General features: G+C 37.1%; 1 long non-coding RNA gene across 1 annotated transcript; it reads left to right on the top strand.

Annotated features, from left to right (window-relative positions):
* The first annotated feature begins 13,650 nt into the window (after window positions 1-13,650).
* LOC146753922 (uncharacterized) lies at window positions 13,651-54,083 on the top strand. The gene is made up of 3 exons (XR_014939404.1): window positions 13,651-13,808; window positions 13,912-13,976; window positions 53,991-54,083. It is a non-coding gene; the product is annotated as an uncharacterized LOC146753922 (long non-coding RNA).
* The last annotated feature ends 18,006 nt before the right edge of the window (window positions 54,084-72,089 follow it).

Genomic DNA, 72,089 nt, shown 5'->3' on the forward strand with positions numbered 1-72,089 from the left:
CTCTAGAAAACATTGTGCGAACTGAGAGTTTGTTTTCCTAGAAGTATCTTAACAACTGCTTGCCTATAGGAAATAATAAATTATTTCTTTTCCTTGCATCTGTATCTTTTTCTTCACTTATTAATCTGCATTTTTCTTTTTTCTTTTTGTTTTTCTTTCCTTCTCAAAGGAGAGAGGAGTGAATGAGTAGCCATACAAGTGTTTTGCTCTTTTAGTGGTTGAATCCGAGACTGTCCTTTTTGTTGCCCAGCATGAAAAAGGAGGTGCAAGATAACATCGAATTGGATAGTAGTGTTGATCGTGGCATGCTGCACTGAAATTACAGCTGTTACAACTACTTAACTGTTAGCAGATTCCTGTTATTGCCACAGGCATCATATACACTGCTGTATCGTAGAACCTATTAATTGTTGCTCCCTTATTTATAATTTTTAATTTACTTTACTTTTTTTTTTTTCTGGTTTAATTTAACACTTAACATCTTGTTCTGCTGTGCCTGGGAAAGACTTAATAACACCTTGTGATTATGCACATTGCTATTCCTGTACTATTATGATGGTCTCAGAAAAGAAGGCTAAAAATATTCTTCGCTGAAGTCGGCAAAATACTGCTAGTAGGTCAAGAGATATGATCCTTCCTTTCTACTAAGCATTGATGAGGCTGTATCTGGAATAATCTGTTTGGTTCTGGCCCCCAAAAATGGAGAAACATGGACAAACTGGAAGGAGTTTAACATATAGCCACCATGATCCAGGAATTTCAGCAACTTTCCCATGAAAGCAGGCTAGGAGACTTGAGACTTTTCAACATGGACGAGAGGTGGCTTGGGAGTGATCTCTTCATTGTCCAAAAATATCTGAAAGTAAGCTTTCATGCTTCCTCTGGAATTTATTAGATTCCTTAGATTCCTTCCACCTTAGATGATGTTCTGTATTTGACTTGGAAAGGTAAAGACTTTTCTAGGTAAACAACTGGCTGGATGGCTAGAACCAGAGAGTGGTGTTTAAAGGGATCACATTTAGCTGCTGACTTGTAACCACTGGTGCTCCCAGGAGTCTGGCATTAGGGTTTGCATTGACCACTACCTTATTATTGATCTGGATTTTGGGATTGATTGCACTCTATGTAAGTCTAACTCTGCAGTTCACGCTAAACTGGAAGGAAAGTGTTTATGGGGTTTGGATGACCTTAGAGAAGGATCTGAACAGGCTGGACGACTGGGCTGAGGCCAAATGGATGAAGGTCACAAGACCAAGTGCAGAGTCCTGCTCTTTGGTAACAAAAAACACAGGCAACATTACAGGCTCCGGGCAGAGTGGCTGGTAGACTATGTGGAATAAAGGAAACTGAGAGTGTGTCCTGACTCTTGGCTGAACATGATCTATTACACAAATAGTGTTGTCAGCAAGAGCAGAGAAGTAATCGTCCCTTTGTATTCAGAACTAATGAGGTCATGTATTAAGTACAGTTTTGGGAGCCCCAGTCCAAGTAGTCTTAGCCTCACTAAGGCTCTGTAGCATGTCCAGAAAAGGGCAAGGATACCTGGTGAGGGATCTGGACCAGAATTCTTCTGAGTAGTGGCTCAGAGAGCTGGGATTATTTAATCTGGAGTAGAGTCGGCGCTGTGGGTCTGCCTCTCCTCCCACACTAACTAGGAATAGGGCTAGAGGAAATGGGACTCAAGTTGTTCAGATATGTTAGGTAAAATGTCTTCTCTGAAACAGTGTTTAGGCACAGGAATGGGCTCTCCACTAAAGCTGTGGAATCACCTTCTCTGGAGGAGTTAGAGACATGTTTAGATTTGAAATATTGGCGGTGGGTGGACAGATGGACTGGATGATCTTTGAGTTCTTTTCCAACCAGCACTGCCTGGGGTTGTTGTGTCCGAAGTGCAGGACTCAGCATTAGGACTTGCATTGGCTTCAGCCAAGCTATCCAGTCTGTCAGTATCCCTCTGTAGGGCCTCACTAACCCCAGGCAGATCCACACTTCCAGTCAACTTGGTGTCACTTGCAAACTTACTGAGTGCGTACACCATGCCCTCATCCAGCACCAACCCCTAGGGAACACCACTCATGACATGTCACTAGTTGGGTTTAGTTCCATTCATCATGAGTCTCTGGGCCGGGCCCACAAACATGTGAAATTTCCTTGTGTGCAAGACAAAGTAAGATATGAGATGTCAACAAAAAGTATTGCGTGCCTTCTTTTTGTGTTCCCTTCATCCCCTGAAACAATGGAAAGAAAGCAATTATCCTGAGTCTAGTTTGGAGGTTCATAGGGGTGCAGTTGTTTACTCTTCAGTTCCCATTTGTTGTCCTTTGTCCTTCATTTGCTGTCTGTATTCCTTCCTGCTTTCCTTCTTGTCTTTCTCACCAAAATTACTCAGTGAAACTGGAGTCTTACATCTTACTATTTTAGGTAAATACAGTGCAAATTATGAGGTCTTTGTCAAATCTCTAGGCTTACTCTCTGTTGCTGTTGACTGCTTACTTTACGGCATTGAGATTGAATTTATTACTCATATGGACAACAAACCTGAAAACATAGCTTGGAAAATGGCGAGAGGACATCCTACTAAGTTTATGGAGTTCTGTTTGTGCACTGGTGGTGCAGATTGCTGGGAAATTCTTCAGAGCTTCTTGCTACATAGACAGGAGGCACACTGTGATCACTGTGGGAAGGCTGCTCACTAGACAAACTGCAGGAAAAACTGCACCAGAAAATTCTGGCACTCCTTTGATTTGTAGAATTTTTTTCCTTTGGATTATATCTCCGACTTGGTAACTTTTCCCATTACCCACAGCAATGAATAACTAGAAGCACTTGCAATTATTTTTAAATTAGACCTTAAAATATGAAAGGTAAAGGTTTCAAAACTATCTATAAGCACAACTGAATTTTTAGACATCTGATAGTCGCTAAAAATCTCTCTGTTGTTCACTGCTAAGAGAAATTTGGCTACTGTTCAGTTCATGAATATATATTCATACATATATATATTTTCAGTATTCCACTGCAGGGTTCTTGGATAATAATCCATGATGCTTTCTGACAATAGGTATTTTCCTGAATGTACTATATCTGGCCATTGTTCCAATGAGTTAGCTAGTAGCATTAGTAGCTAGTAGCTAGTAGCATTAGCTAGTTGCTACTAAAGATACTAAGAATTAATATCTTCAGGGATGCAGTGTTGCCTGGGTAAAGCTACCTTGTAGCCCAAGAAACTGCTTTGCGTGTATTTTGATAAGGAATTTAATTTTGATTAAAATATATTGCTGAATTCATTAAAAGAACATTATAAATACAATAAATGTGGAGTGATATTCTCTTCTCCTTCCAGAAGTGCTGTTTTTTGCTGAGATATACGTTCCTGGTAGGGGATGTTCACAAATCCCGTAGGAATAAACGTAATGCATCTGTCCATTTGAATCCTGTATGTGACATTTCTTTGCCTAATCTGTCTTTAATTGTCTTATTCATTCTCTCTACGTTTCCGGATTGCTGTGGATGATAAAGTGTATTCGCCGCCAGAGTAATTCCCAGTGTCTTTAGCAATTCGGCCATCATTGAGGAAACAAAATGTCTTCCCCTGTCTGAATATATTTCTTCTGGGACTCCGTACCTTGGAATGAAGTCTCGTAACAGAATTTTAATCACAGTTTTTGTATCATTCTTTCGAGTAGGAAATGCTTCCACCCATCCAGACAAATGATCCACAATAACTAACGCATATTTAAATTACAGTACTGGTGGCATTTCAATCGAGTCAATTTGAAGTTTCTGAAAAGGATATTCAGCTGGAGGACTCTTCCCTTCTTCCTTCCTGGGACTGGTTATCCCGTACGTTTGACATATTTCACATCCTGAAACAATTCGTCTTGCTGCCGCATATACTCCCGGTGCTATCTTACAATCGATCAATCTGCTTTGCAAAATTTCCTAGACCGCCATGGCTTCTATCATGATACCACCTTACAAAAGTTACCAAATATTTATGCGGTTGCATAGGTTCATCACCAATCATCAAAATCCTATCATTCAAACAGCTCACCTACGCATCCACACCTCTAGTTAGTATTCATTCATTTACGTATAAAGCGACTTAGGGTCCGATAGCAGTGGTATAGTTTGTACAGTCATAATAGGAACACTAAACTTAGGGTCACAGCAGCTGCTCTAGCTGCGGATCTGCAAGTTGGTTTCCCTTTGCTAACGCATGTGTTTTAGAGCTGTGTGCATGTATGTAAACTACAGCAATCTCTTGCGGTTCTTGCATAGCCAGTATTAGGTTATGTATTAGCTCATCGTGAGCTATAGTTTTCCTTGCCGAGGTAAGGAAAGCCTCGATCTAACCAGAGCATGCCAATAGCATGACAAATTCAGAAAGCATACTTTGAGTCCGTGTAAATATTTACCTTCTTGCCTCGTGTTAATCATGCCGCTCTACAGAGCGCAGTAAGTTCTGCTGCTTGTTCTCCCAAACCGCTTGGGAGAGATTCCGATGGTAGAAAAGTCGTCTCAGTTGTTACAGCAAATCCAGTGTATTGCTTTCCTGCAATGTAATAACTAGAACCGTCAGTTAAACAAGTTTAACTCAGACTCTGTAAACGGTTTATATTTCGTCTTCTCTTTCTCGTGAGAGAGAGTGAATCACCTGCACACAAACGTGTTTATTTTATTCTCCAGTTGAATCAGGGAGTAAGGTGGCTGGATTCAAAGGTTTTGGTTGTTCTAAGGTGACAGGAGCAAGCGGTGAGAGCGCTGTGGAGAAAGGGATTTTTCTGCATACCTTTTAAGCAAGATTTCTATTTCATGTGGAACTTTTACTAACAGGGGATATCCCAAGACAATGGACCGGACTTTGTCGGCGAGTTCTGCCCCTGCAGCCTTAGCCCGAATGCAATAGGGAGTTGCCCGCACTGCAGAATCTACTAACTATGAATAATAGGCCACAGGCCGTAAGGTCCAGATTTTGGTCCAGAACTAAAACTCCTTTTGTAACTCCTATTTGTTCGGTAGCATGTAAGGTAAACGGCATTCCCAAAGTCGGGCTGTGGGAATCAAATGTTGTTTCTGCATTTAGAATAAAATAAAAATATTTTATTTCAATGTCTCATTATTTAAGTGAAGCAATTTGTAGTTTTTAGGTAGAAGTCACAGGTACAAAGACTGCAGCTCCTGTCTGCCCAGCTGTCTGAAATAGAACTACTGGTTTTTGGTGCTGGACAAATAAGACCTGAGTAATAAAGGATCCAAAGAGGAGAAGTTAAAGTAATTAACAATATGCCTGTATAAACTAGCAACAATGTATGTTTTAGTGTTTTGTTGTACGCATTGTAAAAATACCTAAGGATGTGCCTGAAGAGATATCGGGAAGGACTAGAATCACCCACCCCCCGGCTCTTTGTTTAACAAAGGCCTCTAGGACAGAATGGAAGAAGCTTTGAAGGGAATCAACATATCAATACGATAAGAGTACCGAGACATCTTGGAAACAGAAACAGCAGGATGGCGACTAACAAGATAGCAAGTGAACTAACAAATTTCAGAATGTAATTAACAAATGCAAACCTCGGATAAAATTGTAACGTGGAATACCCAACCAAAGGGGAGAGGGGAGGGGAAAACATATGGGAGAGAAGGTATAAAAACTGTAACATCATGTCCATAGGTGCGCTTCTGCCATCAGGGCGCCCGCCATTGCAATCGCGAATAAAAACTGCTTTTTATCAGAGATACCGTCCTGACCAAAAATTATTGAGGATATTTCCAACACGGCATTCTCAAAGCCGGGGCGGAAACGCGACTGTTTAAAAACCTGGAGAGCTTGCTGCACTTCATCAGTCCATGGTATAGTTAAGATGGCCTGATCCTTAGTAGCTTCTTGTAAAGGTTTAACAATTTCCCTATTCGCTATAATCCGTGGTCAGCAAAATCCAGCCTGTCCTAGAAATGTCCTCATCCTTTTCTTTGTGATTTTCCTAGGTACTGTTTGTATAGCATTAATTTGTTCTGGATCAATTTTCCTTACCCCTGGAGCTAATACATACCCTAAATACTGTACCTCAGACTTACAAAACTTTAATTTGGAAGGGAGACTTTATGTTCTTTCTCGTACAATTTATTACATAAATTCTTCGTGTCTTCTATGCAAGCTTCCTTTATAGCACTAGCAATAAGTAAATAATCAACATATTGAACCAACACCGATTTTTGAGTGGATTTTGACTGGAATTTTTCATTGCAATCCCCTTTGTCCTATGATAAATGATTCCCCTATTTATCCTATCCTACTGGGAACACGTATTTTTTGTGCTAGCTTCTTAATTACATTTACAAGTGTCTTTCACACAGTTCATGTTTTCTTTCTGTGGGGATTTTTAGGTAGTACACACTGAAAATATATGGTGCTTAAGGTACATGATTGTGAAGGAAATTATGGGCTGGTTTTCACAGTTGATAGGAAATTAAATGGAAAACTGGTAGTGGATATTCATGGCCTTGCAGAACCTTTGTAGGCTTGAAAATTCTGCTATTCATCTTGTATCATCTTGGACTGATGAGGAAAAATGGGGCTTATGAAAGCCACTATTCTGTTGTGCTTTTACAGTTCACAATTTTATTCTCTAATGTTTTTTATACTTCCAGAAATTCAAAGTTGCCTGCTTCTATGAAGATTGATTACCATTGTTTAGCTCATACTGGACAACTTTTTCTATTGGCTTTGTAAACTAAAAACATAAAATATAGACTCAAAGGCTGACTCCCCTGTGATCTGAAAAAGCTGCCTCCCTAATTCCATCACCAAAATATTCTGTGTACACAAACTAACTAAAGACAATCAGCCTTATTTATGTAACTTGAATGTAAAAGTTTTTAAAATTACTATGGGTCATTTCATCACTCTTCTGGAAATAATATTTAAAGGCATGGAAAAGCAATTTTTATGCATGGTTTACATAATGAGGTTTTATTTTTTCCTTATCGTCTTATAGTTTTCTTAACGTCTCTATCAAGAAACTTGATTACTTGTGTTTCCATCCTCTTAAAAGTGGATCCTGCCTTCATTATCCAAGCCATCATTATGCAGACATCATTATACAGGTGATGGAAGAAGCATTGACACCCAGATTTCCCCTATTTTATCTTGACAGTGTTTCATATATGCAATAGTGCATTTTTCCCTTGCAGGTATTTCCTTTTGTTACTCATTATGGTAATTGAAGCTTGGCCGCAAAGACCTTAGAGGCTTCTATCTTCTCCTCACATGATAGACACTTCAGTGATAAACTTAAAGTTACTGAAGCGTAACTGAGTGTTCATTTGATATTTTGTGCATTTCAGCAGCACTGTAGGGCTTCAGAGGCTCAGCATGAGCAAGATTGTTAATGTCCTGTGAGGGAAAACAATAACACATTTCATTAATGCATTCATTTGTGAAACATACATTAGTGCACTAGGGATACTAATGACGTTATGTTTTAAACTGACATGTGGGGCATGACAGGAATTGCAAGGTCTGATGGGAACAGATGAACTGATTAGGAGATATTTGAACGGGTTCATTTGCCTTTAGGTTAAACCATGGTGTAGGAAAAATGAGAAAGCTAAAACCTGGTCAAGATTAGTGTTTTTTTAGCATGGACTGATCTTCAAAAAAGATGAAGTAGGACTGCCTAAAAAGTTAATAGAGTGTCAGTAAGGGCAATAAATATGTAAAATGCAAAAGCTTAGTTATTACTAAATCACAGTCAGTATTCTAGCTTGAGTTGAATAGATAAAGCCACTGCACAACTCAGTGTACAGTGTACAGATTTATAAATACTTTGCCTGTATAGTCATTCTTTTAACTTTTCGGTTAATTATCTTCTTTCTGTTTGCTGGAAAAGTTAAAAATACATAGCAGGATTTGCTACTGACTTAATTAACAAGACTTTTGTAATTTGATTAAGAACTGAAATGTATCAAGGGATTTTAATGAGCTAAGTAGTGTGCTTGTCAGCAGAAGGTCTAAGAGTTGATTAAATTTTCCTTTCTTTGAAAGCATAATTGTCAGGTGTGTTATTTATTTTGTCAGGTTTGAACTAGCCATGAATTTGCAGATAAAGGCAGTTTTCTTGGTTTGGACTACTCTCAGATTGATATAGGAGGCTCACAGTGTATAGTATTTGACAGCTGCATCTCAGCCATTAGTTGTCGGCAGTGCACATCTCATTGACTTCCAGCATAATTTCTCACGAATGATCTGACATTCTATGTCAGCTTCTCGAAGAAAGGATTGGAAAAGCCGCTTTCTGGCTAACTCTGATTCAGAATTATTTTGCAAAACTAGACATTCTCCTTTTCAGAAGATGTGAAGCTCACTAGCTAGCTAAAACAATGAGACTGCATTATGAATACTACTCTGCTGTATTGTCATTCTTGTAGAATTCATAAATGAAAAAGCAGCACTGATATTTGCAAACAATTTCCTGTCTACTTTAGAAATGGAAGTGATTTTGATAAACAGTTGAACTTTTGAATGGTTATTTGAACTGAGCCTCCAAGCCCTTTCTGACTTTCCTCTTGCTAATGCTATAGTAGCATCTCTGAAGTTGATCTTGATGAAAGGTGGTGTATGATGATGATTATGAACATTAAACAGCGAATAAAAGAGTATAAGATTAAAAAAAAGGCCTTTGAGTACATTTTTATCAAATGGGAATAAAATGATACTATCATGTTTTCGATAGAAAATTTGTCCATTGTGAAAAGGTGTATTTAGAGGGGAAAAAAAAAAGTAATATTTGTCTTTAACCTTTCGTGTTGAAAATGACTGGCCAATATTCAGTCCCGCAGTACGCTTTAGGTAACAGAATTTATTGAAGAGTCAGATGAAAATACATAGGGCAGGAAATCTGTATGTTAACAAAGACTAATAATTTGGACAGATTCAGTGTAGAAGTGGTTATAGTAAAGTATTACGACTGTAGAATCATAGAAATAATTCATTTGGAAAGGACCCTTAAAAGTCATCTAGTCCAAATCCCCTGCAATTAAAAAGAACACCTTCAGCTAGAATTTGTTTCTCAGGCCCAACCCAGCCTGACCTTGAATGTTTCCAAGAATGGGGCTTCCAACCCACCTCTGGGCAACCAGTTCCAGTGCTTCACAATCCTGATTGTGAAAAGCTTCTTTCTTATGTTCAATCCAAATTGCACCTCTTTTATTTTGAAATAATTTCCCCTTATCACAATATACCCAGCTAAAGATTCTGTAACATTCTTTTCTCTAGCTCCCATTTATATAAAGAAAGGCTTTGATGAGGTCCCTTCAGAACCTTATTTTCTCCACACTGAACAGTCCCAGATATCTCATCTTGTTCTTGTAGGAGATTTGTCAAATACCTTGAATCATTTTTGTGGCCCTCCTCCTGTGCTCAAACAGGTCTGTGACTCTTCTGCAGCACTGAAGACTCCACATCTGGATTCACTACCGCAGCTGAGGCCTGACCAGTACAGAGTGCAGAAGCAGGATGACTTCTCTCAATCGGTTGGCCATGCTTCTTTTGATGCAGACAAGATTATGTTTGGCTTTCTGGGCAGTGAGGGCACACAGATGGCTCATGTATAGCTTGCCATCCACTGCAAGCAATTTTTTTCGAATTTTATTGAAGGAATATTTTGGGAAAGTTAGATTTCCTTCTGAGTAAACAACAGTTTCTTTCTAGCAGTTTCTAACATTTAAACTCTATCTGTCTCTTAGAGTTCATATACTTCTGCACTTATCCTGCAAGAGAACTTTTGGAAACTGCTAAGGGAATAATAGGACGTGGTATATTAGCAGGCACTCTGCAGTGTAAATTTCTTCTGCACAGCTGAAAACTCTTTTAGTAACAAATCACAATTTCTGTAACTTATTCTTCAATAACAACTTGAGAGATTTAGTCACAATTTGGATATATTTTTAAATTCTATAATTATTATTTCTACGTGTTGGTATTCCAGATCAAAATTGAAGTTATAATGTCAAGTCTTAATCCATGCTTGTACTTTCAAAGTGTTACAGTAAATGGCAACTCAATTAGCATTATTTAATGATTTTTGTGGCAGCCAGTATTTACAGATATAGTAACATTTCTGGGTATTCTAGATATTTTATGTAATAATGATTAGAACAAAATATAAAAAAACCAAACATACGTCATAATGATATCACGTGTAATAAAACTGATAATATAATGTAATACATATATAATAATATAGGAATACCATGTAATATTATATATACAAAAATAAGGCAAGATTGCAGTTCAGAAAAGAGAATTTGTTGAAACATTTACTGAAATAAAATGTTTGACCTTCGCAAATTTTCTTGATCGGCTTCATTATTCCTTGCACTATTTATTGACTTAAAGGTATGACTGGTATAAATGAAATCAATACAAGTCAGATTTGCAATGACTTTATATATTGTGCAGGCAGCATGTCTCCTTGAGATCAGTATTTCAAGGATTCCATTATGACATGCATGAATAATGTACGAGAATCAAACTTAGCTTTAAGACTAGACTCATCCACTGTTCTTAAAACAAACAGAAAAAAGGAGTAAATTAGTGTGTTAGGTCTGCAGTCTGGATGTGTTTTTTTTTTTTTTTTTTTTTGTGGGTGCTGGGGATGGAGCAGTGTGATCAAAAGAGAAGACCAGAAATATAGTTCCAGAGTTTGAAAATACAGAGTTTGGACCAGAGAAAGATCTGAATTAGGAAGAAGTCAAGTGGCCCATATGGACAAATAATTATTCAATGGTAAACTTTACTGCATTAAAATAAAATTTCTGGATTTTCTTTTTGAATTATTTACAAAATCTTTAAATCAACTTGCCTAGCGTAAAATGGGAGTATTCAGAGTGTCTTAACATTGTTCTCATTTACCTTCTAGGAATGAAGAGCAATTTTGAAATCATTGGAATAAATTTCTATTCTTCTGACTGCTATACCATATTGTATTTTTAAAAACAAGCAATAAATCAGTAATTTGCAGCATTTTTCATTTAGATACTAATTGAGTTCTAGCACATTATTGATTATTATTACTAATGATCCAGCAACTCTACTGTTAAGGCATGAATGATGCTGAAATCACAGACCGTAAGCTAGCAACTTTTTTAACAGATTCAACTGAGAATTAGAATATGTATGTAAATTGGGGTGTCAGAAAAAGTGGGAATCTTTCAGTGCTGTTGCATCTGTTCATTTTACAAGATATCAGCTTCATATTAATGTCGATGAATGTTCGGAGTAGTACTGGAGTAGTACTCCCAACCTTCGTTCTACGTGTCAGTGTCAGAGCTCATAGTGAAGGTAAGCAAAACAGGGAGAAGAGCTTTTGGAAGCTTCTGATTCACTGAATGGTTGAACATTGAATTCAAAATTTTTTTGCATATGCCAGCCAGATATAGTGATTTTTATTTCACACACAGACTTGAGATAAATTATGAATAATATGCCTGAAGAGGATCAGTAATTTTTTCCCCGGTAACTCCTGCTATGTCTAGTACTGCACTGAAGAAAAAGATAGAGCTTCTTACATATTGGTTATGATCCCATGAAGAGGTAATTATAAATATGACATTACCTTAGGAAATTTCCTGCATATGTCTATGATGGTTTAAAATCTACAGAGAAGTTACTATACTAAATTCAAAGAGCTAAGATAAATTCATGAAGAATTTTATTTTATTCCATAGACACTTTCTTGTTTCCTTTCTAAGTGTAAGTAGATTTTTTATTGCTCGAGAGCTCAACACCGTGCCCCTAAATGAGAAAAAAACATGAGTGCATTTTGATTGTCTTCAATCTTTGATTGAAGACCTGAAATAGATTTGATTGGAAACTCCACCAATTGAAACTCTAGATGCTACACAATTTGTTTAAAGTTTTGAAAAGTTCTTATTTAAAAGAAAAAATTTTACACATAGAAGTAAATTCTCACATAAGCAGCCAAGTTGATAAATGTCCCTTTTAAGGCATATTAGTGTCTGCTCATGCAACAAACACACAATTTATGTGGTGCATTACTTGATTCTAAAAAAAGAGCGGATTAGTCAACGTAACAGATTCCTATCTCTTGAGGTTTTGGTATGGAAACTGTTGAAGACTGTGGAAATACTTAGAAAGTTTCAAAAGCATATAGCTAAAAGAGGACACTCAAACTACTGCTCTGTTAATTCACTGTTCTATTGGTAGTTGGGAGTACACAATGTACTCCATAACTTCTCTTGACTTTAATGGGGAAAAGGAGACAATAATAATCAGCTCTGGATTATTCTCCCTTAGCTCATGATAGTGAGGCACATATGAAATCATTTAAAGTGCATATTTTAAAAATTGTTATCTATTTTTTGTGCTTTTTATGTATATATTTATTGTAAAACTTTGAAAGGCACATAATTTGAACACAGTTTTTTGGCAGAACTTCTCCTTTTGAAGACGTGAGAAACAGTCCTGCTCCTGAAACATTAGCAAGTAAATAAAAGAAACAACTTACATCAAATCAGCCAGTTTGATTATACAGTTTGAAAAATGATTGAGGATAAGTCCTGTTTTCAGTTCATCCTTTGTCTTACTCATTCCTCATATTTCTTGCACCTAAGACTGAATATCAAAAATTTAGAAAGCCTGAATAATTTTCTATGACCTTTAATTTTTGATTCTTCACTTGAATTCTGCTTGATAAGTTTCTTTCAGGGTTGGCTGTCTGAGACTACAGTCTCTGTCTATTTAGGAAACACAACAAGATGTTTATACAAGTGTACATACAAGAATAGAAGTGAAGACTTAAAGTGATTTATTGTCTTAACAACAACAAAAGACGGTTACAATGACAGTGAAATCAGTATTGTACTAATGGGAGCTCATACATACCTCCACTCTAAAATAGAGATACATGGCAAGAGTTATTTTCCATAGTATCAAGAGCAATGTGTGAAAATGTTTAGTCGACTTTAGAATATAGTGTTTTCTGAACTGCTCTGAGTGGAAAAAAGGGAATGAAATTGTCTAAAATTCAATGCAAGTTAAGCAGGGACAATGCACTGTCATAAAGCTTCAGAAATATTTCCTTAAGTATACATTTTTGGCTTAATGAAACTTTCATATCTGATTTTGAACTACCATGCAACCATGCAAAATAACCTGCACTGCATTTGGAAACATAACAGAGAACACATGGCCTTTCTTAATGTGCCTGAATGAAGACCTACTTTTCCAGTTAAAAAGGCAGTGTTTCTGTGTTTTGCAGTCAGTGAGAAATACGTATTTCTATGCACATCAGAAGGATAAAAAGGTGGCATTAACTGAGATGTTAATTCTTCCATTTGCTGGAATTTCTCCTACTTAGTGGGAGCCAGATTGTGAGTTTTTAATAAATAAGTAAACATAGAAATTTACTGAAGTCGATAGCACAGAGTTAGAGCTTTTACTCTGTGGAGAGACTCAAAAAGAAAAATTGTAAGTATATAAGATAGATAGATAGATAGATAGATAGATAGATAGATAGATAGATAGATAGATAGATAGATAGATAGATAGATTAGTGGATACTGATTTTATTTACTTGGGAGACATATAAAGAGATGCATTAACTGAATAGTGGAGTTAGTGAGAAAAGTGACTAAACAGAAGGTCCTTCCTCGGGCTGTGCTGGACTGCAGCTGAAATTTACATGTAAGAAGCGGGTGGCTTAGATTGCCGAGCAGGAGACGACGAGTGCAAAGACAAGAGAAAGACACAGATTGCAGTCAGAAAATCATTGAGGATGATGAAGGTGAAAACTGAAAAAAAGAGCATAGACAGATCAACCACAGCAGTCTGGATACTTACAGAAATAGAATTAATTGCACATATTTACGTTACTGTTTTACTCTAAGGATGTACTCAGAGAATGCACTGGGAGACATAAAGAGGGATCCTTCACTGACAGATTCATGGGAAGGTAAGTTTTTCCTCTATTTCAAGCAATTAATTTGTCTTGATATCTAGCTTATGTTTTAGGTTTTATATGAAACATAAAGTCACCTCCACTGAAAAGTTTCATGAAATTAGTGAAGTTTGAAGCTATTAAGATTCTACAGATATATTTTAAAAAATAGGATTTGATAAAGAGTTTCTTACAGTGAAACTTCAGTTTTGGTAGCTGAAGGAAAAAATAACAGCGACTAAATTCTGTTTTGACTTGCAGTGTGTGTGACTTAAGAATCCTCTGTCTGTATGAAAGGTGAAATGCCAAAAAATCTTACTGAAAACAAATGGAAATTTACTTTCCCACTTAGTACAACCTCAGATAGCCTTCTATTTTGGGTTAATGTTTATAATGGAAATACTGTCATGTGTCTTTGAGGTAGGAGGTAGGAAGACGTTCAGGATTTTTTTTTCTTTTTTTTCTTTTTCTTTTTTTTCTATAGCATGAAATAGTTACTTTAACAGAGAAGAAATCCAGCTCCTTTTAGATGAGTATCTGCACATGTTCTTGCAGGGTACTGGGTGGTGCATGGCTACATGTGACAGTAGAAGTCAATTGAGTGAACCTAGGTAGTGACTGAGAGTTCTCTGGCCTTTAAAGCTAAAAATAGAAGCTGCATGTGGAGTACAAAGTAACTGCACTTCCTCATCCAGATTTCTTGCTCAGCTCAGTAGCTTTCTGAAGACAAACTTCAGAAATGCGACTGGAAAGAAAGTTACAGAAGTTTCTTATTCCAGAAGGCTGCTTTTCAGTAATGATTATATATCTGTCAATTATTGATGGAATAAATACATCTTTAAGTGTTTATGTTTTTATTCTTAAATTTAAATTGTGTAGTTTTAAAATTAGTTCTAAAGGTTTACTATATTTTCTTGTAGCTTATAGATCAGGAGAATAGATGGAATGGATGCTGCTGCAGAGATATTATAGATCCTCTCCATTGAAGATTCTGTAGCAAACTGCTACAGAAAACTGAACTTTTGAATTCATATGGTGATTGCGGTGCTCCATTTTCTGTTCATGGACTCTTCCTGATGAAGGTCTATTCAATTTTACAACTATAATGAACAGTGCTATAGCAATGTATGGAATTACAACTTTAGAAATGGAAATTGTATCAGCAGTAATCAAAAAAACTGTACAAGTGAAATATTATCATTTTAAAAATCTAAATTATAATTATTTTTTTCCCCTGAAAGTCAGAGGACAGGGAAAAGGATAGAACTTTAAGACTTTCTTCTGTCTTATTTTACTGTTTAAGTTCGAGTTCTTGAGGAGTTCAGGTGTGTAATCACAGCCTTCTGTTACAACAGGAATCACCATCTGCTGAGGCATTCTGTAAGCAATATAATGTCTCTCCAGAGATAGTTAAGCATTCAATTCACAGAGAAGGATGGCAGGGACTTGTAAACAAAAGGAGACAACAGAAGCAGTGAAGAATGGGCTGTGCTCTAAAGCTTCAATATGTTTCTTTATAGCTGAAATATCCTGTAATGTTATAAAATCCTGGCTGAGATTTTTGCTGTATTTGTTGTGTGTGGGTTTTCTCCCTTTTTTTTTTATTTCCCTTAGACTTGCCTTTTGAAAGCAAAAAAGAAAAAAAAAATAATGCTTATCATTATTAATTGAAACTTTCAAGTTAGTTGTTATTTAGCAAATAAGGTTTACAGATTGGGAGGGAAAGCTCTAATTGCAGCTCATCAGTAATCAACTAGGCAAAGTGTGCTCTTGAAAGGATAGGTATTGGCTGTTGGTGCATATCCAATTATGAAGTGACTCAGAATGAACAGTCATGTTGGTAGATGACAAATGGTTTTTTTAAACACTTTTCACCTTATAAAGGAGACAATAAGGGTTTTTGAAGCAAAAATGAGATGAGATTGACTGGAGGCTATTTACCAAATTGTTTTCAATTAAATCAAAGTTTTACAATTATAATATACAGGATTTTGGAGTTTGAATTTAGAAGTTATTATAGTTAAATACAGAAGTATGTATATAAGTATACAAATACAGGATTCAGGTAGCTTGTGTGTCTTCAAAAACACAGCAGCTCCCTTAATATTACCCATTCAGGAAAATACATGTTGGGCACATGTCCAATAGTCAGATTACGTTAGATTTATGTGTATGAGAACTTCAGGCATAAAGAAAAAGGAATAAAAGGAACATATGAATTAATTTTCATTAAAAGATAGTTTTGTTGTAACAGGTGGTATAATATCTTTATGGCAATGATGCAAAATACAGGACGGTAAGAAGAATATTTATTTACTTTTGAAGCTAATGCTGAAGTTTCTATGTCCCTCAAGTCTATGATAATCAGGGGCAGATTTATGTAATTCATAGCAGTATTCAGCTGAAACGAAATGCTTCAGTTGTGACTTAAACCATTGGTTATAGGCATGAACTAATAAAAATCTCAGCCTTGTTTTTAAAGAATGCAATTTAGAGTGACTCTTTGAATGTTCCAGACAGTTATGTGTCAGTTGTGTACTCGTGAATTAAATTCTGTTAATGAGTGCTTATGTTCTTTTAAATTTAAAAGAGATGAAATGCTTTTGTTTTGCCTTCTGTGCTATGACTGAGAACAAGTTAATCATTTTATCTAAGCTGTACTGTCCCATGGGCTACCAGAGGTTTCACCCAGTATGAAGGAAATTGTCACCGCACTTACAAAATGAAGACAGCAGTGAAATTTAGGTCGACATAAGAAGTGGAAATTGTCCACTAATAAGTGAACAACAGTGACAGAAGCCTCCTATGGTTGTACATGTTCCTGCTGATCTAAGGGACTTTTCAGAAAACTGCAAGCTTTTTAAAGTCATTGATTTCTTAAGATCTAACCAGAGAAAAGCATGTCATGATAAGAATGAGGAACAAATATCAACAGCATAATTTACTGGAATGCTTGCACAGATGTTTGCATCTGTCTCTTAAGTTACTGGAGAAATGAAGATTGTAGATCCTACTGGGAGCAGCTGTGAATTCAGATGCCCTTGATATATTTTCTGGACTTTGACATGTAAAAATCTTGTGTACTACGGATGTACTGCATTAGAACACACTACCATTAATTGTAGTAAGAAAACACTTAAAGTACAATAAGCATTCCTCTAGTTTGATCTATAAAAATATCAGAAGGTGAAGCGGTCACAGTAGTACCTTTTCTTCTGAGGGTAAGGAAGTAAAAATTCTCGAATTATGATGATGTTAAACATTTAAAGGAAATCACCATTTATTAAAGACTTTTGCATGCCACTTATTTATTCAGAATTTTACCTTGCCCCTGAAAATAGATCTTGTCAGACCTACACTTTTGAAAATCATACTTATTTTATTTATGTAAGAAGTGAAATCGTGCACGGATTTTGAATTTTATCTTTAACAGTTCTGCAAGCAGAAGACCAGAAATATGACTTTGCAGACAATGAACAGAAATCCCTAGAGTATCAAAAATTGGAAGTGCATGTTAGTTTCTCTATTACTTGATCAATTTTGTCACTAATGCAAATCTATTCCCACAATGCACGGAGTGTCATTAATTTTATGTTGTCTACGTACTCTTGCCATAAGGTTAAACAATTCTTACTATTAAGCTAGATGAAATTGTATTACCTTAATGAAATGCACTTTACTGATAAAGAAGAATGTCACTTTTTGCTGTTAGTAAATTTTTACTAGAGAATTCCCAAAATCCTATCATAATTACTTGGACAGCTGTGTATTTTACATAATGAGCAAACAATGCCAAGATTTTTTATTTTCTTTGTCAGCTCTATTGGATGTTAGTATGCATGGTGAACCTTATTTACGCCTTTTATTACTTCATTGCAAATCATTCTTCATTGCTGCCCAAATTTATGGAAGGACATTGCTCCCTGAGGGACAGTATCCTTTCAGATTTGTAACTGAACATGACTGATGGCTCCAGTGTAACAGTCGCTTATTACGGCGCTCACTGAGCTATGATTGCTCCAATGCTTTATATGTTGGCAGATGTGTTTCCCTTGGAACAGCATCTCTGAAACAGAGGTCATTGATAAAATCCCCCTCTGGCTGTTCCATTATGTGCAAATTACTGCTAAAAGGAGGGAAACGGAGAGGGGATATGTGTGCATGTGTGTGCAGGATGACTGCTCACTGCAGAATTAAGGGAAGGGAAAAAGCTAATCTAATGAAGCAGAAAAAAAATCTGTCTAAACTAGAAAAATGTTTTTATAATATGATCAAATGGAGGAGAAAGAAAGAAATCGAGATTTTAGTTAGGGAAAAATTTGCATAATATGGCAGCATTTCTTTTTTAATTGAGACATAGTGTGTGCTTTGTCTGTATAGCCTTCTAGTTTTGAAGATAACAGAGAAAAGGGGCAGTGAACACCTACTTCTATTAATATATATTAAGTACACGAGACAATTGTTATTTATGCAAAGGGCCTTACTATATACTAGTGGACAAGGACTGAGAAGTGTACCATTTTCCAAAAAGAACTGAGCAGAAATAGGAGCTGTTGAATAAAGCAAGAGGCTGTCTTGAGTGCCTCCTAGACTGTTGGAATGAGTCATAGATGCTCACTATCACAAGCGCTCTTAACAGAGGGTTAAGAGGCCTCAGTGTGTAATGAGCATTCTTGCACAGAAGCAGAACAGTAAGCCATGAAGAACGTACAAAGCGTATTTGAGATATCAAAATTTTGACTATGCACTTTGCCTTTCAGTAGTGAAGGTGAGGATCTTTTTTCTGAAGGTTATTTTTTATTTTTTAAATTTTTTTAAAATTTATTTTTATTTTATTTTTTTCCCCTAGCTTTGTATCTCTAAGCACTGTGGTTAACATGAAGGAAAAATTATTAGTGAAGAACAATCCGTTAACACCATTGTTTACAAACTTTAGTTCAGCATTCAGGATGTATGCTGTGAATCACCATCCGTGGAGATTACCAAAATTTAACTGAACTCATGTAAGCAAATCCATTAAATTCTTAAAAAAATATCTTTACTGTATTTCTTGACAAAAAATAAAGTTCCCACAAACATGCTCAGGAATAACATTACCTCTTGGGAGTCTTACATTATCATGCTGTATATCAAATACTTACCATGTATAGGCTGTAATAATTTTAACTATATTCTTTTTATTTAATTTACTCGAACTTTCTTAATAATAACAGAAAACTGTTCTTTCTTCAAACTTCACAACACATAAATTTGTGTTTTGCAGAAAGTAAAAATACTTGTGATTAATAGATATTTCGTTTGCCCTCATCTCCATTTTTCATAAGGGATCAAATTTTTAATTTAAAAGAAAATAAAAATTAATTCAGTAGTCATTCAAATTTCTAAACAGAAATTCTCAAAGAAGATATTTCCTTACTGTATTGTGCGTTTCTTCTTTTTCTATTGCTTTTGTAATCTCTCCTGTGTGGTGTATCAAAATTCAAGAACCTTCAGAAAATAGAATGTATTTTTTTCCTTAAGGAAAGAAAAATTGAAGTACTAGTTTACTTAAGAAAAGACAAGCAAAAAAAACATTATGATTTTTACAAACAGAAAAGAAAAACAAAAAACAACAATCTTTATCCTTCTTTTGATCTTCATTTTATGGCAAGAACAATATCCAAATGAGATAAATATTGTAAATATTTGGTTTATACATAAGTCTATCTTCCATATTATGCCTATATTATGCCTTCAAACAAAAGCAAAGTGATAAAATAGGTAATATTTGGAAAGAAAAGAAAGGTAAAACCTTTGACAGTATCTTTCCAGTGTATGATACTTGCTTTAGATATAACGCACACTGTGTGGAGAAGTGGTCCAGGAGGGACCGTGAACAAGGTCAACAACATGGCTGAACAAGGCCATGTTGTTTTTGGTTGCTTGCAAGTTTCATGATCTGGTTGTCAAAGAATCTTCCCCATTATTCCTTTGAAGTCATATTTTTGACTTTGGAGTCACCTGTCCACATTGCTTGTATTCATAATCTTTTCATCACAGAATATGATAAAAAATAATTAATCTCTGCAGTGGCTGCATTTCGCTGAGTACAAAAAAGCAAAGACCAGTCAGTTAGAAAAAAATATTACAGATGAAACTGTTGAAGTTAAAATAAAGTTATTTACATATTTCTTCTGCCTCTGTTGACTCCAAATAAGGGAAATTTTTTCTTCAGAAACAAGGCATATTTATAGTCTGATTACATAATGCTCCTGAACTGTGCATATTATGTATTTTCTAGTGCAAGCGGGTTTGTTACCCATCAAGAAAAATATACCGGCGATGTTCCTGAAGTTTTGACATGAAGCCACATTTCCTTCCTGAAAATGATCAATTTTCTCCTAGAATACATTTATCTGTATTGAATAGGCACATAATGATTACAAGAAAATTATTTTTGCAGGCCATTCTGCAGCAATATGTACACTCACAAAGGAAAATAGCAACTACATGTAGGACTGGAATGCTGTCGATCATTGTACATAATCAATTCACGGTATGATTTTGCTGTAAAGAAGGTTTAGCACAAAACATCTTGCTAATGTCAGAGTGGAATTAGTATTATATGTCATTTCAGGGGATAAAATACCGGGAATGGTCAACCAGAAGGATACACGTTTTCAAATTTTTTAAAAAAATTTTTCTTGTGTCCTGATACCTACAAAATTTCGTTTGGTTTCCTCAGTTACCCTTCTGCACAGTTTTCTGACTTTAAGGAGGGTTCATTGTTTCTATTTAAATAGGGATTTAAATTCTCCTACAAGAATGAATTAATGTTCTTGAATTTAAGTTAATTTTGAACACGTTACACCTTTGATAACAAGCAAGACATAGATTGGTAAGACAGCTGTTCTGAAATGTATGTCACATATTGGTCATTTGCTATAAAACTAGAACATTTAGGATGAAACCTGAGGATTTATAACAGCAAGACAGCCGTTGTCATTTGATCCTCCTCTGCTGTTGTGTCGTCAGCTCTCTTTTGGCTGTGTACAACTATGAACAGCATAGATCCCAGATCATTTTTCTGCTGCCACAGTTGATTATACTCAGCAATATCATTTTAAATCAAGAAACCTTCTGGGACAGTGGTTTTGTGGAATGTTCCCAATAAATTTTAGTTTTGCTGAACTAATATTTTCTGGCAAGTGATAAATAGCTCACTGAAGAGTCCTAGCACTTAGCAAAAACGTCGCAGACAACAGATTACATCTCATTAACAGAGAGTGAATATTTATAAAAATACTCGAAAAATTCTAGATCAGGTTATTCATTCTTGAGTTGTGCATGCCTTATGTATTCTCTTAATTAATGCCAGTTCTTTTAAAGGTCATTTAGAAACCAAGTTAATGTGGTTAACTGCCACCTTGTTCAGCAAAAGAGATTCTGTTAGTTAAAGTCACTAAAAGTGTTTTATAATCATTTTGTAGCAAGACAGGCGGAAGTAGCAGTCTTTCCAGGTCAGTGAGTATCTTGCTTAAGCTCTGCTGACGTTCCTTAGATTAGCAAAAATAAATATATATCCAGACCATTTCCAGGTCAATTAATAATATCACAAGTTTTTGACTTTCCTTCAGATGCTGAAGATTTAGATAGGTGAAGGCTTTACGATCGTTAATGACTTCCAAGAAGTTCGCAGCTAGGCAAACTACCGAAGTAACACGAAGGTGATGGGTTGGTAAAATGGCGATTTACTGTAGCAAACATTTATATAAACTACGCCTTTCGTGTACGCCTACTGCATTACACATCACTAAGATGCTTCCAGAAATTGGGGAAGGACCTGACACGTAATATCCCGAAAAGCTTCCCATATTTCGCCTAATACAAGAGATACGGACAGCTTAAACTAAGTAGAGTAAGTTTATTTATTCTATGTAAATTCTTTTCCATTTTTCTAATGGTAAAAATCAAGACTCTAGTAAAATAACTACTCTCCTGTCTTGAAGAAATGTACTAAATGCCTACAAATTAAAAAACTATAAATGTAAAATTTCCATATTTAGATTGAACTACTCAATTCTGTAATTTTTAACATTTATAATAAATTTGGAATTTTTTTCACATTGTTCCTACTGAAAACTAATGCTGATGGTGCTCAGAGTTGAAATTAGGAAGTTTTAAGCTGTGAAAACGAGTAGGGACACTTTAAAACAACATTGATTAACTTAGCAATCAAATGTAGCATTGTCCTATGCATGCATAAAATGAAAGATTTTCTTCCACACCACAACTTAATATCACTACCTGAAGATTCGTTATGATTAAAATTACAATTTGCACAGCCTGATTTATTTAACCATCTGGACTTCAGTTCAAAGGTATGAAGAGAAATTGCACTTCATAAAGGCTTATTCATGGTTCAGTGCAATATATGTTGCACTGTTGCAAGCACAGAAACATACATCTTTACAGTAGATTTCCATATGAGACTGCATGGAACCCATAATTTTCATGAAATTTCAGTGCACATTTATCACATTCTGTTCACTGGCGTCTATGCTGCTTTGCAACGCAGAGTATACAGCTCTGGTTATGCATATATTTCATCAAGAAATTGCACGTATAGGCTGGTGGTAACGAGAAATATGGTCTTATTATATCTTTTCAATAACTTGAACATGAAAAGATAAACAAAGCTACATATCTCATTTTCTTATAAGGTTGTTAGCTTTGTTAGGTCATAGTGAGGGGGAAAAGCATGATATTTATCTGGAGTATAGAGCAGAAGAGAGCACAGAAAAACTTGAGAGCTACAGATCTAACTAGGCATCGTCACTCTGATCTTCAGCAGCTACTTTAATTTAATCTTTCTCAACATTTTCCTTTTTTAAAATAACTTTGTACTAGACACAGGTGAGACAAAACATTCTGAATTCATTTTGAGACAAATAAAATATCTCGTAGTTTTGTTGAGACAACTGAATAACTTATTTAGAATGATAAAAAAAACCCGAAAAACCAGCAAGACTTTACAGTTCGTCATGGGCTCTATAGCACCACAAACTTTAAAGTTTTGGAAATGCAAGTCTAATCTACCTAAGATGAACAAATATTAGCACTGCTGAGTGAACACAGTATCCACAATTATTTTGACTGTTTGAACAAAATTATAGTTAATTGGCAATGTATCGTTATATCAGGGATAGGTAAATTCAGGACCAAAGGAGGAAGCGATTATTTAACTAAACATAAAAATCTTTAAAGGCTCAACATTTATTTGAATGTAATGAATATATTTGCTCTCTAAGATCCCTAAGAAAAGTAAGATCAGATATTGTGATACTAGGTGGCTGTGTAAATGCAAAGGTGGGTACCATGAAATTGGTGCAACCTCTGCTATAATGCTTTCATGAAATTTGACAACCTTTTTTTCTGAGTGGATTTTTTTTCTTTTTTCTTTTTTTTTAACGGGAAAAGTAATGGAAATATCCTTTATTCAGATCTACAATACAAGAAGAACCTAATCTGTTTATGAAATACAAGGTGAAGTCTAGGGAAAGGGTGAGAACACAGGAAAGATTTACTGATTTAAGACTTAGCTAGAAACCTTGATGCATACAGCTGTAGTTAAATTAAATAGGGTTTTATTGGGTTGGCAGCCAGTCACGAGTGAAGGTTCTCTTGAGCTCGATTTTAGGGTCTGTTCTCTTCATTGTTTTTATTAATTATAAGGACGTTGAACTCAAATGCATACTAAGCGAGTTTGTAGAGAATACTAAATTAGGAAGAACTGTTGATTCTCCTGAGGGTAGTAGGTAAAGAGGTCCTGCAGAGGTCACATTATCGCAGTCTTGTGCGAGTTGGGAGGGACCTTAGAGATCATCGAGTCCAAACCCCAGGATTCGAGCCTCTGTGTAGCAGAGCAGCACTTCTACCACTTGCGCCACAGGGGAGATTCGGACCCGGGCCTCCAGGGTTGCAAAGTGGCATCATTAACCACTGTGCCACCAGGGGCACACAACTGTCTTGACAGGTCTTGATAGTCTAGACAGCTGGGCTATCTTTAACTGCATGAAGTTTAACAAGAGTAAGAGCAAGATTCTGCAAAAATCTTGCAAAAAAAAAAAAAAAAGGCCTGTGTGTTCTAGGTGATGGCAAACTGAACATGAGTCAGCGGTGAGCTGACTCAAAAGGAACAACTGTGCCCCAGGATTCACCAGGCCCACTATCAGCAGTGTGTGAGGGGGGAGGTTTTCCCGCTCTTTTCTGCACTATACAGCCTCAGCTTGTGCAATGGCTGAAACATTGGTTGCCACAACATAAGGACAAAAAGCTGTTCAGTATTGTTCAGAGGAGGTCAGGGAAGGTGATACAAGGTTTACAGAACAAGACACATAAGGAGTGGCTTTGAGGTCCCTGAGTGTGTTCAGCCCAGAGCAGGGCAGGCTGAGGGGAGGATTGATGGCAGCTGTAGCTCTTCGCAGGGATAAGAGGGGAAGGGTTGATTTCTGTACTCTGTGATAGCAACAGGGCCCGAGGGAACAGCATGGAGCTGTGCCAGGGGATGGACAGCTGGGGGTGAGGGACAAGGTCTGTACCAGAGGGTGGTGGGCACAGATTAGGCTGCTGAAGTTCAAGGAACATTTTGATAATACTCTTAGACATAGGATTTGAATTTTGCCTGGTCCTTTGTTGAGCTAGCCGTTGTATTCTACAGTCCATGTGATTCTCTTCCAACTTGGGATGTTCTATGATTCCATGAACCTAGAAAAGTGAGTATTTGGGGTTTAAAGTAGATTCTGAAAATGGTATTCATGTACACAAATATGCAAAATTGGTAGAATAGATGTGCATGTTGCCAATATGAGAAAATGCTATTGAACTGATTTGATTGATCTGTTTATAAAGCTTTCAGAAACATGTTAGATATGGAATTCAAATATTTTTGAAGTACTGCATTTTACCTTAAATATTACATAAACTCTTTCAGCTGTCTGTATGTTACACAATTCTGGGAATATCCTGGGGAACTGCAAAAGGCTAATCCACCCACAGCATTAAAATAGAAGAAATAAAATGCTGATATCTTGTCCGCCTTCTTTAGACTGTGGGCATTTGGATGGATGTGTGTCATTGAGTCCCATAAACTTGTACATATTCAGCTTCATCAAGTGGACTTGAATCTTCTCTTCCTGCTTCCTGTAAGCAAATTACAGTCAAAGGCATTTTGCTCTAACAGCATTTGCCTAGAGTTTCAAGGATGTAAGAGCTCTGGGAATCCTGACTGCCAGTGAAGACTGATTCAAAGAACACATTGATAAACAACCTTCTCCATGTCTGTGGAAGTCATTGTCATTTATTAGAGAGGCTTACCGTATAGTTATTGCTCATTGCTTACCAAGTGCAGTTGCATCTGTGCCTTTCTTTTTTTTTTGTTTTTCTCTTGGCTGTTTACTGTCATTGTAAGCATAGAGAATTTCAACTGAAAGCAAGAAAAGCATACTTAAAAACAGAGTAGATTTCTTTGCAGCATGCAAAAATAAATGTTAGAATTCACTGCATTTAGATATGCATTTACAGAATTATCCCGAGTTGAAAAAGTAGCTGAATGGATTTATGGAAATATGAAATTAATATTGAAAACTCAAGCTAAAATAAAACAAAACAACCACAGAATTATGAAAGTCTAGAGCTGCAAACTACTGATGGCTGTAAGAGAAAGCAATATTTACTGTCTTCCCTAACTACCTGCTGTAGGGTCATTGTAAGAGAAAGTGGGGAAAAGTTGACATTTTTTTCTGTTTCTGTATAGCTATTCCTACAGTTTCGGTGTAGAAAAATATTTGTGAATGAAATCTATCTGACAGTGTTTTCTCGCCTTATTCTCTAGATTAATGAGACCCTGTGGTGGAAAAAACTCAGACTAGTAATAAAACCCTAACCATATTGATTGCTTAACTCATGTACAAGCATATTTTTCAGTTGAATCTGATGGCATCTTTTATTGCTCATGCTCATAAGACCAGAAAACTGTAATAATCTCTTCTACCAGTCTTGTGGGAAATAAGTAACAAGTAAAGTACTTTGTATTTTTCATCTTATATTGAAGTTGGTCTTCCTTTGTGTGGAAAATGGAAGTCGACAGAAACAATCAAATCTCGAACCTGGAACCTCTGGGTGTCTCATCTCTCTTACAGCTATTGAGATGTGCATTTACTTCATGGTTAATATGATGCTTCATAGCTATTATTTGTATGGCTAGAAAACCTTTGAAAAATAAATTGTGAATCAATTCAGTGTTTTATCAGTGGGGTAGTTGCTTTTTGTTGGAAATGGTGAAATGTGTTCAGTTTTTTGTTGTTGCTGTTTTTTTTATACTGGAAACAAGAAAGAAATACACATATTTAATTATTCACATGTACTGTTATGTATCAAAATATATACATCAAAACTTTTTTCTTCCCTCAAAATAAGCTTGAATGTCATCAGAAAACATTACTGGCTGAACTTTTAAAATGGGCAACCAACTTGTATTATGTGTGAAGTATAAAAACTTTCAGTGGTTTTATGAATTTTGTTACTGGTATTCTACATCATAGAATCATGCAGTGCAATGGAGTTAAAGAGTTAGTTGGTCTTGGAAGAGAAGAGTTTACTACAGATCCAGAAGACTTCATTATTCCATTTCTGTTTTCTGTTCAGCATGAAAGATAAAATTGACTGAGAGTCACAAGATTGTTATCTTTTTCTGCTTGTATTTTGTGTGTGCTCCTTAGCCTTTTCTCTGAAATTTATTTATTAGCTTCAATTCCAATTTTATTGTTTTATATTGTGTTATCTTGCAATCTGCTATCACATTTAGTTAACTATTTCCCCCCCCTTTAACTTGTTGCCACCTTTCCCTGTCTCCCTTCCTGCTCTCCCAGGGTATGGGTCCCACTACCCCGGTAGTCATGGAAGTAGGCTGAACGTGGCCAGAACTTTTATGTTACATAATTATACTTGTAAAGCAGATTGTATGTGAAAAGGAAGCTCTTCTTTCTTTAATTCGACAGAAATTTACATATATGTACATATATGTGTGTGCGCTTAACAGAAGTATAATGGAAAAAATACTTCTTAGCTTGAATTAATTACTATTTATAAATCTGCAAATTAATAGATGATGGAAAATTCAATTTAACCTCAAACACATATGTGAGAATAAAACTGTTTTTTCAGGTCTGTGTCTTAGCCTTCAAGGAAATTCTCTGCATCCTATATTTTTCAGTTTCTTGTTAATTACTGCATTAGTAATTCATACATATAATATATGTATGTATGTACATATTATGTAAAATTTGGTAATGAAATAATATGACCCTCTTGAAAAACTAGAAGGCTTTGATTCAAAAGTTCTATTAACTTTCCAAATATACTATTGCAGAATTTTTGTCAAGAGAGTTGGCCCATTACTTTATGTAGTAGTTTGTAGTGTTGTAAAAAGAAAAAAAAATTGTGTACATGAATGGTAAAAAGGCTGTAGAGCAAAGATTATTTACTCAGGTGGTAAGTACCAGTATTTTCATTTATCTGTATATTTCGAGCATTGGACCCCAGAACTGAAGAATCACTTTGTGATTTGATTATAAGGAACATTAGTTTGAAGGTAGATGAGGTGGGTTAGGCTTAAGTGCTGTAACTGTCATTTGAAAATCTTTTTTTGTGAAGATGAGCAGTGACTATAGATTTAATGTCCTGTACTGTGTTCCTGTTTAGTTTGAATTTCTAATTTCCCATGTTCTGTGCTTTGGTGTTAACACATAAGCTGTAGTAGAGTGATCTGCTTTTTCTATTGCTTACTTTCAGAGAAAATAAGTAACCTGGTTTTGAGTTGTGTTTCCTTACAGTGTGAAGAATGTATGAATAAAAATACAAAAAGAAAAAATGATTTACCATGATTTCAGGAATAATTGCATGATGGCTTTTTTTTTTTCTTTTTCTTACTATATGTATGTCTTCAATTAAAAAAAAAAAAAAAAAGGGAAAAAAAAGTCTTGAAATACATTGTAGAGTCCAGAAATAAACTAAATCTATGTAACAGTGAAATTCACAAGAGCTAAGGAAGAAAAAAAAACAACAAAAAAAATAATATACAGGAACATGAGATGAAAAGGTGAGCAAAAACAAGGTGCTGAGTTAAAGTCTTAGTAAGAACCTAGTAATTAAAGGAAAAATATAGAAATATATAGCCATACAGTATTATGTATTTTAATTGTTACGATCTGCTTTGGTGGAAGATGCAGGTGTTAATTTCTGTTGAGAAAAAGGTCATTAAATGATAAAATATCTTATAGATGAAAGTTGCAATGTGGCAATACTCTGAGTGAGAGACTCAACTGAACTTATTAAGAATAGCAACTAGACAATAATTTTGATCTTAGGTCCACGTGACCTATAAGAGAGGTAAAAAATTGTAACAATTATGAAAATGATTCAGAAAAAAAAGATACCGATGAATGTTTCAAAGTCAAAATCTGTAGGTAAAATCAGAATACTTACTTTCAATACTGTAGGAATTGAGAAGATTGCCTTGGCTCAGAGAAAATTAAACATGAATACAGTCTAGGTGATGTATGGATTGAGAGCAGACCTGCATAGAAGGATTTTGGGTTTACTGGTGGATGCCAGTGTCAACAAGAATCAACAGTGTTTACTTGCAGCCCAGAAAACTTACTGTATCCTTGGCTGCACCTATCAGGACAAGACAGGAATAGAGAGCTGATTCTATCCCTCTATTCTGCTTTCATTGGACCCTCTCTAGAGTAATCCATTCTGATCTTGAAGCCCTCAAAATAACAAAGACATGGACCTGCTGGAGTAATACCACAGAGGGTCATGAGGATAATCACAGAACCATAGAATAACCAAGGTTGGAAAAGATCTAAAGTATCATCCAGTCCAGCTATCCACTCTGCCACTAATGCATCCCTTGAATTTCTTTTTCTTTAAACTAAACAATTACAGTTCCCTCAGATGCTCTTTGTAAGACTTGTGGTCCTGACCCCTCACCAGCTTCGCTGCCCTTCTCTGAACACCATCCAGGGCCTCTGTGTCTTTCTTGGAGTGAATAGGACCCAAAACTGAACACAGTTCTTGTGATGTGGCCAGCTGGCAACACTATTTATGATACAAGCCAGAATGCCATTGGCTTTTTCGTCCACCTGAGCACACTTGTGGCTCATGTTCAGCTGAATGTCAATCAGCACACTTCTAGGTTCATTTCTTCAACACCGTCTTCCAGCCACTCTGCCCTAAACCTGTCACATTGTCTGGGGTTGCTGTGGCCAAAGTGCAGTATCTGGCACTTGGTCTTGTTGTGTTTCATCCCACTGGCCTCAGCCCAGCTATCCAACCTGTCCATATCCTAATAATCTGAGGTCTGGGTCACCTCTCAGGACTTAGAGAATTAAGGTGGATTACTCTGGAGAAGACTTCACCTTATATTGGTGCTCTACTTAAAGGCAAACTTACAGGAAAGTTGGAGACAGAAGTGTATAGAAAAGCAATGGGTAGCAGTTTTAAACTATAAGAAGGGAGATTTTAATTAGATTAATAAAGATTTAATTAGGAAAAAAATCTTTACTGTGAAGGTGGTGAGGCACTGGAACAGACTGCCCAGAGAAGTTGTGGCTGCCCCATCCCCTTAAGTGTTCAAGGCCAAGTTGGATAATTTAGTGGGCAAGCTGATTTAATAGAAAGTCCATAGAATCTTTGATATCTACTCTAACCCAAACTGTTCTACGATTCTGTAAGTAAAAATGGAATTCAAAGGAGAAGAAAAATCAATTAGACTTATTCCAAAACATTTTTTTAAACTAGGGAATATCCATTTCTTGAGAGAATCATACAAAATTAAAAGTTCTGCTGCAAAGACTTATGGGTCACTTTGGAAACTAAGTTGGTTATCAGAAAAGAAAGTGAATCAATTGAATAGATGCTCATCACAGGTATTTAATACACAGCTCTTATTTTTTAAGTATGTTATAACAACTGTGTTTCTTCTCTGTAGGCCATTAAAATATATGACCAAAAAGGATAAGAATCTCCGTACGATAAGAACTCCTGAATCTAAACTATGATACATATTTGTTGGTGCAATTCAAATGGATCAATAAAGTTGATACTAGTTTTACTGCTCCACCATGTTTCTGTAATTGCTGGTGCAAGATTCCAATCACTTTCTCAGTAGGCTGGTATTCTGAGTTGGTATTTCAGAAAAAGATGAACAATCTCTTTTTCAATACACTGTATTTCTGACCTGTTGTGTCTGAGAACTGCTATGCTGAAAATGTGAAAAGAGAATATAGTTGCTGAACAGTATGGAGCTGTTGCTTGAGTTTAATGAGATTCTCAAGATGGATGAAATTTGTGGCAACATTTAACAGCCAATTTTAGCAGTGTTCAGCTACAGTTAGGGAGGAACATTGTCAGCAGCTTGAATTACCTTGAGTGAACACAGTAGACAACAAATAAAATGAAATTTAAATATTGTCTGATGTGGTACAGTTAAAAAAAATAGATATAAATCAGGTGTTTTAGGCAATCAAAAATTAGAAAGAATGATCCGCACAGGTACATTGGTTAGAAGAGACAGACAAGGAGACCGTCTAATAAATGATGAGGGAAAACTCTCTTCTGTGATCATGAAGAAGGCTAAGGTTCACAGTGAGTTCTTTGCCTGTTTTCACTGGCATTCAGAATTCTCGGCTCTCTCACGTCCCTGAAACTCTAGGTAACTGCTGGGAGTGCAGAGTTCCTCTGTCTGTAAGCAAATAGCAGATTCAAGATCGTCTTAAGAGACTGCTTACATACAGGTCCTTGTGCCTGGAAAGATTATGGAACAGATCCTTCTGGAAGATGTGATAAGGCACGTGTAAGACGTGGTTATCAGAGACAGCCAATAGGACTTTGCCAAGTACAGGTCATGCCTGATCAATCCAGTTGCCTTCTATGATGGAGTGATGGCATCAATACACAAAAAAAACTGATGTACTTTTGAAAGTCTTTTGATATAGTCCCACCCCACTTTATATCTCTGAATTGGAGAAAGACGGATATGATGAGTGGAATGTCCAGTGGATAATTGTTTGGAAGATCACAGCCAGAGTATTGTGGACAATGTTTCTATGTCTAAATAGAAGCTAGTGATGAATGGTGTCCCCAGTGACTCAGGGAATGTGACTGAGTGCACCCTCAGCAAGTTTGATGGTGACACCAAGCTGAATGCTGTAACTGGTATGACAGATGGAAAGTATGACATTCAAAGAGACTTGAACAACCTTGAAAAGTTGGCTCACGTGAACTCAAAGAGATTCTACAAGGCCATGGTAATCATGTTTGTGTCTCTCCTCTTGACCAGCTCCAACTGTTCCACAGAGATTACTGGGAATAAGACACTATTTGAGTCTGCTTGGATTACTTTTTTCTCGGTTATTTAGTGTGTTTCTAATTACGTGATTTCTAATTCAGCACTGAATAATTTCACAAGTATTATCCTACTCAGCTTTATATTCTGCTGATATCTGTTTTTATTTTGCATGCCAAGGATGGGAGTAAGAAATCATTCTTTATCCTTGACTAGAGGTTTCTGAAATGATTTGAAACACTATCTCCACAGAGTTCACAGAATCTGCCCAATGCTTTTGTTTTTGATAGGCACTAGCTTATACTTCAGCCACAAGCCAACAATGTAAAAGGAACTACACACTTCTATTTGATGGCTGGTACTGTGAAGCAGGATCAATTGACAACTTTTGAAGTGCTCTTTGGGCAAGAACAAGTTCATTTTCTCAAAACTGTACGGTTCTGAGCTCTTTGTGAACTATGAAACACTTAATCAACACGGCACAGAGTTATGCAGATACCTTCTAGTTCTCAAAAATAAAAAAAGTAACTTGATTTGTTCAGCCTAGAAATGAGAAGGCTAAGGGGAGGCCTTCTGGAAGCCTGTAGCTTCTCACAGAGAACAGAGGGGCAGCAGTGATCTCTACTCTCTGGTGACTGTGACAGGAACCAGGAGAATGACATAGAGCACTGGCAGAAGCAGGTTTAGTAGGGTTCAGGAAAAGTTTTTTGGAGGGCAGTGGGCATGACCCCAGGCTGCTAGATTTCAAGAAGTGTCTGACCCACAATTTCTGACACAGGGATTGAATTTTGAATTGTTCTGTGCGTACCCAAAAGTTGGACTTGGGGATACTTGTGATTCCCTTGCAACACAGGATATTCTGCGAATTCGATAATTCTCTATGCAGAAGTTTCTTTGCATATGTCTGTAAGAAAACAAAGTTGCCACTGCTTTTTGATGTGTTGCCTTAAACGTGAATTTGCAGTAAAAGTCTTTATAACTATGTAACTTGAAATAGTTTTATTTTACAGTTAGCACATAAATATAGGTTAGGGGCTGATCTACTAGAAAGGAGCTCTGTGGAGGAGGACCTGGTTGTCCTGGTGGACAACAGGTTGACCAATCAGTAGAACACCATTGCATTCAAGAAGGCCAGTGGTACCCTGGAAGAGGACTGTGGCCAGCATGTTGAGGGAGATTATCCTCTTCCTGTACTCTGTTCTGATGAGGCCACATCTGGACTACTGTAATTAGTTCAGGGCTCCCCAGACACAGAACTACCAGAGACATCAGAGAAGGGCGGTGTCTAACTCCAGTTTATAGGATGGAGAGGATATTCTTTTAGTATATGTGTACTTGATGTCAAGATTAAGACACAGTGGGTCAAATGTTTGCCTGACCAGTTTATTAAAAAACCTAATTGCTTAGGGATATGGGGAAGGGAAGGTGTGCGATAGAAAATAGAGAGGAAATAAAAACAAGAAGTCTTTGTAGAAAGCAAGAGACATAGTCACCACCACGGATCCAGCATGGTTTCTTATTTTTCCATTGATTTAATTAACTTGTCCAATCACTGATGGGCATGGGTGAAAGCCAGGGATCTTCCAAGAAAGGATGACCTGGGGGTGTATTTCCTAAAAGGTTTTTTCTTTCCCCTCTGGGAATTCCTCATTCAAAAGATTCTTTTCTTTGAGAGTTCTTCTCCCTGAGTCCTTAGATTAGTGGGGACCTTTTGTCACCCACTTTTCATTCTCTTTTCTTTTTTAATCTGTTTTCTATTCCACTAGCGTGATGCACCTGACCCAACTGATAAGCCTTCTGAGAGTGGTGCCTTCATTACCATGAACAAGCATTATAGCCTTTTGCAGTGATCAGCTCCTTCAAGCTGCACCCCCGGAAAAGATTATTCGTCCCACTTCTGCCTATCTTTACAGTCTTAAGCAGAGGTACTATGGTGCAGTGACTTGCACCACTTGCCCCCCCTGGTTAACTAATGGTAGTCAGTTGTAGTCTTCTCACCAAAAAGGCCTCACAAAGCAGGCTTTAGGATAATAAATAAATAAATAAATAAATCCAGTTTTGTCTTTCACAGTCTGCAAAGGTGATGAAGGGTCTGGAGTATCTCCCTAATGACAAAAAACTGAGAGACTTGGGAATATTTAGCTTGGTGAAAAGAATGCTTATAAAGGAAGTTCTGTCTGAAAATGAGGAAAAAGTTCAACGGTGACAGCCCTGGAATAGGCTGAGGGACTCTAGAGTCTCCTTCTCTGGATATATTCAAAACTCTGTTCTGGTGTACCTCACCTTATCTGGTTTCGGTTTTTCTATCTTAGATGAATTGCTTTTACTTGTATTTGTACAGAATTCCATATTACATCTCTTAATAAAATTCCATGCTGTAGCATCTTCCAACATGGACTTTTATGATAGTTGGTCTGTTTAGCAACCTTATAACAACTCTTCTCTTACTACCACTTTTGACCTTATTAGTTATTCATGTAACATTGCTCAGTTAAAAGCACTTTTTAAGCTAAGTCCCTGATATTCTTACATCTAATATTTCAAACACATTTCTCACAGCTTTTGTCTTTTGGAGGTTTAACAAGTAATGGCGCTTCCACTGCATGGATATAGAACAGGTATCCATGCAAAATGTGAATTGAGTTGTCTAAAATACATGGATTTATTTCACATGAATCTGAAAGACTGCAATTTCCTTTTGCTTAAATTTATTTATTACATCGTTATGCATTGTGAATGGTAAACATACCTTCTTCCCTTGCCCAATATCTCTTTTTATTGTGTAATTTATGAACAGAAATCTGTGAAGATTTGTATCATTCTTAGTATGTGATTTGTAATAATGAACTATTCAGAATTTGAAGTTCGGAATTCCATTAATCTATCTTCCCTTCTCAAAGATAGAATAAAAGAATAGGCTTTGTATTAAAGACAAAAATGTAAACACATTTTGATTTCTCCGATATTAGTTCCTCCTATTTTATGTTGATTCACAATGTCGGAAGTGCATGGTGGTGGTATGGCAGTAGAAGCTGATCCTTCCTGTCAATATTCCACTATATTTTGTTGACTTGTGACAGATGGCAGCAGAGGGGCAGTCTGACAGAATGGTATCTGATCTGGGAGTGTATAGTGACAAAGAGGTGTCACTAAATTCCTCCACGTGGAAAAAATCGCATCCAATGACATTCAATTCTGCTTGCTGAACATTCATGCAAACTAAGCAGTGGACATGAGCACAGTGAGGGGGTGGGTAGTGTGCTTCAGCAGTGGTGCAAGAGACATCTGGTACAGATGGTGTCCATTTTTATGACGGCATGCAGGCTTTTGTTCATTGCTGATGAAAATGCTTAGCTAATGCCAGTGGCTAAGTGGAAAAATAGTATTTTGTAGCTGAAAATTTTATCTGTCAATCATATAATCATATAATAAATGACTTAGGTTGGATGGGACTTTCAAGATCATCTAGTTCCAAAACCTATGCTATAAGCAGAGTTGCCAGCCACTAAATCAGGTTGCCCAGGGCTCCATCCAACATGGTCTTGAGCACCTCCAGGGACGGTTCTAGTATTAAATGTGGAGGCTGGCAGACCTGCCTATGATGGGCCCGAGCTTGATGATCCCTGAGGTCTGCTCCAAAGCAAGCCATTCTAGGATTCTATAAACTCCTCCTCCTTCTTGAGCGGGGAGACCAAGGGTTGGGTTCACTGCTTTAGATAGGGCCTCATGGGGGTAAAGTAAAGGGGACAATCTCCTCCTTTCCCCTGTCAATCACCCTCTTTTGATGCTGCCCATGAGACAGTTGACTTTCTATGTGCTGCAAGTGCACACTACTGGTTCATGTCCAGCTTTTCATCCCCGAGAACCTCCAAGTCCATTTCTGTCAGGCTGCTCTCAATGACCTAGCCTGTTTGCCTTCACCCAACTGCAACACCTTTCACTTGGCTTTGTAATACCTCATTAAATGATTGTGTGCCTAACTTTCAAGTTTGTCCAGGTCCCTCTGGATGACATCTTTTCCTTGTATTGCATCAACTGAATTGTCATCAGCTAACTTTCTGAGGGTAGACCTGATCCCTATGTGTATGTCTTTGATGAAGGAACTTCATCAGGGAACATCTGTTTTAGAACACATCCATAGGGGACACCACTCATGACTGGCCTGACAGCCACAGTTTTTCAAATATGACTGAGAGCATCCTGGCAACCATATCAGCCAGTTCCTTTAAAAACCTAAGATGCATGTCATCTAGCACAATAGACTTGTACGTATCTGCTTCATGAGGTGGTACTGGACTTACTCTGCTATTATACTGGGAGGGATTTTTCTTGCCATTCTTCCCATCTCTCAGGAACATGAGAGATGTGGGAAGCCCAGCTGAGGCCAAGAACTCGTCAAGTATCTCCGCCTTCTCCAAGCCTGAGGAGGCCAGCTCTTTCTTTTCATTTATTCATAGGAGCTAGAGTCTTCCATCTCAGTCTCTTTTACCAAGGTATCTAAAGAATCCCATCTTGTTATCTTTCACATTCCTTGCCAAATTCAATTTCACCTGTGCCTCAGCTTTCCAGACTCCATCCCTGCACATCTGGACAGCATCTCTGTATTCTTCAAAGGCCACCTATCTCTGCTTCCATTGCCTGCGCATTTTCTTCCTACATCACAGGTTGACCATCAGGTCCTTGCTCAGCCATATTGGTTTCCTGCCTGTTTTTTTAAACCATGGGAATGGAAATCTCCTGTTCTTTTAGAAAGATTTCTTTAAAATATATAACCCACTCTATTCTGCTTCTTTGCTAGTTTCCAGTTTTCCACACAGTCTCCTGCATCCAACAATTCCTTAAACAGTTTGAATTTTGCTATTCTGAAGTTCCTTACTATTCTTTTCCAGGCTCACATTCCTCAGGATCCTTAGGATTATGAACTCAACAGAGGCATAGTTGCTGCAGCCAAGACTGCCTCTACATGATCTCCTCCATGTTGGGGAGCACCAGGTTTAGAAATGTTTCACCTGTAATGTCTATTCAATAACTCAACTAGAAAGTTGTCCTCAATGAACCCCAGGAGTCTCCTGGATTACTTGCAGCTTTCTGAGTTGTTTTCACAGCAAATATCCAGGTGGCTGAAATCCCTCACCTGGATAAGAGACAGAGAGCATGATGCCTCTTTCAGTTGAAGCAAGAAGGTCTCATCCAAGGCCTTGTCCTGATCAGGTTGCTTGTAGTAGATCCCAACCACCAGATGCTCTTTATTGGTCCAGTCCCTCACAGTCTCTCAACTGGTTCATGAATATTTCTCATGACCAACTCTTCACAAACTATCCACTTCTTAACACAGATGGCATAGTTTTGGTCTTGTCAAGATGCAGGCTATTTAACATTTCTGGTTTTTGCAGCTAACACTTAAGGGAATTAATATCCTTCAAAAAATACTCATATATGTTAGCCTATAAAATTGATACTCACTTGAGAATACCATGAAAAAATGATCTGCTTTCTCTATTATGAAAGCTTTCTTTAGACATGGAATTGACAAAGAGAAACAATGCTAAGAAAAACAAGTAATAATAATTAATAAGAGTAAAAAAAAGAAAAAATCAGAGTGAATGGTTTTCAGTTAACCCTTAGGTACATATCTTCAAATGTAATATTTATTTTAAGTAATGAATACTCTCAGAAAACAGATTGTTCACAGGTCATTTAACAGAAAAGAATAAGAAAAGGAAATCTGAGTTCTTTAAGTAATATAATGGGATAGTAATCTAATGGGAAAAAGACAAAGGGTTTTCATAGTTTCGCCCGGGTTGGAAGGGACCTAAGAGATCATCGAGTCCAGCCCCCGGCATTCGAGCCTCTGTGTAGCAGAGCGGCACTTCTACCACTTGCGCCACAGGGGGGATTCGAACTCCGGGCCCCAGAGTTGCAAGGCGGCGTCTTCAACCACTGCGCCACCGGGCAGTGGTTTTCCTTTAAATCAGGTTTATCTAGACAGCTTGGAGGAGGAAAACCAAGGAATGTCCATTGGTTCCAATCATGTAGATCCTTATCAGTTTCTTCTTTGCAGTCTCTGGAATAGTCAGGCTTTAAGAATACACAAATTAGGAAGACTTAGGGGCAAAGGGCATTCTTTTGTATTTATGTCTATAAGTTTCTCCTGAAAATATATGATACAGTTACAATGCAAAGAAATAAAAATAATAATGGTATATTTCTGATAGACCAGTGCGCACCTCCTCCTGATACACTTACAAATACCCTCAGGTTCCCACTGAGGCAGACACCTATTGATTTCTTTGTTTTCCAACTTCAAAAGTAATAGATTTCCCTGTCTATCTCTAAGGAAAGAATATAAGAACTAACTATATACTTCATTTGAAAAAGAAGAAGGGCAACAGGTAGTGAAAAATGCTTGCAGTGCATTAGATGAATAGGAAGTTTCCTCCATATTTTTCATTTTTATCCGACTTATCAAATATATTCTGACAAAGAGGAAATGAACCTGCTACTCAGATTACTGAAGTTAAAATTATAGAGCTCAGAGTGTGAATACACGAACTTTGCCCTTTCCTTGTTGAAAACAGAATTGGATAACCAGTATTTCCAATTTTCTTCATTTAATTTTCAGAAGGAAGCAAGGGATTTGGATATAATGAAAAAGCTTAGAACAGAGTCTATTGAGAGTTTTATTTTCAGGTTGTTAGAATTCACAGGCATGATAAAATTGCTTCCTCTTAGAGTACAAAGCAGTAAGAAATGAAAAAAAAAATCAATCTGCAAATGACATTGACACTAATACAAGATTACTGTCCACTTAATCCTGATAAAATATCAGCCTGGGGAAATAAGAGATTGATAGAGTATCTTTAATGTGTATCATCATTACACAACATGCCAAAAAGAAGGTTAATAAAAAGAATATAATGGAGGTAAATAGGAGAAAGACATAGGATATGAAACAGAGAAATAGAAAATGAAATACAGGTTTTAAACTAAAGTGTTCTTTTATCCTGAAAATCGTAAACTTACTCTGTAAGAACTGACAAATTTAAGAAAAAAGCACCTTCCATAGTTTAGGATAATATTCATACAGTGTTCCAAAAGCAATGCCTCCTATTTATTCCCATGAAAATACAATAGATACAAAAAATTCAATAACACTGCTTTATAGAGAAAATTCTCAGCTACAAAGCACTATATTTTGACATAGACATAGAATCGTAGCATCATATGGGGTCATCTACACCATGACCAGGTTTCTCACAGCCTGGTCCAGCCTGACCTTGAATGTGAGTGCAATTGTTTTAACATGGTGGAATTTGATGCCACACTTTTGATTCATATGCATTTTCATGTTAGATGTGTTATCAAACTGCCCCTCTGCTGCCATCTGTCACATAGAAATGAAATCTTGGTGGGAAGGATCAACCTCTTGTTCATTACCACCAATATCTGCCTCTGACTCTGTGGGACAGCACAATAAAGCAGGAGGTATTATTTTCAGAGCAGACACTGTAAAATATGCAACAGTATCATTAGTATATAAGTAGCAAATTTATTTCCTTAAAACATTAAATAGAAGATGAATAAAAACATAAAATTGGTGGGACATTTGACTAATATTTTAGTAAATCTAATACATTAGGCTGGTTCAGTGTTACTGGTTGCAATTCTTACTTATGTCTTAAGATGTCCATCACAGATTCTTTATGACATTTTAGTCTTCCTGTACTCCATCCTTCGCGATAATTCTTCACAATTTGTGTGCTGCCAAAAATCAGTGACATGAATTAGGTACAATAGGGAAGCATTGAATATTTTTCTTTACTAAGACATGGATTGAAAAGTGCAGTAAACAGGCATGATCAGGTTTTTTATTTGAATATCTGATGAACTATACATACTATTTGAAAATGTGCAGGTCATGTATTTTTATCAACTGAAAATAGTCTTCCAAATGTAAACTGATTATTTTTAATTAATTACAATTTTAATTAATTAAGATTTTCTGCAGCCAAGTTCTCAGCTCAGTGGACAAATTTTATTGACACCACCATTATCATGCTTTCTGCTTGATCATCCTGTTCTCGACTGAGTCGGTGTTCAAGGAAAACACCTGATCTATACTGATCTAAATATGCTCTTCTGTTTTCCTGAAGTGAAAGGTCTAAGTATTTACCTTGCTAAGTCTGGCCTAAGCCAAAATTTATCAACAGTCTTTCTTCTGTACATATATCTTTCCTAAGGAGTGATTTTTTGTTGTCACATTCAGAACTGCATGTGAAGCAGTACTTGTATCTGTGGGTAGGAAAGCAGAGCTGTACACTCTGAAGAAGGAAGTCTTCCTTCTCTAGCCTGAACAGAAACTCCATCAGGAAGCATCTTCTGAGTACAATTTTTTCCTCCTTGTATGTGCATCTCTGCTTTGGAAAACAGCGTTCTGTAATCCAGAGAAGTTCAGATAAGTCAGTTAAAATGTATTTCAACACCTTTCTTCCAATTTTCAGATATCCCTTCTCTGTCTAAAGGCTAGCATAAGAGAAGATTGATTTTTATTTGATCTTGGTTGTTTTGAAGTGACTGGCAATATTTTTTTGTGTTCTCACGATCCAGTCAAATTACACATTCAGTAATATTTCCACTAGAAGCATGAAAATTAGAACTGCTGTAATTTCTGGGTAAATAATTAGCTGAAAAGACACCCAGAATATATACTATTTTTTTAAATCAATTCCAGTATGCTCTTTTTTTTTCTATTTTTTTTAACCTTTTTTCCTCCACCTTTCCAGATGTTTCTCCCTCTCTCTGGTTTTCCATTTAATTCCTTTTCTGCTTAAATAAAGGAAACCATGGATTTAGAGTGTAAATTAAAATATACTACAAAAAAATAAACAAACACTGAACATGTTGTTTTTCAGTTACTCTGTCTGTCACTTTCAGAAGTAAATGGATTGTGTGTACTAAGTCCCTCATGGACAATCCTAATTTGAGACTTCACACAACTACCGCCTCCTTCCTTAGCTCTGTGCTACAAAATAAATATAGATTAGAAGGCCAGTGTGTGGTGAAATACACACTTCTGCTCATTTAATTTGGAGCTCACCCTTTTTTGCCATTGTCATTCTGAGAAAGTGACTAAACATACCAGTAATTCTGATTCTCTTCCTTTAACTCATGCGATAATAATGTTTGCTCTATTTTATTACAGTCTCTTGAGATTGAGATTTGCATATTCTCTAACACTTAAGTAACGATGTCACTTTCTTGGTGCCTTGAAAACTGTTTTCATTTTTTCCTAGGCAGGCCTCCAACAATTACCTTCCACATTTTCTACTGCAGTCCTTTTTATTATTTTAATTACAAATAATCGGTCAGATTCTGAGTAATGAGGGTGAGATCCAACGGACTGTTGCATAGGAGATGGCTGCTTGTTACAAGACATTTTTAGTGGTCTCTAAATCAGATAGACAAGTAAAATAATGATCATCTTGCAGTAATGAGACACAATTAAGAATCACTGCAGCAAATGACAGAGCAGTTCATTGAACAATAACCTTCCTCTTCCTTTTTTTCTTAAGAAGATCGAAGCTTAATTATAGCATCACCTTTTGCAATGCTATAGTTAAAGTTGTGTCAGCATTTCCTTTGTAAACCTGCTACTTTCAAGGGTTTATAGCTTACAAAAAGAAAAAAACATAAACCAACCAACCAACCAAACTAAAACAAACAAACAAACAAAGCAAAAAAACCTAAACCAAACCAAACAGACAAACAAACCAGAAATCAAAACCTGCTTTAAGATGGAAATTTCTTTGCAAAACCTTCACATGTGATGTTTTAAACTATTTATTTATTCATTTTACAATGCTGACTGTGTTCTAATTACTGAAGCTACACTCATTTGTACTTCCTAAGGATCTAAGTCACTGTTTGAGCCCAAACGTAGCAACAGACAGAAACCTGGCACTTCAACTACAAATGATCCTTTCAAGAAACAGACTCCTCTGTACTGCTTTTGTTGGGGGGTGAATGGCATTAAATGTCTTTCAGAGGTGGGTTTACACAGCCAGGTTCTCTAGAGAGCTCAGCTTTCATTTAAATATCTAACTAAGCATTCGGCTTTTGTATGTAATAACTGTTGTAAGTGGATTTGAGTGCTCATGTAACTTTACCTAGTTCTGTTAGATTCACTCTGGAGGTGATTCTGATGGGATAATATGTCATTCAATGTGTGTGTTACTGAATAGACCAGGTAAGGAGGAGAAGGTCAATTGGCATTTATTGCACATAAATATAGTCTACAATGAATAAAGATTAAAAGAGAGCGAGAAAGAAGTAAATGGCAGCATAATGAGCTTTTGGAAATAGATGCTGTGCTTGACTGTTTTTCTAGGTATGAGTGGTAATCTAAGGAACAAAGGTTACAGAAGCAGCACAGTCTGTTGAATTTCAAATGAGTGACTCCTCATACAAGCCTTGAATTCTTCTACCTTGTTTTCACAATCAGTTAGAAATAGATGCTTATTTTTTGATCACCTGCAACAAAGTGCTTTTTTGCACTTGTACAGCTAAACATCAGTTCGTTGGTGTGGAAACTTGAAAAGGAAAAACTGCGTGAACACTCCAGGTATGATAGAATGTGTATGCTTATGAACTTGTGTCTACCGTAAGAACAACATCATTAGAAAACTGATAGCAATTTTGTTATTTCTCACAAGCAAAACTTGAGTAGGATGCTCTACTTATTGAGCAGTTAAGGACAAATCCATCTAAAAATGTAAGAAAAAGCTGAAGAACATAATAAATCTTAATTACGCTATTTTTCTCATTTAAAGAGATGTGGCTTTTGACTTGCGATTTTAATGAATCAAGCAATTCTTATTTTTGATAAATTGCTTTGTTTGCATAATTGTATACTTGGAATGGCAAAAATATCTGTTTGTTTCATTTTGCAGTGTAGGTATTTTTCACATTTATTAGGTGTCTAGATTTTATATTCAGTGTACAGTAAGAAGACAGCAGCATTCATGCTACCCATCATTGCTTAGCACTTCTTGAGCCAGTGTTGGAAAGCATTCCTCAGCATAGCAGCTTCTTCAGTTTTAAGAAACATCCTCTGAAAAGCTGTCCAGATATTTACTGAATGTCATGGAAGTCCAAATCCTGCACAGTGTTGGCATGACTGTCTTGCAGCCACACCCTGTGCTGGGTGCTCCTCTGTGCTTGGTGAAGTTGCCTGCCAAGAACCTCTGGCTGCAGGAGCCTGCTGGGAGGTGATGTTAGAGCATCCTAGAGAAGCATCTTCTCTGGGCACATGGTCATGTCCTAGACTGTCCCTTTTCGTCCTTTTACCTTCCTGAGGTTAAGAGGCTCTACATGGCTACATGGGATGCAGCAACAGTCTGGGGACCCTCTCTAGGTCCCTTGCTTGGTCAAGTCTCTGTGACAGCAGCCAGAATTTTCCACCACATTCTGCTGAAAGATATAAACTGCTTCCACTGTGTGCATGAGCAAGTGAAAAGGCCACCTGCAGTTTGGGATGAATGCCATTCTACTGGCTTACTGCTTGAGGCATTTAAAGCAGAAGTGATGGAAGTAGAAGATCACATAGCCTATGTTCCTGATGCAATCAGTGCAGATAGTGCACAGAAGGTCTGCTGCCTCTGATGTTCTGACCTACTGCACTGGAGATGTTCTTCATGGCTTCTTGGTCATCTATGTTCTCCTCCATGGCTTTTTGGACATTTGCACTCTCCTCCACAGCTTCCTGGGTGTCAGCCACCATGTCCTACCATGAGAGCTGTGCCACTTGCCTGACTTTTTTGAGTGAGAGGAGGGGAAAAGAAAAGCAAATATCAGACAGCTGAAGGAAAAGTGAGGAAAACCGTCTTAAAGGGTTGACTGCTTTATGGGCTGAGAAGCAGCCTGACTCTCCCACACTCTCCCTGAGATCCAGCATGACCTAGTTGCAGGGTGCCCGATGGTGGTGCTCAAGGAAGAATGAGAGAGTCTTAAGCATTGCCAGAGTGTGGGACCCAGAGTACATGATGTTGAGGCATCTCCCTCATCTTGCAATATTCCTCATAATAAAGCTCAAGATACCTCTGTCCTTTGCCCTAAAGGTAGAGCGCTGTCTCTTTCTCAACTCACCCTCCACCAGGTCCTTCTCATCCTTGTCTACAGAGATGCTTTTTAACTTTTAATCTCCCAACACATTCCTGTTTATGGAGTTTTTATTAACCAGGTACAGGACTCTGTACTTCCTTTTCTATTTTAAGCTTCACAGGACTCCCTCAGCCCATTTCTATAGCATATCAAGGCTCTTCTGGATGGTAACACAACCATCTGGCATAATAATAACTTGTCCACATATTCTGGCATCATAAAACCTGCTGAAGATACAATCTGCCCTGTAATTCGTGTTACAAATGAGGGAATCAAAGAATACTGGTCACTTTATTGATACCTGATGTTAGTTACTAGTTACTGGTGTCCAGATGCACTTTGTGCCTCTTATCACCACTCACTGGGCCAGCTGCTCAGCCATTTTCAGTTCACCTCACTGTCTGAACAGTTTTTCTATGACTATGGGGGTACTGCTGAAACTCTTATTAACATATAAACAGAAAGCCTCCAAGCTTTGTCCACCAATTCAAAAATGATACAATTTAAAATATAAGTAAGATTTCTAGAGCAGGCTGGACCCTTAGTACTTATTTTGATTGTTCAGCTCTATTTTAGTCTCTGCACTGGTAAGGTTTTCTCACATGCCTCTTATGATCATGTACCTACTAGCAAAATCTGTGTAAGTGAAGAAAATTGGGGATTTCTTAAATCAGTTGAAGATTTAGAACTGCACAAGACTGGATGGGAAAAATCACTGGGGAGCATTGAAGGACATAGCATATGTCATTGTGGGGCTCTGCCATCTTCAAATTTCAAAGCAACCTTCTGAAGGGAGGAGTTCCTGATGGCAGAAAAAGGCAACAACCTTCAAAAAAGTGAAGAGGGAAGATTCACATAACTGCAGAGAAACGAATCCTCTTAGAAGCCAATTCTAAACTATGCATAAGAAAGTTACTGAAATCCTTATGATAACATGGTATTTCTAAAGTTTACCAGGGATCAACAATGCCTGGTCAGTCGTCCTGTGTTCGGGGATTGTGAGACTATGCCTACAATGTCTTATCCAGTTTTGGGCTCCTCAGTAGAAGAATAATATAAACATACCTCCAAGTCCAGTGGGAGCTGCTAAAGTGCATTTGGAGCACACAGCACAACTTGTGCGAATGTTCAGCTTGGAAAAAAAAAGCAAAGGTAAGTGTCTGTGTCTGGTGTCGGGTGTCTGTAAACTGTTCAACATGAGGACATGGGAAAGATCTCAGGAGCTGTATCAGGTAAAATTTTGATTTTCATTTGTTAAGTTTTTTTAAATTATTATTATCATTACTGTTTTCCGGAAGGGTGATGAAATTCTGGAACAGGTGTGCAGAGGCTGTGTGGAATCTCTGTTCTTGCAGTTGTTCAAGACTCCACCAGACAAAGCCTTGAGCTAACTGATCTTATTTGATGCTAGTGACCTCCAGAGATTTTTTTCTAGCCTAAATTACTCTGTGATTCTATAGATATTGAAAATCATATTTTAAGATGCTCAGCTTTGCAAAAATTGAACACTCTGCTTTAAAAAAACAAAACTGGTAAATATTTCCCTGGTATATATACGTAAAATGACTTGAGAATCTGAAAGGCTTGATGCCGTGTATATGAATTTAAAATGCCACAAAACATTTCTTATACTAACTTAATATTAAACTCAACTGCCTTATGTCTGTCCCTTATATTTACCCCAAATGTATTTAAAAAATTAAAATATATATATCTGATGGTGAAGTTATGAGCAGTTCTATAGAACACTTCTTATCAGCATGTCTAAACCAGTTTTATATTTATTTTCTCAATAATTCTTTGCAAAATTATTCCCTATCAAGTGTATATCTGTACAGCTACATGCTGTATATTCAAATGCATATTCAAATGACCAACAAATATCCCTTTATCATTACTTCCTAATACTTCTGAATTTGGATTATGATAAGATATTAGACTTTATTCAGCAGATTTATTTTAATCTAATTACATAGGTGAATAAAAATTGCTGCATGCTGTTGCATCTAATGTAAGTTATCTATTATTCACACCACATTTACTTTTAATCTTCATGCAGATTCCCTTTGACATAACCTACTGTGCCACAGTTAATCCAATAAAGATAAAATATAGCTCAGCAAAACACCAGTCGATTCCAGCATTCTGGTAATTATTAAAGACTATTTCACACTCGTTCCTTCAATCAATGCATTTCCCCTTGGATGTGATAGTGTTCCTCTTTGAAGCTTTCAATCCTCCCAGTGGTTTCAGGGGAACATTCAGGCACTTCTTCAGTCTCTGGGTCTCTGAGGCAGTTCAAAGAGCACAACAAATCATCACAGGTTTATCCTCAAAGGCTGACACTGTCTTTTTGATGTATGGTGACTTAAAAGTCATCCCTAGGAAAGCATGTATTTGCTACCAGCCATTTATCAGCTAATATGTATGCACCCAGCACAACTGCTAGCAGATCCAAGGACAGAACAATTGTCTCCTTCTGGACCTACAATTGATTTGATTTCCCTCTCTAATTTCATACTTGTTTTAATATCCAGTTATTGAAGCAACTTTTTAACTTATTGAGGGAGCTTATGTGTCATTGTATTCTAATGGCTGTCAGTTTGAGTGCAGGAGCAGAAAAGCAGAGAGTGAATAAGAGTTTGCAGTGTTTAAGCTCTAGAAGGACTTGCCTTCTGCTTGATCCTCAAAAGCTTGCAGCCTCTTCATACTGGGGTTCAGAAATATATATGGTTCACTTCATAGAAGAAGTGCTGTATATATTTCATTTTACAGTTTTTAGTTTGAAAGGTGCCAAGGCTGATACAGTAATATCACAATATGACTTACAATGAAGACTCACAGTGGTGTTTCGCTTTTCTCTTGTTCAACAGTTGGCAACAGCTGGCTTTTGTCACCTGATGAAGATGCATGAATAATTTTTACATATTCCATATTTTACTGGAGGCATGACAAAGGGAAGTGGTGTTGCAAAATTATACCAACATTTGGAACAAAAGAACAAGTACTAGTTAAAATGTGTTACACACTTTTTGTAGGAAGATTCCTAGATAACTGTATTCAGACCTGAGAGGGGCATCCAGGATTTGTTCTGTCACAAAAAACCAAACGTACTAAAACATTTCTGACAAAGGATGAAACTGAAATCTCTTTCTACAAATGAATGTTTGTCTTTAAACACAGCTGTGGTAGTGGGGGCTCTATCCTCCACTAGAGCTGGAGGATAGTACACTGCAGGCATGAATGAATGTGGACCCTGTCACGGACAAGCAGACTAATTCTTAGTGAAATGACTATGTCTATTGGCTCTTTCTGTGATCACACTGAGTAAGCAGAAGGTCCTTTGCAGCCTTTTCTGTAATCTTTCTTCTGCAAGAGTACACTTTAAATCAGTGAACAGCATTATGGTACCTGCCAAAATTTTATTCCCTTTTGCTCTTCCTGAAAAACATAATCAATAACACAGAGTGCATATGAAGAATAGCAAGTGGTATTCCATTCTAATATGCATTCAACACAATGGTCTGTAGGAATGTTATTATCATGACTTTCCACTTTTACAGAAATTGAAGAGGGTATGACATTTCCATATTTTGATGTCAAATGTATGACATTTTTAAGCCTGTGGTTTAATCTGGAATTTCACTGCATACATTCTTTACAACTCCTTTTGTCTTATAAAACTGGATGTTGATCTGACTTTGTTGTAAAACAGGTCTCTCCATTGAAACAATTTCCATAAAAGAAATGAGATTCTGAATGACAATAGAAAGTATGGTTAATTGTGTAGAGACTAAACATCACCCCTTTTTCTTGCTTCCTTTTAACATAATATGACTCCTTCCTAACAGTTTTCTCAATATGAACTAAACTAATTTGCTCCCAAGGCATTAATCTTGCTGTCTCACTCCAATTTGTAGGAGGGAGGCAAGGTTCTTTGATATGTGTATACCCGGCGTGAGATTAAGGAGCAACGGTTCAAATGTTGGTCCAACCAGTTTATTAAAGTCCTAGCCGTTTTTAGGGAGATGGGGAGGGGAAGGTAGGCCATAGGAAAAGTAGGAAATGTAAGCAAGGAGTCTTTGCAGAGAGCGAAAGAGATAGTCACCACCGTGGATCGTCTGAACTCGTCTGATCACCGCAGGGGATGGGAGACAGTCAGGGAGCTCCGCAGCAAGCCGGTCCCGGGGTTCTTCCGACAAAGTTTTCCCCTCAGGGAATTCTCCGTCAAAGGTGTCTTTGGGAGTTTTTCTCCAAAGTCCCCAGTTTAGCGAGGGCCTTTTATCCCCCATTTCGGTGGGAATTTTTCTCTTCGAAGTCTGAGAATTGCAGCTCAGCATTTTTGGGGGAAATACCAAACTTCTGAACAAACAGGCAACCACTTCTCGAAAGATGATTTACAACCAGCTTTTGTGACATTCCTGGCCACAGATGAGCCAGCAAGGAAGGAAGAGGGGGTCTCTGTTGCCGGACACAAGCATTATCACCTTCTGCAGTGGTCCGCTCCTTCGAACAGCACCCCTGAGAAAGACTGCTCTTCCCATTTCTGCTTATCTTTGCGGTCGTAAGCAGAAACACTACGGCACAATGACACCCACCATCCGTCCTCCAGGATACTTAACAGTTGTCAGTCAGAGTCTTATCATCAGGAAGGCCTCATGAAGCAAGCTTTGAGACAACAAAAGAAAACCAGTTCTGTCTTTCACACTTGCCAAATCTATTACTGCTTCTATTTTTAATTCCTCTGATGATCTAATATTTTCCCCTTCACAAGTGCCTAAGAAGACTGTTCAAAAATATGCTATTACTTGTACACATAGTGGAAAAACTCTTATTTGCTACTAAATGGTTCAGTTATTGAAGAAAGTAGGTGATAATGAAGAAAACACGTGAACAACTAATGTCAAGAAGATTTTTTGTGTCATATAAGCATGCAAAACTTGTGCATTAGGAAAAAAAAGTGGCTTTACCAATTTAATAAAATGTTTTATTTTAAAATTTTCAGATATTTTATCTCTCTCTTTTAAAAACAATATATATTTATTATATTTTTTACACAGTTACATGCGTATTCCAGAGGTGTCAGATACAAAGATATAATACAGAACAATATGCATAGAGTTATTCAGAATGCTTTGAATTTTGAAACCAGATATTCTATGTGACTTAGGCTGATAGAATGGCTTCTGGTATATCTTGCAAAATGTAAGCCTTGTTCAGGATGACTAAGTTACTAGCAACACTGGGAATTCTCATGATGTTTACAAGTATCCACTGTGGACTGCCTTTGTTAACAGACATTAATTAGAGAAAGGAATGAGTTTTCTGAATTAGCACTCTGGTGCTGAAGAACAGTAGAGGTGGATGTTTATAATATGCTAGAGAAAAGATTTGTAATGTACACTCATATACAGAATGCTCTTTAAATCTTTGAAGTCAAAAGCATGCTAATCCAGAACAGATCGAAAATGCTTAGAAATTCTCTCTCTTTTTTACGGTTTTTTTTTTCCAATTAAAGAAAATTAAAAAAGAATCACAAAGATATATTTCTTTGTTCAGCTCTTTTCTTCCACGTTCACATTTACACTTGCCAAGTGGACAAGAAATTCTGAAGTCATCACCAACTCTCATCACCTCTCTCATGTGTGATCCAAGGAATTGCTCTGAACAGCTGATTTTTTCTAAAGTTCAAGCATCTTCAGTTTATATCTGCCAACTTAGAAGATGACCTTAGAAAGCTGAGCTTGAGCAGCAATATATAGTGAAGGAGTAGTAAAGCAGGGCAAAATCTAGACTTAAGTAAGCAGTGTTGCCTGAAGACATGCAGAGTAACTTACTGAATGCCAGTGACTGCATCTTAGAATATATATATATATATATAGTTTATCACCAGTTAAAATCTTGAGAAATGAAGAAATAGAACCAGTACCCTTCCCCTCCTCACCAGCTCCTCCCTGGCAGAACTTTTCATTCCAATCTGCAGGAATGGACCTTTTCTAAGAGGCATCACCAGGTACATTGAGGACAACTATGTCCTGTGGGGATGTGCCATGGAATTGTGCCCACTGGGGCAACCACAACCTGTCCTCACACAGTTTGCATCAACAGCCTCTTACTACCTGCACTTCAACACCCGTATACAACAGTCTAAATGTTTTCTGTGTTAATTCTACATTCATCAGGTCAGCTAGGAATATGTCATGCTGAAAAGTAGCAGAAAAATCTGTCCAATAGCCTGCTGTCCCAATATGAATGTTGGTCAATTTCTAGCAAAAAGAGTCAGTTTTAAATAGTAAATCCACAGACACTATGATTTAATTTCTATTGGTATCCTGTTTCTCACTCAGTGTGCAGGAAAAGCCAGAGATTCCAAATCAAATGGCAATATGTCAGATGGGTGACTGTAGCCACTCTGGAAAATAAGTGAGATAAAGGCAGAACTGGAATAATATTTTGTATAGAATACTTAGGATAGCAAAAGGAAGAGAGACACAAGGAGAATTCAGCAACAAGAAGTGACTGAGTGGAATATGGAGCTGAAGTGTTGCAAAGGATGGGCAGATAAGAAGCTGGGACTGTGGAGATGGACAGACCAGTTATCAAACAGTACTGATGCTGAGAAATTAAGTCATGCTCTACAGACAAATGAAAAAAGACCTAGGGAGAAAAAAAACCCAATTCCTTCCATTGTTATGAGACACTTTTCCTTTACTGAAAATGGCTGCAGGTCCACAGGTGGGCAAGCTTGGATGATCTTTATTTCAGTACTTTTATGAAACTTCCTATGAGAATCTATTTTTCTTAGGCACTGTCTATGATCTATCTCAGGCTTTTTAGAACAAAGTTATTTACCACCAAAGCTTTCATATCTGATGCAGAAGACAGAGTAGAGAAGACCCCCTCTCCCGTGTTTGGTGCACAAAAGAATTCAAACACATACAAAAGAATTATTCAGAAGAAACACCAGACTGAGAAGTTTATGAGATGTTCAGTCTATGCTGGTTATCATTTTGAGAAGGTAGCTGAAATCTTATTAGTAATCAAATTTTTCACTTTATAAACCTTAAAGTTATAGTTTATATAATTATATATAATTATGTATGATTCACATTTTACCTCCTTTTTTAACATTAGCCTCAAAAATACTATATTCACATCTTACTGTAGCAATACTTCTTGTCCTGATACACAGATTTGTGTTTGGCACAATCAAAACTGAAACTATCCATGAAAACTTGATTGATAGGAATCACTATATACAAAATATCAAGGCAGAAACAAGTCTTTATGTTGTCGAACGGTGGGAGAAAAGCAGACGACCTTACCTGCCATTGACATACGATCAGCTATTCTCGTTTATTGCTTGGCTGCGTGTACATTTATAATACGGATAATTAGCTCATACATATTGCAAAAGTGGAGCTCATCATTGGTTCCCAATTACATACCATCCCTGAGTATCTTAACGGCTTGTTGTTATCAACTGAAAGCTACTCCCTTGCTGAGTTCCCAAAACCATGGCTAGTTTCTCACCATCCCAGGGCATCTTGTTATTCTAACTGCCCTTGCAGGTGGCATGACTGTTAGATTAACTGCACCGTGTTTATAACCCTTCTCAGCTAACTAACTGCAAAAAACACTCTTTACATCTTTACATCCATGCTTTATCAGATGATTTATTTTGCAAAAATCTGTACATCTAGTGAAAAACATATAACTTGAAAAATTTTGTTATCTTTATGTATTATCTTGACCAGTTTTTCCATTGAACATCTCTTGTGTATTGTTTCTGTCTGTAAATTCAGATGTTGACTTTGTCTCTGATCCTCCACTCTGTAACATTTCATAGATGCTGTTTAAAGAATGTCTACCATTCAAGCCAATCTTGTTAATTAACTGTTGAGTCAAGCCATGTTTTTCTTGTAAATCTTGTAAATTAATATTCTTTGTATCTTCAATAAGCAGAGGAAATGTTTTCAACCATATTTTAACCATTTTTTCCCCTAATATAGTAAGTCCTTTTGAGTTTAAATTACGTTTATTTCTTCCTTTGTTCCTAAATTTATGAGCTTGTAGAATTAAATGTAAGGTAAAATGACATCAAATCTTTTCAAATCCCTCCTTCCTACTAAAGTAAAGATAAAAGTACACATGCTAACTTCACAGAGCTTTTTAGCAGTTTCTGAAGTTTTTACAAAATCTTGTTGCTGACCAGGAAACTAGGTCATGCAATTGTTCTTCAATAAAATGATCTTTTGAAGTGTCTCAGCAGCATCCTTTCTTTAACAGGAATCCTGTGGTTAGAACTCTTCACAAATTGAGCTTCACGCCACAGGTATTTCCTTTACCTTAATGAATTCCTTCCATCTGACTTAAGCTTTTTTGATTGATGTATCCTGTTCCTGCCATGAGGTTATTCTGTGTTGGATTTATTTAATTATTGAAATATATTTTCAGACGGACTTTTTTAAAGTTCAGAATGTGTTTACAGGGACTTTTGCCTAGTTAACAGCTGAAATATATTATATATTGCCAGAGGTACAACAGTAAACATTAACACGACCAGGCAAGTGGTGACAAACAGCCACAAAATTCAGTTCAAATGGATCTTTTGCAGTCACCAGGGGCATTCTGAGAACCTCATTTCTCAAGAAGCCAAGTTTTCTAATCTTTTTATGCAGAGAAAATATTTTGGTGGCTATTTAAACTGACTATACTAGCAAACAGAGCGAAATGCGTTTAACTCATTTGATAAGATACCCTGTACTATGTATATGAATTATGAATCAATGACATGCACTGTCACTTAGTATGTTACCTGGATATTAATAAGATAAGATAGAGAAGTTGGAAGCATCTTGGATAAATTGCACAATAGAATTCCTTTGCATTTAAGAATAATACAAACACAAATTATTTATAAACAAATGTTTTGACTTTGATGGAGAAAGTCTAATGTTGCAGAAAGGAACCAGGTCAAGAATTGAACTTGTGGGTACTCGTGGGTTGAACAAGCTCAGTGCAACAGTGCAACATGCATACAGAGCTTGGGTCACTCCTAGTGAATGACAATCAAGCTTTACAGAGGTCCTATATTTATATGATCAGGTAAACATTACATCACTTATGTTATCCATTCTCGAGACTAATCAGTCTATCTTTCTTCTTTCCCAAAACACTGTGTTCCATCTTAGGCCCAGACTTCATGCTTCACGTGTTGTTCTTCTTTTGAACTTGTCAAAAATTCATTATCTTATTTCATCCGAGCCATCTGAGCTAGACCAGTCCATTCCATCTGTCTTATGATTTTAACTTACTAACTACTAAATAACAATGTCAGCACTATTATTGTCTAACTCTGTTGTTTTATAATTTCACAATAGTCTAACACCCCTACATGGGTCATGGTTCAGGACTATACAAGGGATACATGAGTAGCATATTGGTTGAGAGATTTACCATTTTCCCTATCATCTAATCCTAGTTTTAGCGCTCCATTTAATTAAGGCCCTGTTGCAATCATCCAGCCTGGACAGAAATATTTCAGTGCTTGGCTGACATCATCTCCCTTGACACCTTTGAATATCTAAGTTATTAAACAGTCAAATAAACAAAACCACAGGAAATATTCACTTTCTTAAAGAAGAAATGGCTTTTGCTGCCTGCTGTTTCATCTCTAGGAATTAAAGCTCCAATTCACAACTAACGTTCTTGATAAGCTTCTAGCATGACTGAAAAAGAATATACTGTTAAGCACACGAATGTTATTAACATAAGTATTTTAGTAAGCCTGATTTTCTAGAGTTTAGACTGTTGAATATCTTGCAAGAGTCAGAATATATTTGCATGAAGGTATATAAGACACAGTTTGTACTGTTATTGAAACAAAGACTTAAACTATTATCTTCCACTTATTTTGTTTAAATTTATTATCAAGGCTTACTTATCTAAATCTGCAGGCAATCGAAGTAGAGTGGCTTCCTGGTTGGTGTGGTAAGACAAAAAGTATCTTAGTCCTTCAGGAATGTTACTTTATGTTGAAACACTAATGCATTTCTTTCTTTCTCTTGTTTTCCAAAAGTAGCTAAACATCTGTTGCTTTCTGAAGTTTATTAGTTGAGAGCAGTTCTGAGATTCATTTTGTGTTGGAAGCCAGTGTAGGACCAGATCTAGATGTAAAGAAACAAAGTGACTACTTTGTGCACATCAGTCTGGTGCTATCCTGCCTTCCTTGAGCTGTTGTCCTCAGAAGTATTCCTGTTACGGAACCTCAAGATTGAAGGTGGGAAATGAACTTCTGAGAAGTCATGAAAAGTCAAGATAATGCTGTAGGCAAATGATAAAGATCTTACCATGAAGACCAGGTATACACTGAAAGAATTCTGCCAAGCCACTTGTATTACCACAGTAATTTCTAAATTAAGTGTTGTAATGAAACCTACCCTATACAGAGCCATGTTCATGCTTATGTTTGCTTGCAGAGTTGTAGAAGAAAAGGTAACTGTCCATGAAATCTTCACTGAAACTGCATTATGGCATGATTTAGAGGCAAAGATCATCCTGAAAGGTAAGAGAGAAAATACGTACATTTATTTATTTTTTTCTTTTAATAGGAGATTCTCCTAGAGAAAATGTTCAACTAGTCCTGGAGGATGTTTTATGTCAGTGATTCTTAAGACTATGCTCAGTGAAGGTATTCTGTATCTGAATAGCAGCCACACTTAAAATGGCCACACTTTTGATGCAGATATCTGTATCTTCCATTGAGAACAACTACAGCAGATATCCTTATACAAAGTATATTCTTTTTGTGGAGAGATATTTGTATTTTTGACTGATATCTTGAACAATAAAGTAGAAAAAATAAAGTGTAGAGATAAGGCTGAAATTGGCCAAGAAAACTTGTGCCAGAAGATCTTAATGTTAATACATTTTTTCTAGTGTAGACAATTTTTTTTTTCCTTTTTGAGATAATTCTCTCTGTCTTTCTCTGTCTCTGTCCCTCTCTCTCTCTCTCTTTTTTTTTCTCTAGATCATCTTCTGTTACCATAAACAGTTTTGTCTATTTCAATCCTTAGTATTTCAGATGGAAAGTCATGTTAAGGCAATTCAGATTAAATAATCTGCCAGGATCTGAGCTGATTTTACTGTTAATACTTTGCAGATAAATATGGGGAAAAAGAATTAAGCTCTCTTTTTTTGGCTAAGAATGTTTCAAAGTTATGTTTATTTTAATTTTTAATCTATACCCTAACAATATGCGATTAAAAAGCTGACAGCAGTGACACACTTCAGCAATATTTTTAGTGCAAAACAGTGTAATATATAGTACTCCAGCTGGTCTTCAGTGGATATTACAAGAAATGCAATTGTTGAGTTACTAATGCATTACTAAAAGTATAAGGTACCTAAGTACTTAGGTAAAAGCTGTAAAGCTTTTCAAAGTGTTTCAAATGACACTGTGTTATTAATGTCATTTAAATATAAACGCTGCTTTGTATGTAATCCTTCCATTTCATCATGCTGGCCCACAGTGTCAGTGGCAAGGCAGTAGAGGTTGAACTTTCCCACTGATACTGTTACATGTTGTGGCCTTGCAACAAATAGCAGAAGAGGGGCAGCCCAACAGAATGACATCTGACTTGGAAAACCATATTAAACACGCATGTGTAACTGGATTCCTCTGTGAGGAAAAAATGACACCTGCAGACAGTCATCAACAGTTGTGGAGACTAAACAGTGGATGTGAGCACAGTGAAGCAGTGGGTGGTACGTTTCAGCAATGACATAATCATAGCAGCTGTGAAACAGTGCAGTGAAATAGTGGGTTACTTCCACATGTAAAGCATGCAGGCTCTTGTTCATTGCTAGCAAAAACGTATAGGTAATGGCAGTGATCTGAAAAATATTGTTTTGTAGTTGAGAATGTACTTTACCAAATAGCACTATTGTGCTTTTTGCATCTCCTATAGTTTCTATGGAAACAAGTAGAAGACACCACTTCTGAGGCAACCTATGTATGATATTTTGGTACTTTCTCTTCTGTTTCAACCTGCAGTTTGCAAATGCCTACCATTTCAAAATGAAGCCAACAGTATTTAATATACTAGTTTAATACTAATTTTGGGAAAAGTCTTTGATTTTACTTCTTCTTGCAGCATCTTTTTTTTTCTTTTTTTTTTTTCTTTTTATTTTAGGAATCCATTACTTCATTGGTGTGTCCTGGTAAAGAAACTTCTAGCTTCATGTTTTCTGACATAATATTAACTTGGGTAACACTTTGCTCTGACTCAATGCTACATTGATTAAGAAAAGCCTATCCTAAAACAGAGTCAGTTTCACAGCCAGTTTCAATTTCCAGTGTGAAATGAAAGATAGCCTATTGTTTATAGCATCATTTAAAACTGCTTGGAAAAGCCAAAGTGCCAGGATAAATATATGAATACTATACTTCTTTTTTAATGTATTTGCATTTATTTATTACTTCTTTTGATTGTAAAAAATGCACAGTGTGTGGTGTCCTTGCTGTATTGAAATATAAATGTAAAAATATGGGTGTGATTTTAATACCAGAAGGCCTCTGCACACACAGAAAATTGAAAGTGTGTGCACAAGGAATGTCAGTGCTGAAAATTCTCACAGCTGCATGTAAATGACTGCCTTTCATAAACTTCAAACACAGCTCTGGATAGCGTTCTTCCAAACATTGGGGATTTCGAAGACTCAGTGGTAGACTGCAAATTTTTAATTCCCATTCTTTCAATGAATGATCAGATGCCCCACTGGTGAATTTCAGGGATTACCGATCTTTCGAAAGTGGTAGCTGTGGGAGTGATGTCACGGTGTAGCAATAAACCAAAGCTGATTCACTGATGCTGTAATATCAGGCCCAGAATTATCACCCTCTAGAGGCAATATATACAGTACCTGTATCCATCCATCTCTCCTTTGTGAGAAAAAAAAATCCAAGAGTGAAGTAATGAATGAAAAAGTGACTGAAAGTTCAGTTTTCAAATACGGACATCTAAGGATAATGTACATGACTCCGGTGGCGCAGTGGTTAAGAGCGCCACTTTGCAACACTGGGGCCCGGGTTTGAATCCCCCCTGTGGCGCAAGTGGTAGAAGTGCCACTCTGCTACACAGGAGGCTTGAATCCTGGGGGTTGGACTCGATGATCTCTAAGGTCCCTTCCAACCCGCACGAGACTGTGATACTGTGTGATACTCAAAGAGGCATTTAGATATATAAAAAAACATTTATGCACGCTTAAAGGGGCAATTTTTGCATCCAAACGGGCAATATTCTGAATCTTGGTGGCAAGATGCTCTTTTTACAAGAGAGTATGCCAGAAGATTTGATTTCTCTACTTCATTGTGAGACACAGTACCAGTGTGGCTTGGAGTGCATTATTTACAGTGTAATTGTACACCTAGTGTGTAAACCAATCAAATGGCTCGGAGTGCTAGGGTGATGGATTTCTCTGACTTACTTGAATTGTTCACATTTTCTAAGTTTTACTGTCAACCCAGAGATATCCGTGATGAATACTAATTTTTTTTTTTTTAATTTTTTTTTTTTGCACATACTGGTTTTGGGGTTGTAAGCCCCATAGCATTTTGAATGGGAACCATTCAAAAACCAAACAGTTCAGCTGTTCTTTATCTATCTATCTATCCATCTATCTATCTATCTATCATCTATCTATTATTTTTTGAATCAGAAGTAGTACTTATCTTCCTTTTTTATTAATAAATTACTGGAAAAATGGAATATTTTTTGTCATTCTTACTGGACTAATCATCAGTACAAGATACCTTCCTGTAGGTACTGATGCTAGTATCAGATCAGACATCTCTGAATGTGGTTTGAGTGTCTGTGGAGTACAAACACCTGTATAATTGTTGTTTAGAACCTGATCCCACAGTGATTTATATCATCAAGCCATTGCTGATCTATGGCTCTTAGTGTGATTACCCATCAGCTTAGACAGTCTTTGAGGGAAAAATCTTTTTTCACCAGTCCCCCACTTCTGTATGGGCAAAACCAAGGGACAGCAAGTATATATATATATTTTTTTTTTTTGCTGGAATGAACCTTTTTATTTTAATATGTGCAAAACCCAAAGTATCTTAACAGATGATCCCAGCTGGCAAAGGCTGATTGTGAAATCAAGGAGGCCCCAGGGTGAAGAGAGAGCCTCCAGGAGCTGAAGAAGTCACTAGTTCTCACCAAAGTAACAGTGTAGACATAGACAGACCAGAAGCAGTGATGTAACGTTTCCACATGTACAAAGGCAGCCCTTAGGGAGTGTGAGCAACCAGGAGCACAGTGATCAGAATAGGGGAATGGGGTATGGAACATCAGTAGTGTGTTCTGCAGCAGTTTGCACAGAATTTCGTGCAGTAGGATGCACAGGGAAAGCTTTCTTCTAATCTGGGAACAGCAGGGAACAGCTTTGTATTGAAACAAAAATAACAACCAGTCCCTAGAACAGCTGAACTAAGGTAGAAACCCAGGCAATCCCCTTGAAGGCTTGAGGGAAGAAGGGAGTGTAATGAATGCAAGTGTGCCTAGCTTAATAAATTTTTAGAGTAAGTGTATAGGTTGCAGGAGGAAATCACTAGACAAAGAAGTAGCCAGCAGTCAGAAATACTGACATATGGAATTGTGCATGGGTACAAGCAGACCAAGAGCCCTGCCTTAAATCCCTCCCTGCAAAGTGAGGAAGCTAAGCCATCTTCTAACCTTGAGATGACAGATCACAATGGCATGCACAGTACAAGACATGGAGTGTGTCCAGGGGAGGGCCATTAACATTGTCAAAGGGCTGAAGCACCTCTCCTGTTGACTTGCAGAATCAAACACCATAACCACAAAGTAGTTATAAAGCAGGTTTGTTTAATAAGTGATGCACATACACCCTGGTGCAAGGGGGAGAGCTCCACCTCACTTGCACACTGTTAGGAGAAAGCGTGCTACAGATATGGGATGAACTAATACACAATCAATAGTTTGCAGGAGTTCAGATATATATTCATTATATTCCTGGGACCCCATTAGCTTGTGGTCCCTCCCCCCTTGCGCGTGCGTTGTGAGTCATGGTGGTGGTCATGGGATGAAGGCTTATCGTTTTCCTTGTGAAGGCTCATCGTCTTCCTTACTGTAAACTTTCATCCCTGTGGGAGGGAAACCCCCCAAGCTGGTTCCAACTTGCCCTGTGGACGTCTAATCACCACACTGTTCTCAGGCTGCTCCAGTGTCTGCAATTCCCATTCTTTTAACAACTTCTACATAAATCTTTTCACTAACCCTGTCCCAGTTTCTGTGAAGTCCCTTTCTCTCCCTTGCTGTGGGGCCCTTCTATCATCCTTTGATGTGAAGAAAGATTGAGTGTGCTGTGCATGTTCAGCCCAGTTCTGTGACTAGTGGGGCAGAGGGATTTGTGAATCTGCACCTCTGGAAAGGGGAAACAGGGGCAATGATCTGAGGCTAAACAAACCAATTAACTAAGTATGGTATTGGAATGCAAGATAACACACTATAATACAATATAATTAGAATTGAAGCTAATAAATCAAATGTAATGAGAGTGAGTGTCCAAAAGGTGGAAAGATCTCACCATGATGCTAAGGTGAGACATGCAGTCAGATCGAGCATCAAGGAGGGGAGCCAAAAAAGGGCAAATCTCATGACTTTATCAGGGGTTATATCTCCTCTCTGAACACAGAGCCCTCTGGGACTGTGGATGTCCCATCCCTGGAGGTGTTCAAAGACAGGCTGGATGAGGCTCTGAGCAGCCTGAGCTGCTGAGTTATAGCATTGCCCACGGAGCTGGGATTGGAACTGGATGTTCTGTCAGGTTCCTTCTAACACAAGCCATTTTATTATTCTTTGATGAGATAGTTACAGGTTTAGTCCCATAAACAAAAGTCTACTATGCTTTAAAGCCTTCACTGTCACTTGAGAAGGTGAAAGAGAACTCTCAATCCGGGAAAAGATTTGGTTGTAGTAGGTCCTCTAGCTAAAATCACTGAGAAAACATGTAACTCTTAGAGTTACTTTTGTATCTTTCATGATAGGACAGGCGCATATTTTCTCACTTGTTTAAAACCTGATCACCTGGAAAGAATTACTGTGTTCTCTCTTTTCTTGTAGTCCCTTCTATTGATGAAAATCTCACACAATTTTTATAGCACTGTGTATATTGTGATATTTTGGCATTGGTGTCAGTACTGTAAAAGGCTATTTTAAAATCACTTATCACCAACAGTGGTGCACTTGCAAGAGTGCTGACCTTGAGCTCACCAGTGGCAAATCTGGGTCAAAGTGAAAAGCATTGGATGACATCTGTGGGTTGGTATGAAGCAAGAGATTGAGCAGGAACAGATGACAGGATTTTGTATCTGTGAGAGAACTGAAGGATATCTGAGAAGAAACCTAGAAATAGTGTCTGATGCTGTGCCATAACTGGACAGGAATGGAGAGAAAAGGACTGGATGGCTGTGGGTGTGTGGGCTAAACACAGATCTTGGGATATCTGTGAAAACAAGCAGATCGCACAGCTTACATAGGAAGCTCTTCAACAAAGGATATGTTGTGTCATCTATCCTGCGTGTATAGCTAAGCTGTCAAGTGCATAAGCATTTCACATGATGCCAGCTACTAATGATTAAACACATTTGGTTTATTATTATTATTTTTTGTTTGTTTGTTTGTTTTTATTTTTCTGGCTTTATTTGTCACCAGAGACACAATTCTTGTCTTGGTTACAAGAGATGATTATATCTCCTAAGAGATAGGTGTTGGGATCTAGTTTTTCACAATGTATGCTCATTATTGTATTCATAGTTGCTGGGAAAAAACAAATGAGAGGTTCATCTTGGAATTCTAAGTGAAGTGTTATAACACTGTTACCTGGCTATGCTGGTAATATGAAGTAAACAGGAAGAAAATACAGGTTCTACTGGCAACATAACTCTTGCAAAGAAGAGTTCAGTTTACTGCACATAACTAAACAGACTTTATGTGACATTACTTCAGTATAAGCATATACAGGCAAACAGGAAAACAGTAAATTCTCTGATAGACTGCAGAGCAAGAATTTATTTTATAGGGATAATGACAGACATACCGTTATTAATATTTTGTTGATATTTTGTTACTATTATCACACTATTATTATCATTATCTAGCAGATTAGGAAAATGTATGTTGGTCTCTCTGAAAGTGGTGCTTTCTATTTATTTTGATAGCAGCTTCACCCCAAACAGGTGTTTTATTTTTTTTTAAATTTTGTTAGTAAGTTTTTGTTTTTTGTTTTCTTTCTTTCTTTTTTTCTTTTTCTTTTTCTTTTTTCTTTCTTTCTTTTTTTTTTTTTTTTGACAAGATATTCAAATCATAAGGTGAAAAACCTCATAATGTGATCTGAAGGGGCAGGGAAATCAAGAGGGAAATAACAACCTTGGGACTTGAAAAGCTTAGAACTTTTCCAACTTTTAAAGGGCTGGTTATATCCCTGAGAAAATTCATCAGAGGCTGAAAATAATACCTGGGGGGAGGGGAGGCTGGGAGGGAGGAAGGTCAACATCTAGCTGATTCTGCTTCTTAATGGCAAAGTCATAAAAATCTTCTTGTTCTGTTGATGTGATTAGTATGAACTATTAACAAAGGAGAACTAACTTGCACTGTGTACTGTAGCTCTTTAGTAAGGTTAACAAACTACATTAACCATTCACTCATCTGTAGCTCATAATTAATCACTCCTTGAAAATTACATTGTATAATAAATGAGGCCAGACATGATTCATTAAAACTTCTAATTAATTCTATTTAATACTATTTCATAGTTCATTGGTAAGTGCTGAGAGAAGGATTATGTTATAGGACATTTGATGCATGCATTGCTACCAAAGAAGTAAATAGAGCAAATATCATCTAGAATACAGAATGAATATTTGCAAATGAAAATACTTCTTTTTAATCTCAGGAGTGCCTAGTAGTCCTTGATCTATATTTGTGTCTGTTAGCATCTTCCCTGCCAATTTACATTTTCCTCTGTTTATAACTAAACTGAAGAGGTGAAATGTAGACAGAGAGGAAATATACTCCCTAACGTCTTCCACTCTCAAATCCTCTTGGAACAAAAGAAGCATCGTTTTTTTACACTTAGAGGTTGTCTCACTCCTATTTATTAGTGAGGCAAGGTTCTTTTTGATATGTTATGCCCGGCGTGAAATTAAGAAGAAAAACATTCAAATGTTGATCCGATCAGTTTATTAGAAATAATGAACAGCTGAGGGGATGGGGAAGGGAGAGCGGTCAATATCAAAATTAGAGTGATGGGGACGGGAAAGTGGGCGATAGAAAAAGTAGGAAAAGAGGCAAGAATTGCTTAAAAGCGGGGAATAGTCACTACCTGGATGCAGCAGCGTCTCTTTGCACGCTGTTTCATTGATCAGGGACAAAATAGGCATAGGGGAGAGCAAGCAGAAGAATGGCAAGCCAAAAGCAGCAGATCGGTGGAAAGGAGCAGCGGGGTCTCAAGGAGTAGCGAGGTCTCATGAAGCAGTCTCGATCAGTAGGCCCAGGAGAGTCTGTTGGCAACAGTAGGAGGACAACCAAGGAATCAGAGGTCAGAAGCCTAAAAGTTCCTCATCATGCAGGCATCTTCTTCAGCATGCAGGCATTCATGTAGTGAGGCATCTGATGTCAGAAAACCTACTTGTTTCCATAGTGAGGCATCTGATGTCAGAAAACCTACTTGTTCATGTGATGAGGCATCTGATGTCAGAAAACCTACTTTAGTGGTTTGTGCCCTTTTAATCCTACTTCTTTTCAGCCTTCGAGACATTCCTGGAAGCTTCGATCTGAGTCATGTGAGTACATCGGAGATTGCCATCTACCTTGAGATAAGCCCACACAAAAAGACCACTTTAGGGCCATTCATCAGCGTCCTCCTTTCATAGCTCCTGGACATGTCCATCTGTCACCCTTAAACAAAGGGATTTCTAGGGATTTCTGGAACCTTGGCTAAGGCTTACTTTCTGTGCGTCTCAAACAAAGGGATTTCTGGAACCTTGGTCAGGACTTGCCTGAACATATCATAGTATCATCATAGTATCATAGTCTCGTGCGGGTTGGAAGGGACCTTAGAGATCATCGAGTCCAACCCCCGGGATTTTAGCCTCTGTGTAGCAGAGTGGCACTTCTACCACTTGCGCCACAGGGGGGATTCGAACTCCGGGCCCCAGTGTTGCAAGGCGGCATTCCTACCACTGTGCCACCGGGGCACACATGTCCATTTCAGCAAACTTCTGAGGCAATAGTGTAAAAAGCATGGCCTCTTACAGAGGTACCAAACATTTTATTATAATCATAAAAATGGTTTTATAAATGGCATTTTGTAAAGTTTTTAAGTAAATGACAAATTTTGAGTGATTAACACATAGGAGTGAAAAAACTGTTTAAGTGCTGTACTTGATGTTAAGACAGCAGGCTTCTAGGAGATTTTTTGAATAAATTTGATATATATCAATCTCAGCTTACTTTGCAGTATCTTTGTTGGTCCTGTAGCAAAATCTCTCCATCTTCACAATGAAAACAAAGAGGCTGCTTTACCTATTATAAGTCTTGCTAAACTTCTCCATACCAGTTATATAGCATACTTTAATATCAGTTTTTGGAGATGCATTTCCACATTTTTAATCTTTTATCAGTTTTAGGAGACTGAAAAAATGTTCAAAACACAAAAATTAATGTTCTCAGAATGCAAAAATACTTAATTTCATAATTAAATCATTGCTTCACAATTCCTACAAAATTTTATTCCTGTGTCAAAACACCTTGAAATAGCATCTAGCTTTTTAAAAAGTTCTTGAATCTGTGCTTAGCATTAATTGCAGAGTTTAAAACCTGGGGGAATCTTGCATTTGAGATCCCTAAGGTATTTTTCTTCACATTTTTAAAAATTAAAAATAAATAAATAAATGAGTAAATAATAGAAAAAATAATAAAGTCAAGCTAGTACTCCAAAATCAGTCTTCTCTACATCTATCAGTCTCTGTTCTACATTTTACAAGACACATTATCTTAAATTGATCAAATGCCATTAATTACTGAACTTCTAAACTTTTTTTTTTTTTTTTTTTTAATCTAAGAGACTTTGCAGACTGGCAAAGGCTCAAGAGCATGATTACAGTAATTAATTGTTAAATGCCTACTAGATATTTTTATGCTGGACCAATGAAAAGGGCTCAGAAAAATAACATGGGAAATTTAAGAAATGAATTCAGTGAGACCAAACAATGATTTGTTGCTGAGAAATTATATACATAGCATATTTATAGTGTAAGTTTACACTATCAATTGTTTAATCATGAATATTTTACAGACTGTAGAAATTATTAGCAAACATTTATTTATTTGTTTGTTTGTTTGTTTGTTTGTTTTGGTAGAGAGATCTCTTGTATAACAGAGTTATAGCAGTGTACTCCTTTTGTAAAACATTCCATCTGATACACTTGCAGAAATTGATGGAAGAGGCAACAGTGTCAGAAGTAATATCAGACATGAGCACTTAAAATCTTAACATAGTTGTTTCTATGGTATTTATAATGCAACCTTGGTTTATAAGGTAGCATTAAGCTGTAACTAAGACACTTGTTTCTCAAAAATTTTTTTTCTCTCTGGTTTGTTTGGGTGAAATTCTAAGTAGAAAATAGCAAAGGGCAGAAGCTTAATTTTAGTTTACTGCGTATCTTGCAAGTTGTGTTGGACTATGTAATTTGTGTTTTATTGAATGCACCTCATTACATTTAACTACACCTGACCGCTCTTACCTTCACACAATTTTAGTTTAGTAGGTGTGAGCCATGTGGAAAAAAATGCTAAGACAGCAAAGAAACACTTGATCTGCAGAAATGTTGTATACATTTGCAGTGACTTTAGGATTCACTATGAAGCGGGGAAATTTGCTCTTGAAGACTTTTGTTCTTGATAAAGGTAAGTCTTGATAAGATTTTTGTCTCTCAGCTTTACATTAAAATATCTAATGATAGAAACGATCCAAGGCTTGGAACAGCTCTCTTACAAGGACAGGATGAAAGAGCTGGGGCTGTACAGACTGGAGTAGACCAGGCTTCAAGGTGACCCTTTCAGTATCTAAAGGGGGAGGAAGGAAGTGGGCAGACTCTTTAGCAAGGTCTGTGGTGATAGGACAAGGGGAAATAGTTTCAAACTAAAAGAGGAGAGGTTTAGATTAGATAGAGGGAATGCTTTTTTTTTTTTTTTTTTTTTTTTTTTTTTTTTTTTCAATAAGGGTGGTGAGGCACTTAAAAAGGTTACATTAACAGCATAATTTGTAATGTAGAATAAATTTCAAAACTCACAACACCTTGAAAATGCAGCTCTGATATGGAAAAGCATGCACTTATATTGGGTCCCTAGGAAAAATGTGGAAAATCCCCCACTTATACTTTTATTTCAAAATCTGAAATAAAGTACTGAGCATAGGGAAAAATTAGAATTGTATTATTTAGGAACACCAGTACATTAAGGTGAAATTCACACAAAAATCTTGAGCAGCACACTTGGCCTTGACAACAAGGAACAAGTTACACAAATAGAAATCTCCTGAACACTATATTACGGGTTAACTTCCTTAAATCACTTCAAAATAAAAAAAAAAATACAATTGTCTTTGTTTAAAATATTCTGTAGTCCGTTCTATGCTAGGTCTGATAACAATAAGAACATAATCATTCACATTTTAAAGACAAACTGATTGCTTTAAATGTTAAGAATGAGTGAAAAAGGAGATTTCTCTGTCTACACAAGTTATTTTAGAAGCTACTGCTGATGTTACCAATGATTTTCTTTGAGATGGCTTCACCAGTTAACCACCTAATTAAGCAAAATGACTTCTCTGATAAATTTAATCCTGCTAATGATGACCAGATGCTAATAAAAATCACAAGGGATTATAGTGAATAATTATTACTTTAAAATCTTATTAGCTGTTTCATATTAGGCATTGTCTGTGTCCACAGTCTGCATAGAACTATGCCTTGGTCCCCTTTGCTTAAAGTTCATCTGCTGTGTCAATACCTGTCTTTCCAGTGGTATACATGGAAGATAAAATTTGAAGAGTTTCTGGATCTATCATATGGACCACGGAAAATCTTGGCAGCTGCATGTGAATTCTGTTGATGGCTTCATTAGTTAAAAGTATTTTGGGCAGATTTGCTAATGGATTAATATGGAAAAATGCCTAGATCAAAAAACAGTAGTGGGAAGAACACCTGAACAACAGTGTCTTCATGGTTTAGTGTTGGACTTAGCAGTCTTTAGGGGATGGTTGAACCAGGTGATTTTAAAGGTCGTTTCCAACCTAAATAATTCTTTGATTCTATGTTTCTATGACTAAGATGCTAAGAAATGATTCTGGGCAGTCACCCAGGGCCCTGGCGACTTTTCAACAGAGCTTGCATCTGAGCATGAAAGGCGTTGGACATTCACTGAACCAGATAAACCACAGAACAGGTCACTATGTACTTGGTCAGTCCTAGTAGACAGATTAGCACCACTGCAGAGCAGTAATCCATGTCCTAGAAAGACTTGTAGGCACTGTCTGAGAACAGTATTTTGCCCCTCCTTGCCTATATCTCAGCTGCTGTGTTTGTTCTTTGCCAGATTTATGTGCCTTGCCAATGGTTTATCTGGAGTATACAAACTTGCATACTTTGCAGACCAGTCCTGGGCACAGATTCACAGTATCAGAGAATGGTTGAGGCTAAAAATTAATGTTTAGAGGTCACCTGATGTAGCTTGCTTGCTCAAGAAGGGTCACCAAGGGCAGGTTGCTAACAGCAGACCACAGATACATCACTTTCACTTGTGAAAAAATTGTCGTTTGCTTGAAAAGGAGTCTGCTTTTGTGCTGCTGCTAGACTCCCGGGAGGCTTGGGGTCCAGAGGGACCAAGCTAAGGCATGCAGGTCAGTAACAAAAGGAAGTGCCTCATTCCCATGCACTGGCTTTTGAAGATCAGGCATTGTGTCCCTTAAAGGGAAGAACAGGTTGCTCATCCCTGCCAGCCCCCAGGCCTTGGATGTTATGTCAGACATTTTGGTCTACTGTTGCAGAAGTGGAGTGCAGACATAAGACAGACTGTAAAAGGACAGGAGACATTTGAGTGTGGAGGTGCCAGCGGAAGGGCCCATCAGGGATGAACAGGCTATGTTCATGACAGCTAACCTATGTGAATGTCTTGAGAACCTGAAGGCGAGCTCCTGGTCAAAGGACTTGAACGCTGGTCTGGTGGTAGGAAGTAGGAGTCTGGGAGGGCAGGAGGGAAATGTGCTCTACTGCAGCATTTATGCTACACCACATGACTCATCTCTTGAATTTCCTCCTTTTGTTCTGACCTAATGCAAGTTGCTAGTGCAGGCAGTTGCATTGAAGTTGCTCTTATTCATGACTTTTTAGGCTCTGATACTATTCTCCATGGCTTCCAGGGCACTGGCTGCCATGTTGATCCACGGTGGCTATGTCATGAGCCTTACCTTTTCTGTTATTAGAAAGGGAAAAATGAAGCAAATCTCAAGCAGCAGAGAGAGAAGAGATATTCATATCCCTGTTCCCTGTTGTGGTTGCCTCAACAATCCGCTGAGAAAAGAATTTCTTCATAACACCTAAATTGAGTCTGTTATTTCAATTTTAATCTGTTCCCCTTGTTCCCATTCTCTTCTCCAGACTGAACACATGCAGCTCTCGGCCTTTCTTTGTAGGAGAGATGCTCCAGTCCTCTCATCTTTGTGGCTCTCCTCTGGATCCACTGCTACAGCTCCGTGTCTTTTCTGTGCTGGGGGTCCCAGGCCTAGATGCAGTACTCCAGATAGGAACCTCATGGAGTCAGAGAACAGGGGGAGGATAATCTTTCTCTCCCTGCTTGCTGCCATTTTTTGATGCAGCTCAGGATACTGTTGCCCTAAAGGACTGCAAACACACACTGCTAGCTCATGACAAGCTTTTCATCCACCAGAACCTCAAAGTTATTTTCCACAGGGCTCATATTGATGTGTTTTTCTCTCAGTTTTTTGGTGAATCAGTGGTGGCTGTCATCTATCACTTCATCTTACACGTGCCTTAACAACTCTTCCAGGAGCATCTATTCCATGATCTTCCAAGCACTGTGATGAAGAGAAGAATGAGGCCTTCCCTGCCTGCCTTACTGTGCATACTGCCTCACCACACCTTGTTACACACTGTTAACTGCTGTCCTGCTTGCTTATGCTCCTTAGGACTAACTTTGAACATATGGGAGTGGCCACTCCTGATCCTGGTTCTGCCAAAGCCCTCGCATCCACTCTCATGAGGTCTTGGGGCTCCTGGCAGCTCCTGACAGTTCTTTCTTTACCTTGGCATTTATTGATTTCAGAATCTCTCTCACACTCTGCAATCCCCTGTTTCACTTCTGAATACCCTAATCTGAAGCTGATTCCTTTGGAGTGCTTTTATTTGTGCTTAGCACTGCATAAGCTGAAATCCTGTGATCCCAAAAATATTCAAGTATCTTTGAAACCATACACAGGTACCTGGAGAGATGTGGATTCTGTAAACCTTACTCAGTGTATTAATAATTATTTATCCTTCCTTTCTTAGTGCTTAATATTTCTTTGAGATTAATCTAACCAAGTCTACTGCAAGAGTATAATTAAAATTAGTGGAGTTCTTGCAATGTCCCCAAACAGACATTCTTTTGTCAGCCTTAGTGAGTTTAGAAATTGCAAAGAATGTGATGAGACATCAAAGAGCAGTCTTGTTAGTAATCACTCCTTTCTAATTGTGTGATCTTGTGATAATCATGGTTGGAGGTGAAAATGTGCGAATTACATATTTCAAGCATAAAATATAAAAAAACTCAATACGTCTGAAATGTTTGAGGAATATTTAAGTTTATTAAGTCATAACATGTCTTTAAAACTGGAGATATATCATCAAATATTATATGTTTCTGACTCCTGTATTGATTGGAGATATGCATTATAATATTAAGATCCTGATAATCTATGTATATGTATCGTAGTATTATGGTATATTCTGAAAAGAAGATCAGTCTCACCTGGAGCGCATATGTGTAACTTATATAGTCACACAGAAGGTCAGGCTCACAGATACTGGTTATTCATCTAATATGGCATCTTGAACAGAATGATCTATCTTGTTAAATAGAAAAGTCTTTTCATTATTGCGCACAACTTTTCTCAGTCTTTTCTTGTGGGTCTTCAGGCTTGAGGATAAAAGGAAATAGTTTGAGCAGTAATAAACAAGTGAGTTCTCACTAGTTAACTTATTTGAACAACTGAGGTGAAGTATAGAAACTGACAGTGCATGAACGACAAGACACAGTGAGAATTATCTAATAGTGCTATAAGAGTTTCACTAAGTATAATTCTATCTATTATGAAATGGAATTATAATGTTTTTTTCCATATCATCTCCACATACTAGATGGTAGAGATGCTGTCTTTCTAGGAATATTCCTGTCCCTTGGCAGTGGGATAAACTGAATCTATGTTCTCGATAATTTAAGTGCTGTGGCAAAAGGAATTTTTATAGCACTGAAGTTCTAAATCAGTAGCAATTGTTTTTATATTTTTGTTCTATGCATAACTCACTCTTCTGAGTTTGATCAGTACGGCTTGTGGGAGTTATGTTTTTATATACCCCAAAATGTTGGCTGAGGTACCTCATCATGTATGCACATACTGCAATTGTTACAAGGTCATGACAGCCAAGAAAGCAAGACACCAAAATACTCAACTCATTGCCTTCTCACAAACATATTTTGAACATACAGAAGCAGTAAGGAATGATATTCCTACTCACTGAAGACCTTAACCAGACAGCATATTAAATCAGTCTCCAATAAAATTTGTTGAAGATTAACTCCCACAATAAGCAGTAGAAAGGAAGCTGCTTGTATATTCCTTCTTCTCTTTCGTAGATTAACTAAAGCCTTGAAGGAGAGGTCATGGTCTGCTGGAGGAGAGGTAATGCAATACGTACAGAGTGGAGGATCCACGGATACTCAGTTTTTGGAGTTATCTTAGAGCTATATGTACAGTGAGAGGCCTCACTGTTGAGATTTTTCACAAGGTTTTCAGAGCAATAGTTGTAGGTGTCCTATCTTCTTCCCTCACAGGGAAAACATGCCTGTGAAAATAACATCAGTAATGTGTCTTGAGTGGCTTTCTGGCCTCTTTCATAGGCAGTCATGGCTGGATTTTATAATGGACAGCAATGTCCTCACTTTTCCTTTAGGCTAATGAGCATGTTCGGAAAGTACAGAATGTTTTTGTCAGGTATAACATCAACAATTAAAACATATAAAATCGACTACAGGTTAAATATTTGGACTTTCTGTCTAAGATGATTGAATTTAGTACACATTTAGTACATGCCTACAACAGCAAGCTTGCCATCATCTTTAAATTGAAGATTAGTAGGTTAATGTGTTCTTTCTACTAGTGGCAAATTTGTCCTTCTCAGGTCATTAGTGTTGGAGTAAGTTGGTGCCACTAGTGCTGGTTCTAATTTGGTGTTAAACAAAGCACCTGTAAACAATTTGGCACAAATATCCCACCTAAATACTGTTGGTTATGGGGGTTTTTGGCTTCGTCAGAATCTTTTTTACTCTTTCTGAAAACTAAAATAGACTTTTAAGTTGACAGTGTATAAATGGACTTAAATTGGAAAAAAAAAGAAAAAAAAGAAAAAAGATTATCACTCTTGATTTCAAATAACAGTCCCCCTTTAGAGATGAAAGTGAACGCATTCCTAGAAAAATATTTATTCTCCCTCTCTCTTTCCCTGCCCCCTTCACTTTCTACTCTGTATGTTACTGATGCTCCAGGGAGAGTGAGATGAATGAATCAGGTCACAGAAGATAGTTTTCATTGCTTTTCTCTCTAAGCAAATATGTATAATAGTTGAAATGCACTTGATTTCTTTCTATTTATTTCCGTAGATATTAGTTTTTCTTATTGCTTGTTGTTAAGTTTAAAACAACATCAATTTTTAAGGATTTGAAAGTGCTTTTCTATTTAAAATCAAACAAGACAAGCATCATTTTCATTCATTACTGTGTGTTTGCTTCTTGAAGTGTGCTGACTGCCTAGACACCCACCAAAAATAATAAAATAAAAAGGCAAAGAAGGGGGAGAACTGAAAATCTAAGTGATGGAAATGAGTAATTGCTTGGCAGAAAGTCTGCAGGGAGAGAGCTGGCACTGTATAGCACATATTTCATGAATAATGAGAGGAGACTCAGTGCTGTGCAGTCACTGCCTATTGGGTTAGAAATTTCACATTAGTGGATTCATCAGAGCAGATCGGTGTCATAAAGACACTTTTTCCTGAGGTAAACGTACCTTTTCTTCACTGAACTGTCATGTCTTAGTTTGGACAGTGAGTATAGAGGGAAGCTTTATGAAATTTGTTAGAAGAATAGGAATTGGGAGCATGTCAGCTATGATTTTACTAGTTTGTTTAATTAAAGAAGAAGGAAATTACATAAAAAGACATATCCATAGGTATGTGTGAAGTGCACACATGTAATTCCTCTTACTCTAGATAAAAATCTGAACATATGTGGTTAATGATGGTTTAAGTGTAGTGTTTTGTTCAAAGGTAGGAACATATGGCTTTTGCAAATCCATCTTGTCTTCTTCCAAGAGTACCTTAGTGGCACCTTTTTCTATTTACCTGTTCATGCAAAGCAAAGTAAAATCTCTATCTTTACTTTTATTTTTAAGCAGGAAACAATTCAAATGTGTTCTGTGTGGGTGTCACATAGTTTTGTGGTTGTAGGAAGGACTAAACAAAAAGTCATTTTTGCCTCTGCTGGAGTGAGAGTGTCTTCTGCATGATTTCCTGTCTCATTTATCCTTTAACTAATATTCCCTCTTCCCAACACTTTAGGTTCTCAGTTTGCTCATATTGTATTTACAAAAATCCATAAACTAAAACTGTTGAGGTATTAAATGGTTCAAGGCAAGATAAACATAGTGATTTGTGTGCTCAGGATGTTTGATTAAAACATTGTCTTTACCTCTAGAAAGGTAGTAATTATATTTACTCAAAGATGAATGCCAGGGCAAGTAACTAGAATCTCTTTGGCTACTGAAACAAGAGGGGTTTATTTGCATAACATATAGCATTAAGTGATTTCAAGAAACCAGTGGCACAGTCTCTATCCTGTTTTACAGTCAAAGTGATCTGGAATGTGGGGAGAAGAAATAATTCAATCAATCTGTCAGTTTCCATTTGTCCAATCTAATTCTAATGAACTAAAGATAGTAGATCAGTTCAACTCAATTGTTGACAAAAAAAAAGTTGACAAAGTCTGGTCAAGTACTGGAAATAAGCCTGCAAGAAGCATAGCTTCTGGATAATTCTCTTCAGAAATGTGAGCTTACAAGAAATTGTAAGCAATGTTGACAGAAGCTCAGGCACAACAAAACAGTGTGAAACGCAGGTATGTTTTCTAAAATACAATGTGATTAATAAAAAACCCTTT

This window comes from Coturnix japonica, chromosome Z, assembly GCF_054131305.1.
Source record: "Coturnix japonica strain WE chromosome Z, WE-NBRP24, whole genome shotgun sequence".
Taxonomy (NCBI): domain Eukaryota; kingdom Metazoa; phylum Chordata; class Aves; order Galliformes; family Phasianidae; genus Coturnix; species Coturnix japonica.